The 72,089-nt window shown below is 40.7% G+C and overlaps 1 protein-coding gene and 1 gene segment (V, D, J or C); one reads left to right on the forward strand and one right to left on the reverse strand.

The window, feature by feature from the left end:
• The first annotated feature begins 3,738 nt into the window (after positions 1-3,738).
• On the forward strand, positions 3,739-17,200 carry LOC117657398 (vomeronasal type-2 receptor 26-like). Its single transcript, XM_034405534.3, has 6 exons — positions 3,739-3,900; positions 5,071-5,079; positions 5,822-6,460; positions 8,945-9,172; positions 11,357-11,483; positions 16,015-17,200. Exons 1-6 carry the CDS (start codon positions 3,739-3,741, stop codon positions 16,923-16,925), a joined length of 2,076 nt encoding a protein of 691 aa, XP_034261425.3. The 3' UTR covers positions 16,926-17,200.
• Positions 17,201-23,790: 6,590 nt separating this feature from the next.
• Positions 23,791-26,072, reverse strand: LOC117657399 (Ig heavy chain V region PJ14-like). The segment is given in 2 exon segments: positions 23,791-24,128; positions 26,042-26,072. Coding segments are annotated over 2 exon segments (369 nt in total).
• Positions 26,073-72,089: the final 46,017 nt, after the last annotated feature.

Below are 72,089 nucleotides of genomic sequence, written 5' to 3' on the forward strand. Positions count from 1 at the left end.
GAGGAAAGTCATAGAATGGCAAATGTGAGATCATCTGACACAGTTTCAGCCATCCAATTTAATGGAGAATGTTTGAGTGACCAGAAACGACATGAACAATTCTCTTTGAATATTGATAGTCCACTATCTCATGTCCATCATTAGCTTCATAGCTTCTTTCTTTGCTAAGAACTTACTATATGCGCCGAATGTAACAAAGAGTCCATCACTTTTGAATTTGGTGTGGATGTTGGTTTGCTGTCCCGACATAAGCTGACACGAAGGCCCATCGCAGGGATCATTCAACCAAAATGGAACGTGAGAAAAATAATCTTTTGAAAGTTTTTGTCACGAGTGTTTTCAGGGTTGCTGTGGCTACTTGATCAGTCACAAACAATATATGTTTCAATCAAGCCATCTCCTGTTTGCAATTACCTGCAAGCCTTCCCCGCCCTAGTTAATTGCAGGTTAACTCCCCATATAAGCAAGGACCTTTTCGCTTGCTACTTGGGCCTAACGCTGTTTAGGCCTAGATGCAAGAGCTCTTGCTGGAAGCTGCAAGCAGAGCTCAGTACAACGTCGCAGATGGGAAGAGAAGCACAGATAAGGACTCCAGACGCTGTTGCAGAGAAACTCCTACGGATGCTTGCCTTTTGCTGTTTTGAAGCACGCAAGCTATCATCGGGACTGCTGTTGCTGGACATTCTTCCTCCCACAAACTTCAAGCTACGTTTGCTGTTTGAACTGTTTTTACTTCAGGTGACTTTTAGCTGTGAAGTTTGTGCTGCTGCCCTTCTACTACCTCGATGATGTATCGACACCGAAGCTGCTTATCTTCATGTTAGCTTTATTCTCTTGTGAACTGTTTCGGTATTGTGGAGAGGAATCTAGGGAGATAGCCTTGCTTCACATAACCAAGATAAGACTTTGTTTTTAATGTGCTTTCTTAAAGACATAATGCTTTTTAAATGTTTTAAAGTAAATTATATTTTTACACAAGACGCCTCTGTCAGATTTATTTCAGTCTCAGTGTGTTTGCTCATGAGCTGGTTCACGGTCCGGGGTACCCCTCAATCCCATTCCCTAACAGTTTTCTTCTCCAAAGTTTTCTTCTTAGTCCTTTGAGCAAACTCATCTAATTGCAGCCTCATTGAGTCAACTTCCACATGTTTTTTTTTCTAAATATACAAAAAGAGTTACTCCCTTTTCTGCCGCAAAGAGACCTAGTTTGCATCAGTAGTAATTATCCGGCTTGCAATTATCTGAGGTCATTCGTTCTCCATACTGACTTCACCCGAGGGATCACTAGACAACATCAAAAACATGACTACGTCAGTGAATATTGCAAGGAACTATAAAATCTTTGTTTTGCACAATTCCAAGCTAGGGAAAGACAAAGAAGAAGGCAAAATGCTATCCAGTTGTACATTGTAAATTTCTCCAATTCATTTAGGCAATTATTGCCTTATCTCTGCATTGCTTGAAGTCTAAGGAGTATTTTTCAGAGTTGGGCTGTCCTTAGTTACACTCCTTTTTCTATGGTTATAATTGTGGAGCCGTTTGTTCGATGATGTAGCTTTCTGATTTTTGCAAAAGCTCTCAACCTACAGATGGCCTGGAATCAACCTCCGTCTAGAGTGATATGGAATCAGATGTTCGCGCTAACAACGCTAGTACTCCTTCCATCTTATGGGAGAGCTAAAGCAGACATCCAGAAGTGCTCTAGCAAAGAGTCATTTCTGGTTCCACATGAGTGGTACCAGCCTGGCAAGTTCCTGATTGGCGGGATAGTTTCTCATATCTTAAATATCTATTTCCAATATACTTTTGATGAAGCTCCTTCTAAGAAACTGAACAATGAACTTCCGCTGTAAGTATTTTCTCGCTTGCTTCCTATGCTTTTCCTCTGCCGTCAGGGCTACACTCACTGAGCTGCTAAGATCTAGTTAGTCATTTAATGGCATAAAAGAACAGGTGGCCATCCTAGCTTCCTTCTACCATTAGTAGTTATTTTTCACCTTAGCATTTATTTGCTCTTTAACTTCCATGTTAAAAAAAGACACGTGAGGAGAATATCTGTCTTACACATTGGCAACAAAAATCAGAACACTAAATACAAGCTGGGTGGATACGACCTTATAGATGACCCTCACTCTGTCAAGGACCTAGGAATAGTCATCTCAAACAATCTAAGCCCCAGAGCTCACTGTAACAGCATTGCCAAAAAGGCATTAAGAGTTGTTAACCTAATTTTGCGAAGCTTCTTCTCCTCTAACATCAAATTGTTAACTAGGGCGTACAAAACCTTTGCCAGACCATTGCTCGAATACAGCTCATCTGCCTGGAATCCAGACTGTATATCGGACATTAATACAATTGAGCAAGTCCAGAGGTATTTCACGAGAAGAGTCCTCCATTCCTCTGCTCACAACCTTATGCCACCAGGCTCAAAATTTTGGGCTTGGACAACTTAGAACTACACCAACTACGGTCTGACCTAAGCGTAGTACACAAAATTGTCTGCTATAACATCCTATCTGTCAATGACAATTTTAGCTTCAACCACAATAATACACAGGCAAACATTAGATACAAACTCAAGGTAAACTGCTCCAAACTCGATTGCAGAAAATACGACTTTAGTAACAGAGTGTCAATGCCTGGAATGCACTACCTGACTCTGTTGTTACATCCTCAAACCCCTAAAACTTTAATCTTAAACTGTCTACCGTGGACCTCACCCCATTCCTAAGTGGTCTGTAAGGGGGCATGCATAAGCACACCAGCGTGCCTACCATCCCTGTCCTACTGCCCCCATTTATTCGTACTCATTTCCTGTGTTCATCTCCATGTTTATACTTATTCCTGTTATCTCGTACACGTTTGACAAACTAATTAACTAAATAAATAAATAAATAAATAAATCAGGCCTACACTCTCTGAACTGCTAAGATTTAGTCAGTCATTTAATGGCATAAAAGAGCAGATGGCCATCCTATCTTCCTTCTACCATTAGTAGTTGATTTTCACCTTAGAGCTAGTAGCGCTTATTTGCTCTTTAACTTCCACGTTAAACAAGGCACATAAGGAGAATAATTAAGTTAGAAGGAAATTAAGGTAAAGTGGACTGCCTTAATGCATGGGAGAGATTGCAAGAGGCCAATGGTTCTTTGATGTTTAAATTGGAATCATAATAAATAGCTATGAAAGGAGAGAAAAGCACAGCTGGACAAAAAGAGGAAGGATATGGAGGAAAATTGTCCAAAATTGTTTAAAAAGAAAAAAAACTGGCTCTGGTGAAAGGAATAATATTCTGTTACTTTAGACCAAATATTATGCTTTCCTCTATTTAAAATGTTATAGAAATGACAAGATACAGTTCCTACAGTGCAGTTCATTACAAACTGTAAATACCACTTCATAGCTAAGGGGATTATATCAGTTGCATTAAGATACTTTCTTCTATTCAGCTCCCTGATTTTACTAACGAAGGAGCCGATAAGGGTTGGTGGGAAGATTTCCAATTAATTGTGCCTTATTTAAATCTGAGCCATGCAGGAAGGTGGCCATAGAATGGCATGGACTGTAGATTAAATTCACCAAAGATGTATAATTATTTTTTTTGGTAGTATGTTGCCAAAGTTCTACCAACATCTCCTGGCTCTGGCCTTTGCTGTGAATAAAATCAACCAGGATCCAATGATATTGTCAAATTTCACCCTTGGCTTCCACATCTATGATAGTCATTTTGATTCAAGGATGACCTATCGGATCACTTTGGACTTGCTCTTCAAGTCACAGGCATTTCTCCCCAATTACAAATGTGACCCTCACAGAAGACATATAGCACTCATTGGGGGAATCAGCCCTGACATCTCCTCCTATGTGGCAGACATCTTAAGTCTGTACAAGATCCCACAGGTAAGATCTGTGCACATCCACAGAGCAGTCCTATCATTTCGGTACAGTACCTGGTTTTGTTTTTCTGAAAGTGAGTCTCGCATTCTCAAAAGAGTGGAAGTGAAATGCAGAAATGAGGAAAGCTTTCAGAGACTGGAAGAGATGCAAGCATACAGTAGAACCTAGATAATATCCTGTCAACAACAAAATAACACTGCTGAATAACAGGTAGGTAGGTAGGAGAGAGAGGGGGGGAGGACGGTTGGATAATAGATGATAGATAGGCAGGCAGACAGACAGATAGATGAGAGATGAGAGAGAGAGAGATGATACATGACAGACAGTCAGGCAGACAGACAGATAGATGATAGATAGATGAGAGAGAGAGAGAGAGAGAGGGAGAGGATAGATGATAGACAGACAGGCAGATAGATGATATAGATAGAGAGATGAGAGAGAGAGAGATGAGAGATGATAGACAGACAGGCAGACAGATAGAGAGATGATAGAGAGATTATAGAGATAGAGAGATAGATAGACAGATAGATGAGAGAGAGAGAGGGAGAGGGAGAGGGAGATGTTTGAATGACATATGATAGACAAACAGGCAGAGAGATAGATAATAGATAGATAGATAGATAGATAGATAGATAGATAGATAGATAGATAGATAGATAGATGATAGAAAAGAAATAAGCCCAGAATCGAGTGGATGTGGTGATTCTACTGAGCTGGTGCTGCAGAAAAACCTTGGTTACATAGGGAAAACCTGGCTAGAAGAAAAACATAGATAGATAGATAGATAGATAGATAGATAGATAGATAGATAGATAGATAGATAGATAAATAGATAGACAGACAGACAGATAGATGATAGAGACAGACAGACAGATGGACAAAGAATGGTTGGATGATAGATGATAAACAGAGACAGATAGATATGGATGGATAGATGGATAGAATTAGAAATAGAGAGATAGAGATGACAAAGATGAGAAAGAGGGGGGAGGGGGAGAGAGAGAGAGATGTAGAGATAGATGACATATAATACATCTGCTATGTGAACAGCTTGGGTGCCAGTTTGTTTCCAGATCCAACCAAAGATGTTAGCTATCTCCCTTAAAGCTTTTCATGGAATGGGGCCAAGTTACCTGAGAAACTGTTTCATTTCAGCTATATTGTCTCATTCAGGTAGATCAGGTAAGGGAGGCATGTTGTATATGTTGTCAGTAAAATAATTTTGTTTGAAGGGATCCAGGAAGAGACAGTTCTTTACTGTTGCCCCCACCTCATCCAGAGGTGAGATGAGCCCCCTGTTAAGACTTGGCTCTTCCAATTGGCATGGGGGTCAAAGAGTGATATGCAACTCTGGAGTGGGTTGGTATCCTTTGTTATCTTCTCAATTTTTTTCACTTTTAATACCATAACCCTACCTTTTAAATTTCATTTTTAACTTTGTTCTGATTTATGCTCTTATGCTATGATATCTTTTTTATTACCGTGTTTTCCCCAAAATAAGACATCCCCTGATAATAAGCCCAATCAGGCTTTTGAGTGCATGGCAATAAGGCCAAGCATTTATTTCAGGGTTCAAAAAAATATAACACAGGGTCTTATTTTTGGGGAAATACAGTATTATAAGCTGCCCAGAGTCACAGGTGAGATGGGCAGCGTAGAGATGTAATGAATAAGTAAATAAATAATATGTATCTAACTATCTCTGAGTGTGTCCTTTCAGCTCCCATATGGATCATTTCCTATGCAAAGAAGCAATATGGTAGAGACATCTTCCTTTTACCACACGGTCTCCAATGAAGGTCATCAATATACAGGCATTATCTATTTACTTAAACATTTTGGGTGGATCTGGGTTGGACTTTTAGCTGGAGACGACGAAAGCGGAGAACGTTTCTTGAAAAAGCTGGAGTCGTTATTTCTCCAGCATAAAATTTGTTCAGCCTTTGTTCAAAGAATGCCAGTTGACAGCCGATTCCCTGAACTCGATGAACTGAACACCATTTCTGCAAATACGAATGAGTTCTACTCAGATCCGAAAGTTAATGCCCTTGTTGTCTATGGTGAGACTCTAACTGTAATGTGGCTAAGCACTGCGTTGTTTTTCGCCGGTGTTAACTATACCGAAAAGGTGTGGATTATGACAGGCCAGATTGACTTTGCTTCAACCGTCATTTCAAGGGATTGGAAATACGAGATATTCCAAGGTACCCTTATTTTTGCAATCCACTCCAATGAGCACGAAGAGTTTCAGATCTACCTTCAGAATATAAAACCAGCCAAGACACACCTTGATGATTTTTTCAAGGAATTCTGGGCACAAGCCTTTGGTTGCTCTATTCCGGATCCTAAGGACCCAACAGAATCTCACAAATTTTGTAGTGGGACAGAATCCTTGAGGGATCTTCCAGGGATTCTGTTTGAGATGGTCATGACTGGCCATAGCTACAGCATCTACAATGCAGTCTTTGCTGTGGCCCACGCTTTACACAACCTGGATTTATCTAGACCAAAACATAAAGCAGTCAGGATGACAAGACCTCTTGAAGAGATAAACCCTTGGCAGGTAATGTCTCCAGAATGAGAAAAAGAAAAGGAGAATGAGAATGAGAAGAAACTCTACATAGCATTGAAAAAATAATTCACATGAAACTAAAATACATAGAAGTTCCTTTTTTGCTGATAATATATGGCATTCATGGATTATTTAAGATGTTTTCTGTTGGGGGAGGGGAGTCCTCTTATATTTTCCAGTTCTAGGGAGCTCAGTGACTCATGAGCTTAGGATGCCGGGCTGACAATCAGCAAGCTTGTGCTCGAGACCCAGTTGCTGCCGCAGGATGGTGCGAGTTCCCATCAAACGTTCCTGCCAACCTAGCATTTTGAAAGCAGACAACCATCAGTAAACATTTCAGTAACATTTCAGTGGGAAACTTAATGGGGGACATGAAAAGAACCTCCCAATTGTGGGTCCCTTGGGCAATGGCGATGTCACTATTTAATCATTTCAACCTGGAAGTGCTAAAGCACTTTGGTTACAACTGTAGTAGTTCCAGTTCTGAAGATGAGTAAAACCTTTTCATTCACTTTCACAACTATCCTTTTTAAAGAAGAATTTTCAAAAGTTTTCATATTTGGTCATGAATCAGATTTTTAAAAAGTTATTTTTTTAAAAAAAATGTAAAAGTAGAATGTATAGATTCAGGCATTCAGACAGAGATTTCTACATGTACATAGTTCTTAAGAGTTTGATTCAACTCCTTACATTATTAAAGGTGATTCTCTTATTCTATTATTGCCCTGGTTCAGTCACTTGAAAAAAATAACGATATTTTGTAAACAGCAAGATGAAAAATGAATCCAAGGGCTTTTCGAAAAACAATGTGGTAGTAGAAATATGTGTAAAATTCAGAGAGGTGGGAGACCATTACAAAGACACATTTGTTTGTTTGTTTGTTTGTTTGTTTGTCAAACATGTACAGATAGCAGGTGTAAATATAGATGTGGACATGAACAAAAGAAATGAATACATATAAATGGGGACAGTAGGACAGGGACGGTAGGCACGCTGGTGTGCTTATGCACGCCCCCCTTTACGGACCTCTTAGGAATGGGGTGAGGTCCACGGTAGACAGTTTAAGGTTGAAGCTGTGAGGGTTAGAGGATGTAACATTGTAGTCGGGTAGAGCATTCCAGGCATTGACCATTCTGTTGCTGAAGTTGTATTTTCTGCAATCGAGTTTGGAGGGGTTTACCTTGAGTTTGTATTTAATGTTTGCCTGTGTATTATTGCAGTTGAAGCTAAAGTTGTCATTGACAGATAGGACATTGTAGCAGACAATTTTGTGTACTATGCTTAGGTCAGACCATAGTTGGCGTAGTTCTAGGTTGTCCAAGCCCAAAATTTTGAGCCTGGTGGCATAAGGTTGTGAGCAGAGGAGTGGAGTACTCTTCTCATGAAATACCACTGGACTCGCTCAATTGTATTAATGTCTGATATACAGTCTGGATTCCAGGCAGGTGAGCTGTAATCTCTAAAGGCTTAGAGGATGTAACATTGGAGTCGGGTAGAGCATTCTAGGCATTGACCACTCTGTTGCTGAAGTCGTATTTTCTGCAATCGAGTTTAGAATGGTTTATCTTGAGTTTGTATTGATTGTTTGCCCGTGTATTATATAACCAACTGGTTCAGGTTAAAAAGGGAGAAAGGGAAGGCGCAGGCAGCAGCAATAAGTTGGAAGAGACCTTGGAGGTCTTCTAGTCCAACTCCCTGCTCAAGCAGAAGACCCTATACCATTTCAAATAGGTGGCTGTACAGTTTTTTCTTAAAAACCTCCAGTGATGAAGCACCTACAACTTCTGAAGACAAGGTGTTCCGCTGGTTAATTGTTCTCACTGTTAGGAAGTTTCTCCTTGATTCCAGGTTGCTTCTCTCCTTGATTAGTTTCCATCCGTTGTTTCTTGTCTTGCCTTCTGGTGCTTTGGAAAATAAATTGACTCCCTCTTCTTTGTGGCAGCCTCTCAAATACTGGCATACTGCTATCATGTTCCCCCGGTCCTTCTTTTCTCTAGACTAGCCATATCTAATTCCTGCAAACGTTCTTCATGTGTTTTTATCTCCAGGCCCTTAAACATCTTAGCTGCTTCTTTGCACCTTTTCCTAATTTCTAAGATTTTGTTTTCATAGCTTCTGTAAAGTTTATTATATATCAATAAAATATAACTCTAGTTATTTCCATATCCAGTGTACCATAAGGAATTAAAATCATTGCAGGGTGGAGTCTGGGCAACTGAATGGAGTTGAGTGATTACTGGCCAGATGCTCTTCCTATTGCCAATGCGGAGTTATATTCAGCAGATATATTCTCATCCACAGAGAAAAATATCTATTTGGATCGAACTCACAGCCTCCTGATTGTGAGGCAAGAGGTCCACCTCTAGGCCAATGCACCACTCACCATGAAGAATTAAAATCTTATATAAAATAATATATTCTTAGTTTGAGTCATGAAAAGATCCATTCTTGCTTTGTTCTTCTTTATCTTCTTAGCTCCACCACTTCCTTCAGACCCTTTCATTGAACAACACAGATGGAGAAACGGTGTCCTTTAATGAGAATAAGGAGATGGGATCCGGATTTGATATAATAAACCTCCTTATTTTCTCTAATAACTCTTTTCATAAAGTAAAGGTTGGAAGGATCGGGACCAAGGATTCTCAAGGAAAGCAATTCATCATTGAGGACAACAAGATTAAATGGCATGGCAGCGCTAACAAAGTGAGTTATCATAAATCGTCTGAAAAGCCCAATTTTAATGGTTGGAATTCTCTCCCTTTCCATTACAACAAATAAATAAACAAACTCAATTACTTTATCAACCAATAGAGAATAGTAACATCTTTATGGGATACTCCTAGTTACCACTACTAGGAGAAATGGAATACTTACAATGGAAAGGAAAATATTTTCAGAGAGATGCCCTATTTTTTCATTATTGTTTTAGGGTAGGAGTAGTAATGTGATATAAGGGATGTGGTGGCTCAGTGGCTAATATGTTGAACTTGTTGATCGAAAGGTCAGCAGTTCAACAGTTCGAATCCCTAGTGCTGCGTAATGGGGTGAGCTCCCGTTACTTGTACCAGCTTCTGCCAACCTAGCAGTTCAAAAGCACATAAAAAATGCAAGTAGAAAAATAGGGACCACCTTTGGTGGGAAGGTAACAGCATTCTGTGCACCTTTGGCATTTAGTCATGCCGGCCACATGACCACAGAGACGTCTTCAGACAGCGCTGGCTCTTCAGCTTTGAAACAGAGATGAGCATTGCCCCCTAGAGTTGGGAATGACTAGCAGTTCCCTAGAGTCGGGAACGGCATTTATCTTTACCTTTAGTGGTGTGGTGGCCTAGAGGTGGAGGTCTCACCTCACAATCAGGAGGCTGTGATCCTAGGTAATGGTATATATTTCTCTCTCTGGGCACAAAGAGAGAATATCTGCTGTGAACTCCATATAGGAGTCAGGAAGGGTATTCGGCCAGTAAATGCTCAGCTCCACTCAGTTGCTCCAACTTTACCCCAATGCAAGGGATGATAGAGTTGTTAAAAGAAAAAAAAATGTTTTGGGGTAGGAGAAGCCATTAAAAAAAAGAGACAATTATGGCTCCTCTATTTTTAGTAGAAAATATAAATGGACAAATCTATCCCTGTCTGGGGGATTTTAATCCTCTGTTTCCTCTTTGTTTTCTGCTTTGTTTGTTCTTTAACCTGTAGACCTTTATCAGCTTTCAGGGGAGGGGAGTTTATAAGGATTTTGCCTACATTTCCCACAGTATATGAATTCTTTGTTTCCAGAAACATTTTGACAAAGGAGTAGCATTTGTTCCTTGTCTACTTCTCCCTAAGTAAAACCAACATTTTCTTGGAGGCAAGTTCAGTTTATAGTGAAAGTAGGGATAAATTTGAGGGGAAAAAAAATTCTGAAATGGGTGGCATTTTCTGGGTACTCCCCCCCCCCGTCTACCAGCTGTCCTCCAGCTTTGGAGTTTTCTTTCTCCAAAGTAATATGCAGATCTGCTGTTTTAAATTCAATTAAGAGGTACAAATAGACTCCAGATTCACAGAGATATAGAGCCTTAGTAAGTCCTTGGGAGGAGGAGGAAGAAAAAGAAAAAGAAAAGAACAAGGAGGAGGAGGAGGAGGAGGAGGAGGAGGAGGAGGAGGAGGAGGAGGAGGAGGAGGAAAGGGGGAAAGGGAAGCAGAAGAGGGAGAAGATTGTTAATAGTTAATTCTACATCATTACTTTAAGATGAAGTGTTGTACTTTGTATGATAATTTCAACATTGTCCAGGAGGCATTAATTGCAGTGGCCTATCTTCCTCCCTCCCTATCTATCTACTGTCAGTAGTGAGATTCAAAATTTTTTACTACTGTTCTGTGGGTGTGGCTTGGTGGGCATGGCATGGCTTGGTAGGCGTGGCTTGGTGGGTGCGGCAGGGGAAGGATACTGTAAAAATCTCTATTCCTTCCCCACTCCAGGAGAAGGTTACTGCAAAATCCCCATTTCCTCCCGATCAGATGGGACTCACCAGGATCACCTTCTGCCTGCCTCCAACCGCCCAGTGCGCTCACATAGGATTGCCCTCCTCCGGGTGCCATCGACCAGACAATGTCGGCTGATGGCGCCCAGGATGAGGGCGTTCTTTGTGGGCACACCGACCCTCTGGAATGGGAGGCAGAGAATAGATGGGGATGGGGCCAGTCAGAGGTGGTATTTACCAGTTCTCCAAACTACTCAAAATTTCTGCTACTGGTTCTCCAGAACTGGTCAGAACCTGCTGAATACCACCTCTGCTACTTATCTGCCTATTTACCTTCCAAACATGCGTAAATTGATTATTCATTTGTTATGTCATACCAGATCATCTCTACCTAACTTTTTTTATTAAACATTTTTTTTAAAAAAAGGTCCATCCCCTTTCCTTGTGTAATCCTTATTGCCAGCCTGGTTATCAAAAGGAAAAAAAAGAAGGAGAGCAATTTTGCTGCTATGATTGCGTTCGGTGTCCAGAAGGGAAGATTTCCAATGAAAGAGGTAAATAGCACTTAGCAATAGCACTTAGACTTATATACCACTTCATAATGCTTTTACAGTGCTCTCTAAGCAGTTTACAGAGTCAGCCTATTGCCCCCAACAATCTGGGTCCTTATTTTATTGACCTTGGAAGGATGGAAGGCTGAGTCAAACTTGAGCCAGTGAGATTTGAACTGCCGAACTACAGCTAGCAGTCAGCTGAAGTAGCCTGCAGTACTGCACTCTAACCACTTCGCCACCATAGTACAGCAAATCTTCCAATGTAATTGATATAAATTGGAGAACATCAAAATGTCCATGTTTGACATCATCTCTGCCTGTTATTCTTCTTTTTATCTCTTTCCTCCTGCATGCTTAATAAGAATTGGAAAGATATTCAACATGACAATTGTTGAAAAGGGTTGTGCCAATATAGCTTGGGCCACACAAATTATATAGCAATATATTCTTGATTAATATATCATTATTATGACTTTGTAGGACTTCATATTTTAAGGAACAATATATTTGGAATACATGGGTGCATGAACAGAGTACCCACGTGCAGCTTTTTAATTCAAACACAACTTTTCTTGGCAACATCTATCAAAGGGGCGGCACAATGACTCAGTGGTTAAAGACATTGAGCTTGTCAGCTGGAAAGCTGACAGCCTGGGTTAGAAACCTGAGCACCATGCAATGGGATGTTCTCCTGTTACCTGCCCCAGCTCCTGATCACTTAGAAGTTCAAAAGCATGCAAATATGAGCAGATAAATAGGTACCACTTTGATGAGAAAGTAACAGCATTCCGTGGGCCTCAGTATATAGTCATGCTGGCCATGTGACCATGGAAATGTCTTTAGACAAGGTTAGGTCCTTCAACTAAGAAATGGAGATGAGCACCATCCCCTAGAGCCGTGATGGCGAACCTATGACATGCGTGCCAGAGGTGGCACACAGAGCCCTCTCTGTGGGCACGCGTGCCATCGCCAGCTGCTCTTTTAGTTTTTGGCATGCCAACTATGCCGGAGTACCAGAAAACTGCCTGAAAACAGTCAGAAAAATGGCCAAAAAACAGACCAGTTTTTGGGCCATTTTGGGCCATTTTCATAGCATTATTATTATTATTATTATTATTATTATTATTATTATTATTATTTATTGGTTAATCTTTAGTGAGATTCACAGCCTTTGAGGCTGGTTAATAGCTCAGCAGCTCGAGTCCTAACCAAGGACCTAGGAACTGTTAAGGTATCGTGGGAGGATATAAGCTGTTCCAAGTAAGGTGGTTTTTTGCAGATTCAAAATGTTCAAGTCCGGCAAATTTAGAATTTCTAAATAGCGGGGTAGCCCTTTGGGTATTGGGTATTTGGGTATTATTATTATTATTATTATTATTATTATTATTATTATTATTATTATTTATTGAATTTATATCCCGCCCTTCTCCCCGAAGGGACTCAGGGCGGTGAACAGCCGAAAATTAAAATAACATACAATATAAAAGTTAAGATAACTAAAAATAAATTAAATTAATCGGCCTCCCAATTTAAAACCCCAAGCTATACAATTAAAAAACTAACCCATAAAACCTATTCAGGCCAGGCCGGCTTGCTGAAATAAAAATGTCTTCAGGGCCTTATGGAAAGTGCGGAGATCCAGGATCAGCCGTATGCCGGGAGGGAATTTTAGGCCAAAACCAGCCGAAAAAAACCGGCCTGATAACAGCTCAAAAACGGCCTGAAAATGGCCCGAAAAATGGCCTGAAAACAGCCCAAAAATGCCCTGAAAATGCCCCAGAATGCCCTGAAAATGCCCCCAAAATGCCCCCAAATCAGGCATTTGCATGCTGGTCAGCTGGTGTTTGGGTTTTTAGTGCTCAGGCACGCACACATGCATGCACATCCGTGCACATTTCAGTTTGGGCACTTGATGCCGAAAAGGTTCGCCATCACTGCCCTAGAGTCAGACATGACTGGAGAAGGGAATCCTTTATCTTTATCTATCAACGGTCATATCACACAGGAGAAGACACAGAAGATTTAGAGTAGGGGCTGGCTCATGTCACTTCGGCCCGGTCTACCCAATGCGAAGAGGAAACATTGGGCCAGCGTGGGTTCGGCCCAATCTACCCAATGCAAAGAGGAAACATGCCAGCAGTTTGGGGAGTGGCGTCAAGATGGCTACACCCACCGAATCAGCCAAGCCCACCCAGTTGGCCATGCCTTCCTGCCCCCCTCAAGGTCAACCACAGCCCTGATGAGGCCCTCAATTAAATTTTAATTTAATTTAATTTATTTTAAATTTATATACCGTCCTTCTCCCTGAGGACTCAGGGTGGTGTACAGCCAGAATTAAAAAAACATAAAATACAAATATTAAAAACAATTAATATATATATAAATTTGGCCCAAAATTAAAAATACAAACCAATTAAAACATTTAAAATTTCTTCTTAAGCCAGACCGTCTTGCTGGAAAAAGTGGGTTTTAAGGGCATGGCGGAAGGCGCTAAGATCTTGGATTCTTCTTATCTCTGGGGGCAACTGATTCCAGAGGGTAGGTGCCCCCACAGAGAAGGCCCTCCCCCTGGGGGTCACCAGCCTGCATTGATTGGCTGATGGCACACTGAGGAGGTCCTCTCTGTGGGAGCGCACGGGACGATGGGAGGTCGTTGGTAGCAGCAGGCGGTCTCGAAGATAGCTAGGCCCGATGCCATGGAGCGCTTTAAAGGTGATAACCAACACCTTGAAGCGCACCCGGAAGACCACTGGGAGCCAGTGCAGCTCGCGCAGGAGCGGTGTTACATGGGAGCGCCAAACTGCTCCCATCACTACCCGCGCTGCTGCATTCTGGACCAGTTGGAGCCTCCGGGTGCTCTTCAAGGGGAGCCCCATGTAGAGAGTGTTGCAGTAGTCAAGGTGAGAAGTGACAAGGGCATGAGTGACTGTGCACAGGGAATCCCGATCAAGAAAGGGCCGCAACTGGCGAATCAGGCGAACCTGACAAAAGGTCCCCCTGGTTACAGCTGTCAGATGTTCCTCCAAGGACAGCTGCCTATCCAGGAGGACTCCCAGATTGCGAGCCCCTTCTGTGGGGGCCAAAGACTCTCCCCCAATAGTCAGTGATGGAGTCAACTGACTATATCGGGATGCCGGGAGCCACAGCCACTCAGTCTTGGAGGGGTTGAGCTTGAGCCTGTTCCTCCCCATCCAGATCCGCACAGCCTCCAGGCACTGGGACATCACTTCAAGGGCATCATTGGGGTGGCCTTGAGTATGACACTCCTGATTTAGAGAGAAATTGAGTATGACACTCCTGATTTAGAGAGTTGCAGAAGGGCTAACTGAAACGACCTTTCTTCCCTTCAAATCTGAAGCTATACATAATGACTCCTATTCTTTTTCCATCCATTATTCCTTGATGGTGTGTGTGTTCAAAGGAAACAATGTACATGAAGCAGAATTGAGTTAATGACGGGAGGCAAAAGGTTGAGTTTCCAAATACCCAAATGTTCCTTTAGACTGCTGATGCTTTAGAAAATGTGAAAGACCTCTTATAATTTTAAAACAGTATCTAATTAGTCTTCAGAGTTTTGAGATAGCACTGGAGAACATTTGTGTAGGTTTTGTGTTAAAAAAAAAAAAACTAGAACACATTATGTTTTTAAGCTAGCAGGAATAATCCAAATCTATATATATAAAAGTGAAAACCACTCACCCATTAATCACGAAATCTCCAGAACCGTAAAGCCTACAAACTTGAAATTTGCCACGTATGTTCCTCTTGGCTTCTAGGTGCTCACTAAGAAAGGATTTTTCGAAATAACCATCAGAGCATTAGTATTCCCTATATTATTATTAACACACTCTGATGCTAAGGAGTTGTATTTCCCCTCCCCACCTGTAAAGAAATCTGTTGCACATTCTGATGCTAAGGAGTTCTACTCCCCCTTCCCACCTCAAAAGAAATCTGTTCCAAATGCAAAACACAAGCAGAAGAGAGGAGTTTCACTTTCAGTTTTATGTTCACATCAGCAAGCAGCTTTATTACAGAACAGTTGAGCTAAGCCATACCCAGCCTCCTTCCTGTCTCCTTGCTCACACAGCAAATACTGTTGAGTTTCCAAACACCCCTCAACTCTCTCTCACACTGACAGGATGCTAGTCAGATGAATACCGATGGATGCTGCGGGCTGGGACATTCTACTCCCCCTCCCCCTCTGATCCAACTGCCAGTTGCATTATATTAATACACTCTTATGCTACGGAGTTACACATTCTACATTAAGTTTCAGGCTGCAAGTGTCAATTTATCAAGCCCAAGAACATAGTTTTGTAGCGAAGCACGGGCGTCCTGCTAGTAATAAATATACTGGTCTTTCTAGGATAGTGGTTAGAAAGACAATTGGACAATAATGGGTATTTCTTCACAAAATTCATTTCTCTTGTGGAAATCATGAGTGATGGGCTTCTTTTTAAAAGATTGACATGAGAACTGAGTGATTGCACATAAAAATTAACATTTCCTTTATCTGTTATCCTATATCCAGATACAGAAGATTGCTTCAAATGTCCATCTGATCAGTATCCAAACCAGGAACACGACAAATGTTTCCCCAAAATGATAGTTTTTCTGTCTTATGAAGAACCTTTGGGCATCTCCTTAGCCACGAGTGCCATCTTCTTCTTCTCAGTCACTGTTTTGGTATTAAAAATATTCCACCTGCACAAAGATAGTCCCATAGTCAAAGCCAACAATCGGGACCTCACCTATGCACTCCTTATCTCTCTTTTGCTCTGCTTCCTCTCACCTTTCCTATTTATTGGTAAGCCTGGGATGATGACCTGTTTCCTTCGGCAACCAGCCTTTGGTGTCATCTTCTCACTGGCTGTTTCCTGTGTCTTAGCTAAAACCATCACTGTGGTGGTAGCTTTTATGGCTACCAAGCCAGGATCCGGTATGAGGAAGTGGATGGGAAAGAGGCTTACATGTCTCATTGTCTTTTCCAGCTCTTCCATCCCAGTTGGCATGTGTGCTATATGGCTAACAATCTCTCCCCCATTCCCCAATTTGGACATGGACACACTGACCACTGAGATAGTAGCTGAGTGTAAGGAAGGTTCCGTCGCTATGTTTTATCTTGTCTTGGGCTACATGGGACTTCTGTCCATCATCAGCTTCAGTGTTGCTTTTCTAGCTAGGAAGTTGCCAGATAGTTTCAACGAAGCCAAATTCATCACCTTCAGCATGCTGGTATTCACCAGTGTTTGGTTGTCCTTTGTTCCAACCTACCTGAGTACCAAGGGAAAATATATGGTAGCTGTGGAGATCTTCTCCATCTTGGCCTCAAGTGCTGGGCTTTTGGGATGCATATTTTTCCCCAAATGTTTCATAATTGTGCTGAGGCCTGAACTGAACAACAAGGAGCACCTCATGAGAAGAAAGCAGATGCAAAAATAATGCACAATGGACACCTCTTTGGGGACAGATACAATGGATTTTATGTATCTGCTGATGAAATAATACATTCAGGTTTAATTTATTTTTCAATTTATTGTTCATCCCAACCCTCACCAGAAAATTACAGTGAGGATGCTCAAAAGGCATGTAAATGAAAGATGAAGAATAAATTTGTGATTTTCACAATATGGATGCTGTTGAAATATATCTGACATTCGTTCACGTATGCTTTTACTGTTTTCTATTAAATAATGCTATTTTTATCGTTCTTTTCATACCAGTTCTCCTAAAGTTCTTTGATTGTAAGCTTAGACATAGAATTGAGAAACAAAGAGGAAATTTCTCAGACTCCGCAAGATTACTTTAGCAAACTACCTTAGGAATTGATATGCAAAAAGCCATTAAATGAAGAGGTAAAAATGATAGACAGGATATACAGTAGATAAATGGAGCTTTTGATGACTGCATTCCAAAAAATGTGGTTGGAGTAAGTGTTGAGCAAACCTTTAAGATAGTTTCTCCTTCTCCTCCTCCTCCCCCCCTCATAGTGGTACATATTGATTTGATACCTTGTTTAAATATTTTTAAAGTGATCTCACGGACCTAGAATTGTGGGTAGTTCCCTAGCCAAGCACTGTCCCTACTTAATTTGATTTGAGATCAACTGATAACAGCTGGGCATTGCTATATGCTGATGCCAATACATTAACAAAATTTGTACCCCATCTCTGATCTTAAAACCCTGATCAGATTGTCATCCTTAATCTTGTTCTGTCCCCGTCTCACACGCACACACACCAACAGACGTCCAAGAGTTAAAAACCAAACCAGCCGACAAAATCCTTTTCCTTGTGATAACGGAACTTGGCAGCAACCTAGTGGCTACCTGCCAAGAGTTTATTACTCACGAAGGGAAGAGATAACGTCTCTCCACTTCTGGTACATCAAAGTAAATTGTTCAATAATTACAGAGTAACTTAAGTCCAAATATAATCCAGCAAAGTCTATAGCAAAAGTCCGGCAATGCAGAATGGCGTGGAAGCTTTCAGCTTTGTTCGTCACAAGGCTTGACTGGCCACCACGCTCCCTTTTATACCCTGTGGGGTGTGGTCCAGTGACTCAGCCTAATCTCGGGCATGCCTTTTCTTCTGTTGTGCGCACTTATCTCTGCGACGCTGTCGAGGATCCAGCCAAGACTCATTACTCTCATCACTGTCCACCTGTGGCTGCGTGGACGTGCTTGGCCCCCTGCCCTATCTCCTGCCCTTCGGCAGACACCGAAGGCATTGCCAAAGAGGAGAGTCCTGGAGAGGGAGGCCTTGCCAACTCCTCTCCTTCACTCTCGGAGTCCTCTCCTGCCGATGACACAGGCTCAGGTAATGGAGCCACAACAAATCTCCTGTTCAATATCTGCAGGAAACATTTGGTGAGATCATCTGTCTGTACAGGGTGAGGCATAACATCAATATGGAGATGATACCTAGATATGCAGTACATGTCTGGCTCCTTCCTTCCTTCCTTCCTTCCTTCCTTCCTTCCTTCCTTCCATCCATCCATCCATCCATCCATCCATCCATCCATCCATCCATGTGAAGCTATCGAGGTTCTGCTCCAATGTCTGGAGGCTATGAGGGTCTGGAGGAGATAGAACAGGTTACAGCTCAACTTTGACAAAACTGAGTCATTCTGGCATCTGGCTATCAGATCTAATAAATTGCAAATAGACTAGAATAGAATTCTTTATTGGCCAAGTGTGATTGGACACACAAGGAATTTGTCTTTGGTGCATATGCTCTCAGTATACATAAAAAGAAAAGATATGTTCATCAAGAATCATAAGGTACAACACTTAATGATAGTCATAGGGTACAAATAAGCAATCAAATCATATTAGGAATATTACAATATAAATCATAAGGATACAAACAACAAAGTTACAGTCATACAGTCATAAGTGGGAGGAGATGGGTGATGGGAATGATGAGAAGATTAATAGTAGTGCAGACTTAATAAATAGTTTGACAGTGTTGATGGAATTATTTGTTTAGCAGAGTGATGGCATTCGGGAATGCAGCTCAAAAAACATAGCATCTGGCTATCAGATCTAATAAATCGAGTCTTTCCATTTTTGATTTTGGACAGGGCAGCATTGTCCTGTTTGGACTTGGTGGACAATCTGAGGTTCTGAATGGTTGAAGAACATTCAACAGCTATGATCATGGGGGATTTTGCATACATATATGGGGCATCAGTTTTGCCAATTCCTGGACTGGAACAGCATGCTGATTAGTGACCTCTCATTTGCAGTAGTTCAATGCATTCTACAGGGGACTGTCCTTGAAGACCATCTGGAAACCACAGTTGGTTTGGAGTGCAACACTGCAGGCAGTTATGTGTGCATCTCTTTAGACGCATGTAACACTGCTAGTTAGCATGTTGTACTGGCTTCCAGATATGATTCGAGATGCTGGTTATCACCTTTGAAGTTTTACATGTCATAGAAAGGGGCTTACATGTCATTGAAGCCTTACATGTCATAGAAAGTGGTCCCACAATAAAGTTGTGGGGCTACTTTATTTCAGGAACATCTGTCTGCCCCACATGCTCCTATGGTATGCTCCAAATTTACTCTTTCACACATAGCTCCCATACTACCTCCCATACTACCACCTCTTACAATACTAGACAACACAGTATCAACAGTCGAGACCTTCAAATTTCTAGGTTCTACCATATCTCAAGATCTAAAATGGACACCTAACATCAAAAATGTCATAAAAAAATCACAACAAAGAACTCAGAAAGCTCAAAACTGCCCAAGGAGCTGCTGATCCAGTTCTACAGAGGAATTATTGAGCCTGTCATCTGCACCTCTATAACTGTCTGGTTTGGTTCTGAAACCCAACAAGACAGACACAGACTTCAGAGGATAATTAGAACTGCAGAAAAAAACAATGGCTACCAACCTGCCTTCCATTGAGGACCTGTATACTGCACGAGTCAAAAAGAGGGCTGTGAAAATATTTACAGACCCCTCGCATCCTGGACATACACTGTTTCAACTCCTACCCTCAAAACAACACTATAGAGCACTGCACAACAAGACAACTAGACACAAGAGCAGTTTTTTCCCAAACGCCATCACTCTGCTAAACAAATAATTCCCTCAACACTGTCAAACTAAGTCTGCACTACCATTAATCTTCTCATCATTCCTATCACCCATCTCCTCCCACTACAGTATGACTGTAACTTTGTTGCTTGTATCCTTATGATTTATATTGACTGTTTCCTAATATGATTTAATTGCTTATTTGTACCCTATGACTATCATTAAAGGTTGTACCTTATGATTCTTTTTTTTTTTATTGAAAAGGTTTTCAAATACAAGTTTTTCCCCCTTTTTCCCCCCCCTCCCCCCCTCCCTAACCCCCCCTCCCCACCCTTCCCCCCCTGTGACTTCTTCGTAACAAAAAAAAACCCTAATTCATAACAGATTACTTACTCCCTCCTCAAAATACTGACCTTTACTTACTAAAAGTATTATAAATCCCCCTTTATCCATACATTTCAGAAAAGAAGAAGAGAAAAAAAACAAAAAAAACAAACACATTATACTATAACTATTATAAAATAACTTCTAATTTAGCATAATAGTGTTTTATATCTATACATTATTGCAACAATTCAAAACCACCTTCCACTTTAAAACTATACGATAAGTCCTACTTTAATAACATTTCAAAGCGGGCTCCCCATAAAATCTAATTTAACATTTATTCCACTCTATCCATTTCCTCCACTCCCCTAAATGTATCACTTAAAAATCCCTTTTCTTAAACTAATCAGTCTGTAGCTAGCTTATTCACCCACTGTCTTACAAATTTACCATACACAACAATTCTTGATATCTTTAATTCACTGCCCACACTACTTAAAAATATATATATATATATATATTCCATTATATCTAAATAAAAAAAGAAAAGACAATAACTTTAAATTTATAGTCCATATAATATCTTCTTGAAGTCTTTCCACTGGATTGTTAAAACCAACATCCATAATAGGGTAACATAGCTTGCTGATGCAACAGTTTATTCAAGATCTCCAATCATATCTGCCCCCATCAGTAGTAAACATCTTCTTATATATATAAAAGTAAAAACAACCACCCGAGTGACATTATAATTATATTCCATATAATAATAATTGTGGGTTTCATCAGGATTATTAATTTCCATCATCGTATTGGGTAACAACCCGATCTTCTGCATGTCCCAATGTGATTCTCTTGCCTTATAATTCAAGATAATTATAATATATTTATCAACACAAAAAGAAGTTTCAAAGTAGATAATTCAAAACCATCAATTTGAGGCTCTTTCCATGTCCCAAAATTACGGCAATGCAGAGATCTGCCACTATCCTCAGGATGATATTGACCAATATGTCGCCTCCTCTATGTTTTCACATAATCATTCATATTTTAAAATCACTGGCTTCACTGTTGCTTGGGTTAGAAATTTCTATTTTTGTACAACCTATTTCTTTTTTTGTTTTCTTTTTGTGGGTTTGACTTCCATCCTAATTTTTTGTGTCTCGCGTTTCTTTTTTATCCCTTGTATATCCTCTAATTGGTTTCCAAGCTTGTCCTTGCCTTGATAAGTCATCACATTAAAATCAGATGGCACTTCTCTCAAATTTGTAGATAATCCAGCTGGGGTATCCGATAAATCCAAAGGCAATTTATCTGGTACAGTCTCTGTCTTTAGTTCCAGCTCCTTCTGCTTATCCTGTATTATATCTGAAGACGTTAATTTCATTTTCAACCTATTTTGATAAAATTCTTCCGCTCTTTCAACAGTATTTAACTGGTATCTTTCTCCTTGATATCTCAATATAATACCAACTGGGACGTCCCACCGGAATTGAATATTTCTCCTTTTTAACTCAGACACCAGAAAGCCAAATTTCTTCCTTTCCATTAATATCTTAGGTGGGAGTTCCTTGTAAATCCAAATCTTTCTTCCATACAATTGCAAATTAGAATTGAAGGAATTTTGCACAATTTTATTCCTAATTTCTTTATCTGAAAAATAGATTACCACATCTCTAGGCAATTGCCTTTGCTTGGCAGTCCAGGAGTTTATTCGATAAGCTCTGTCAATCCTACAAAACACTTCCTCAGGTTGAATCTTTAAAATCCCAGCTAGAAATTCAGAAGATATTTTCCTTAAGTCATCTCTGTTATTTTCCTGCAAACCTCTAAGTCTTATTGCATATTCTGTGAAATTATATTGTATCTTTAGAACCTCTTTTTCAATCCTCTGTTGCAGATTTTCTACATTACCAGACTTTTGGTCAGCATCCATTTTAAATTTTTCTTCTGAACTATAATCCTGAATATTTAACAAATCATTTTCAATTTTTTGAATTCTATTGTCCAATTTATCTTGAATTTCATCCATTTTTGACTCTAGTAAATTAGTATTTGTATCCAACCGAATCATGAATTCTGACACTTTTAAAATTTTTTGCTGCAAAAAGTCAAACTTGGATTTCACCAATTCCTTAGTTTCCTGCTTAAATTTTTCAAGTTGCTGATTCACAATCTCATCCCTTCTTTCAATCTCCTCTAAGAGAAATTCTATTATATTAAAATCAGGTTTCTGGGACTGAAGAGTTAAAACTTGTTCCTTTAAATTCTTAGTGGGGGAATCCCCCCCACCTATTTGTTTGTCTGACTTCACAAGCCTCAGTGCCATGTTTCCGCCTAAGCAGGCTTTGTTAGAAGAAAAAAAAAAAAAACAAGACAAAAGACTTCCAGCCAGCAACAATCAGGCCTCCAGGGGAAAAAGAGAAAAACAAAAACAGGAGCGGAGTTTTGTCTACAAATGTAGCCAGTGGTATTTATTCCGCTACATTGTAATAATAAAAAACGGAAGAACTTTCCCTCTCAAACTCTTCTCCAGCCGCGGCAGACGCCATTTTAAAAAGAAACTTTTTTCCTCTTTCTCTTCCTCTATTCTCTTAAGTAATTTTTAAAAGATAAGTAAAATACTTGCGCTTCAGTATTACAGGTCCAGCTCACATTTTCTTTGAGTAATCTGTCAAATTCGCAGGCTTGCTTTTGACGCCTGGCTCTGCATTAGCAGAGGTCTCCCAAAGCCCGGAGCAGCGGCTGGGGATATGGGGCATCTCATCCGCTCCATCCCAAAAGTAAAAGAAAAACTTTTGGGACTCTGCAGAGAGTTCTACCCACCCCTGCCGGCTCTATCTCCGTTTCCTCATGGGAACGGAGTTTTTTCGAGCCGCCGTTCCGTTGTGAAGGCGGCTCTGACAGGCAGTGGAAGCTGACGATCCCAAAGGAACGTCTGGCGGCGGCCAGCAGCAAACAGGAAGTCGTACCTTATGATTCTTGAAGAATGTATCTTTTCTTTTATGTACAGTGAGAGCATATGCACCAAAGACAAATTCCTTGTGTGTCCAATGACACTTGGCCAAGAAAGAATTCTATTCTATTCTATTCTATTCTATTCTATTCTATTCTATTCTATTCTATTCTATTCTATTCTATTCTATTCTATTCTATTCTATTCTACCTCACCCCACCCCACCCCACCCCACCCCACCCCACCCCACCCCACCCCACCCCACCCCACCCCATCCCATCCCATCCCATCCCATCCCATTCTATTCTATTCTATTCTATTCTATTCTATTCTATTCTATTCTATTCTATTCTATTCTATTCTATTCTATTCTATTCTACTCTAGCTGGCGGAGCCTGAAAGCAACCTCATTGCCAGCTGCCAGTCAAAAGCAACAAATAACTAAGGATTCACTTTGAGGAAGAGAAGTTTTAGGCTGCTTCAGCAAAGCATTTGCTCACTGTGTCACTTGCACAGTAATAAGTGCCCGTGTCCTCAGTCTTTAAACCAGTCAGTTGAAGGAACACCTGGTTTTTGGATGCATCCCTTGTGATGCTGATCCGATTCTGGAGAGCACTGTTATAGTTAGTGCTTCCACTACCCCAGATGATACCGTTCCATTCAATAGCCTTCCCAGGGGTCTGACGGATCCAGGACACTCCGTAGCTTGTGATGGCAAATCCAGAGACTGTACAAGTCAGCCGTGGAGTATCTCCTGGCTTCTTCAGGCCATCCCCAGACTCCGTCAGTGTAATCTGTGAGGAAATACCTGTATTCAAGAGTATAAAAGGGGACAAAAGGAAAAATGGGTATGAGAAAAACCACTTGCTGTCTTTAAAAAAATGTGGGTTTTTTTTTCCCCCTTACATGCAGGTAAGACCATTAAGAAAGAAATCAAGATATTTAGCTCCATGATGGAGGTATGGAATTTACTCTGGTGACTTGAAACTGATCCTCGATTACGGCATTTAAGAAAAAGCCACACCAGGAGCATTTGCATGAACTCACGGATGGTACAAATATAAGCAAGTCACATCCTCAAATTTAACCTGCTGCGTAACAGTAAGCCTTGAGCTTGTATCAGAAATGGTGCATGTTTGTTTGTTTGTTTGTTTGTTTGTTTTTGTTGAGTACGTATTAGATAATATATATATAAGTATAAGCATGAATTGAATACATACAATGAATACAATCCACACTTCATCTACTATGCATTTATATTCTGTTTGGTGGGCAACTCAGGATGAATTCATAAACAAGACCACATTATTTTCTTTGCATTGATACTGAAGGGGTTTGATGAGATGGTCTTCCTGAATTGGTTTTGACTTTTCAGTCTAGAATAGAAACCTGAGAATTCTACATGCTTCCATTCAAGTTGTAGAAAAGCCTTATTTTCCTGCCTTGTGGAATATTGATAGATTAATAAATGTATTTTTCTTGTAACAATCAATATACATACATGCATGAATGCATACATACATACATACATGTATGTATGTATGTATGTATGTATGTATGTATGTATGTATGTAGGCAGCCCAAGTTCAAATCCAAGTAAGAGTATGGCTAGCTGATGAGAGCTAAATAGCTTGAAATAGATCTATACTAGTCTCCCTTTATTTCTTTATCAGCGAAATATAAATTTTACACACACACACACACACAGATATACAGATATAGATATACAGATATATAGATATATTTGTTGTTGTAAGTTGCAAAGCCAAGTCTGACCCATCGCAACCCCATAGACGACGTTCCTCCAGGCCTTCCTGTCCTCTACCATCCTCTGGAGTCCATTTAAGCTCACTCCAACTGCTTCAGTGACTCCATCCAGCCACCTCGTTCTCTGCCGTCCCCTTCTTCTTTTGCCCTCAATTTTTCCCATCATTAGGCTCTTCTCCAGTGAGTCCTTCCTTCTCATTAGGTGGCCAAAGTATTTGAGTTTTATCTTCAGGATCTGGAGGATCAGGATCTATAGATCTATAGATCTATAGATATAGCTAGCTAGCTAGCTAGCTAGCTAGCTAGCTAGATAGATAGATAGATAGATAGATAGATAGAGATATAAATTGGTCTCAGAAACTTCAACTATATGAAGATGTTCTTGCCTTATGAACTGAGCACCAATGGGCACCACCCATTTAATAACAGATCCTTTTAGGTACAGATGTTTCCTTTCTTCAGGGCCAAAATAATGGAAAAGGCTGAACATTCAGGTGGGGGAAGACTTGGAGAACATGAATGGAGATGCTGAGAAGAATGTATGGCTATCCACGCTGTCACTATAAACTCTTCCCTTGTTGTTCATCACAACACTGCCTTGTAAATCTATCTGTCTTCTTTTCTTAAAGCGATGCTAAACAAAGAGGTAAACAGGGAGAAGATTAATTTTGTTACTTGCTGTGGACAGGAATATCACTTGATCCTACTTGCCTTTATATCCCCCATCATCAACAAAACCCAGCTGTCCATCAACAGCATCTGCCAGTCAAACAGCAGTAGCAAGCAGGAAGTGGGGAGAAGACAAAATGGGAAGGGAAGGGAAGAGGAGAGGAGAGGAGAGGATGGGAGGGAAGGGAAGGGAAGGGAAGGGAAGGGAAGGGAAGGGAAGGGAAGGGAAGGGAAGGGAAGGGAAGGGAAGGGAAGAGACCTTTGTATCAGCCTAGATGTACATACCTAAGAGATGGAAAACCCCAACATAGCCCATATTTCTATCCTAATGGGTCTGGTGGAGGAATTGGAGCTGTATGTTACTACCTTATTCTACTGCCCTAAAAACAGAATTGGAAGTCAATGCTTTTGTCTTCCCCCCCCTCTCTTTTCCTGTACATTTTTTTATTTGTCCTTTTCCCCCTTACTTTCTCTTTATTTTCATTTTTTGGGGTGTGTTTTATCTTTTGATCAACTAATAAAAATTTAGACGTAGATGATTTTCTACAGACCTCTTGCAAGTGCAGTGATATCAACAAGCGATCTACATAAAATATCAATACAATACAATTGTCTCTTTTTTAAAAAAAAAATGAAAGCCATAAAATATACAAAACAAAAAGTGGAGAATGGCAACCAGGAGAAAATTCATCGATCACATATACATACAGTAGAATTCCTAAGCTTAACCACCTCCCAGTCCCCGTGAATTCTCAGGAGAATTCATGCCGGTGGGGGAATTGGAGAATTCTCAGGAGAATTCATGCCGGTGGAGGAATTCAGGGAATTGAAATCCAGATATCTAAAACTTGAGGAAGTGGACAAACATTTAAATATATTGAATGAATAAACAATCAATCTATGTCTTTCAGCTCTGAGGACACTCCTGCACAACAGTTACTCCAGATGGGTAAACCAATGTTTCCTTCCCTATTTTTGTTCTTCCTTTGCGGTTTCTTCTATTTTTTAGTTCTGAACATTTTTTTTTCTGAACAAAAGTGTGATGGAACACGAGCTCCACCTCCAGGAACATCCTTCCAAGGTTTAGAGAGGTTTTTACATGAGTTAATGTTAGACTTTCAGCACTGTGTATCTCTAGCGCAGTAATAGACACCTGTGTCTTCTTGCTTCAGATTGTTCATATGCAAATAGAATTGAGGATTGCTTTTTGAAGGCCCAGATTCTCCCTTGGATAGCTGGAGAATAGTGGTTGTTTGTTCCTGAAGAATAATGAACTAACCATTCCAGACCCTTCCCTGGAAACCAATGGTGATATTCAGCCGGTTCGTACCAGTTCGCCTGAACTGGTAGCGGAAATCGCAGGTGGGTCCGCCCACCTGCCCTGGCTGTATGCCATCCTATTTAGGCATATTTTTGAGGCCGGGCACATGCGTGGAAGGTGCGCACACAAGCAAAGCACATGTGCCGAAGACTGGGCGCATGCATGGAACACAGGCACACATGCGAACTGGGAGCACACACATGAACCAGGTGCGCACACGAAGAGAGCATGCATGAGCATGGTAGTAAAATAATCCAAAACCCACTGCTGCTGGAAAATGCCTGATCCAAAGCATGCCATAACTGCTTAAGTCAAATCCTGAAGCAGATCTTGTGGATTCTCTTGGTCTTTTTTCTTCTGGATCAGAGGGAGTGAGAGTGACTTGTGAATCCCCATCTAGAAAGCAAAGAGGCAGTTAGATTGCTTTAATGAAGGATAAGAACCAGTAGGGTCAAGTGATATCCTTGTCTATAGCAAGCAAGCAAATTAATCCTCTCATAGTTGAACTTTTATTAAACAACTATGGGTTTTGTTTTGTTTTTTAAAAAGGCAGAAAGTGTTGTGACCCACCAGCTGCCAGTGGAGCTGACTCAGATGATGAAGAGGTTGGGGAGGAAATTGGGCCAGTTCTGAAGCCCGGAGAAGGCTCTGATGGATGGTCTGCATTGGATGCAGAGATAGAGCCAGGGCCATCCGACAATTCCAAGCCACCAGAGAGGCAGCTGCCTTTGGAGGTGGAGATGAGTGAGGAGGAAGAACATCTGGGGCCTGTTTGAGATGCACGTATGCACAGAACTATTAGAAGAGGAGAACAACTGAGGGCAAGGAGTTGATTTGGGAAGCAAGGCACACATGGATGCTGAATGACCCCTCCCTGGCTGGGAAATAAATAGAAGGAAAGGGGAGTGGTGGTCATAGGAGACAACAGTTCAGATTTCTGAAGAATTGGCTCATCGTGTTTTGTGCTACAAAGACTGCTTCCCAGAACTTAATTTGTAGCTTTAGGACTGGGAGCTCATGGTCTGGCAATTATCGTAAGGAACTGATAAGGTCTGTTACTGCAGTAAACCCTTTGAAGGACTATTGCTTGGACTTTTCAGTGTGTGAATGGCATTAATTCACAGGAGATAAATGAAGAGGGGTTTTTTGTGACAAGGAGTCTGTTTCTTGTTTCTGCTAAGGCTGGGTCAGAACAGAAAGGTTTACAAGGAGGTGTTAAGATGAACAACAAGATGCTTAAGAGCCACAGCATTGCAATGAATGGAAACCTTAATAAATCTATGATGAGTGACTCAGGCCGAAAGGAAGTCCTGTTTCTAGGAAACCGAAGAGTGGCCTTTAAAAATGAAGTGCAAGTCTTGGTTTGCATATTTCTGACAGGAAAACGCAAAATATAACAAGTTAAGGGATGAAAGAAGAGCTCATATCCAATAAGTTGATAGCATTCAACTCTTGGTGTCCATAATTATGTTGGCAGGATATCACACTCTTGGTGGCATTGTCTGGAATATAAATGGGAGGAGTTGCATTATGCTGCAGAGCTTAGGACCCTAAATTTGACAGATGAATGGAGATAAGTGAGAACAACTATAAATAGGAGCAAATGCATTTACTTTTTCCTTCATTGGAAGATGAGAGCTGTGAGATTCAAGGAAAAAAACTTCTGAAATGAAACTGGCAAAATTATAAATTCAGAGCAGAATTAAGTAAATACACACATCACTCTAAGTCAGGGGTAACAAACTGGATTTCTTTGAGGGCCGGATCAGCATTGTAGTTCTCCTCTGTGGGCTGGGGAGTGGATGGAGAGTGGTGGGGAAGATGGGAAGATGCCATTCTGCAGGTCAAAAATGGGCCTCACAAAGGCCTCGCAGCCCGTTTTTGGCTGGCAGAGTGCTGCTGGAGGCTGAGGAGGCCAAAAACAAGCCATGAGGGGGCCTCATGGGGCCTTCATTTGGCCGTTTTTGGCTGGCAGAGTACTGCTGGAGGCTGGGGAGGCTGAAAACAGGCCATGTGGGGGCCTCGCGGGGCCTCCATGAGGCCCATTTTTGGCTGGCAGAGCGCTGCTGGAGGCTATGGAGGCCAAAAACAAACCACAGGTGGCCCGCATGTAACCCCCCCACAGGGTGGGTTGGACTTAGATCTCTTGTTGTTGTGCAGGGACTCATGACTGATGATGTGTTTGACCCCTCCCTCAGATTCAGCTTGGTCATCTCCTACAACATTTTTCTGGAAGTCCCTTAAAACATGGGCGTTCCTTGAGGATTTCAGGGAATTGGTGATTTAGGTAGGTGGCTGCTTTACCCATGACATCAAATTCTCTATTAAGTGTATTACTAGTACGACTAATGGATGGTTTTAATTATAGAATACTTTTAATATTGTTTATTGTATAGTAATAGCAACAGCACTTAGACTTATATACTGGTTTACAGTGCTTTAGGCGGTTTACAGAGTCAGCATATTTCCCCCAACAATTTGAGTCCTCATTTTACCCACCTTGGAAGAATAGAAGGCTGAGTCAACTTTGAACCTGGTGGGATTTGAACTGCCAAATTGCAGACAGCCATCAATCAGCAGGAGTAGCCTGAGTACTGCACGCTAACCACTATGCCACCGGGGCTCATATGGTTTATTTTTCATTGTATGCTGCACAGAACCATGTTTATATAGCCATTTATAAAATCATTGGGTGTCTATATAAATATGAATGAATGAATGAATGAATGAATGAATGAATGAATGAATGAATGAATGCTAGTTCCAAATATTCTCTGCATTGTCCCATAATGACTTTTTGTTTGGCTTCCTTGCTTCCTTCAAAGGGAAACCTTAATTTTTATTTATTTATGTATATGGTTGCCCAATGCTCAGAGAGGTGACCCTGGGGGGCTTACAACATTAAAATTTATCAGATCCACATGCTCGCTTCTACTGCCCTTTGCTATGTAATAAACAAGGAAGAAGTTGTCTTTGGGAATAATTCTTCCCCTCTCCATTCCTCTCTTATTTATAACTCACTTTTCACTTCTGCAACTGGGAACATGGGATATCTGCATTTCCCTTGTCCATGTCAAGTATGACAGTTGCAGTATGACAGTTCTTATTTCAGTGATTGAGGAACACAGCTGACTAAAAAAAGGATGTATTTAGCAGCTGTGACTTGCACAATTGTGAGCAGGATGGATAGATGTATTTCAGGAAGGATACTTTTAGAAGGGGCTCAGTCACTGTGTGTCATTTACACAGAAATACAAGGCAGTGTCTTCTCGTTTTAGACCATTGACTTGGACAAAAACTTGATTTTTGGCAGTATCTCTTGTGAAGATTAACCGATTTTGCAAAACACTATTGTAATACACAGTTCCGCTCTTTGCAACACGTCCAATCCATTCCAGTCCCTCTCCTGGACGTTGACGGATCCAGTCCATGTATGCCTCTGCTACAGAAAATCCAGACACTGTGCAAGTCAATTTTATGGACTCCCCAGGCCTCTTAACGTCACCACCAGATTCAATAATGGTAGAACTGGATGAACTGCCTGTGACAGAACAATGAAAATTAGAAAATTAAAAAAGGAGAAGATGATGGTGCAGCAAGGTAACAGAGTGAAATGTTGGAATATTACATGAAGGTAGAAGAGATCCGTATTTTTTTTTTTTTTTGCCTTACATGCAGGGAATGCAAATAGGAAACATGCTATGATTGTCCATTCCATAATGTTAATATTGCCTAACCAAGATGAGCAGAGAATCTAATTTCCAGCTACAAGGAACCTGATGGTCACGTTAATCCTTGATTGCTCTATGTGGAATAGCATCTTCCCCTTTAAAGAATTCATGTCCTAAAGTAATTTGCATAGTATTCAAAGTGCCCATTATGTAAGTTGTGGGGGCAATAAGCTGACTTTGTATAAATATACAAAAGGATGAAGGCTATTGCTGAGCACATTGTAAGCCGCCCTGAGTCTTCGGAGAAGGGCGGCATATAAATCAAATTAACAAAAAAAAAAAAAAAAAAGTACATAATACTCTAAGTCAGGGGTGTCACACATGTGTCATCATGGTGGCATCACATGATGTCTTGTGACTTTTTCCCCTTCGCTAAACTGGCTGTGGCGAGCACATGATGCATCCAGCCCACGGGTCATGAGTTTGACAGCCCTGCTCTAAGTACACGGTACTTAAGCAAATAGTGCCATAAGTACCAAGTACTTTAATTGTGCATTGCAATCCAAAGCCATCATGAACAGGGAAGTGCACCCAAAAGGACAGTGTCAGGAACCTCGGAAAACAGTGCCAAGAAGCTCAAGCCAGCCTTTCCCCCTTTAAGAAAACCAAGAAGCATCAGCTGAAAGGAAAACTCAGAACAGCCAAGGGCTGTTACAAAAGTAACAGAGCTGAGTAACAGAAAAGTAACAGAAACACTTAAGTAGAGCCATTAAGATAAGGGGAATCAGGCTAAAAATAAATTCTTCATGGTAAACCGAAGCCTAGGGAATGGAACTTCATCATGTTTTCTTTCCATTTGATGATCTTTTTCAATGTTACATTTTTTGTTTGTTTGTTTGTTTTAAGTTCGGGCTTACAGGTTGGGCTTACAGTTCCACAGAAGTATAAAAGGCCTATCCAAATTTATTGCATGGACAATATGGTCTGGACTTAAAAACAAAGCAAGGTAATGACCATTTAGTACAGTAGATACTCATAGGTAGAGATAAAGGTTCCCCTCGCACTTATGTGCTAGTCGTTCCTGACTCAAGGGGGCGGTGTTCATCTCCGTTTCAAAGCCAAAGAGCCAGTGCTGTCCGAAGTTGTCTCTGGCTTCGGCGGAGTGGCTGGCATGACTAAATGCCAAAGGCATACAGAACGCTGTTACCTTCCCTCCAAAAGTGGTCCCTATTTTTCTACTTGCATTTTTCACATGCTTTCAAACTGCTAGGTTGGCAGAAGCTGGGACAAGTAATGGGAGCTCACCCCATTATGCGGCACTAGGGATTAGAACTACTGAACTTCCAATCTTTTCATCGACAAGCTCAGCATCTTAGCCACTGAGCCACCACATCCCTTCTTATTTAAGCATATGTTTGCCCAATTCTCATACAGTTGACTCTGGAAGGCTTACAACATTAAAATTTATGAGATCCACATGCTCTCTTCTACTGGCCTTTACTATGTAGTAAACAAGGAAGAAAAATCATCAACTGTGTTTGAAAATAATTCTTCCCTTCTCATTTCCTCTCTTATTTAAAACTCACTTTTCAGTTCTGCAACTGGGAACATGGGATATCTGCATTTCCCTTGTCCATGTCATATATGACAGTTGCAATATGAAAATAGAATAGAATAGAATAGAATAGAATAGAATAGAATAGAATAGAATAGAATAGAATAGAATAGAATAGAATAGAATAGAATAGAATTAGATTTGGTAGCGACCTTGGAGGTCTTCTGTTTAGGCAGGAAACCCTACACTACTTCAGACAAATGGTTATCCAACATCTTCTTTAAAAAATTTCCAGTGTTGGAGCATTCACAACTTCTGGAGGCTGTTGATGTTATATCATTCTTATCACAGTGATTGAGGAACACAGCTGTCTGAAAAAAGGATGTGTTTAGCAGCTGTGACATTCACAATTGTGAGCAGGATGGATAGATGTATTTCAGGAAGGATACTTTTAGAAGGGGCTCAGTCACTGTGTGTCATTTACACAGAAATACAAGGCAGTGTCTTCTCGTTTTAGACCATTGACTTGGACAAAAACTTGATTTTTGGCAGTATCTCTTGTGAAGATTAACCGATTTTGCAAAACACTATTGTAATACACAGTTCCGCTCTTTGCAACACGTCCAATCCATTCCAGTCCCTCTCCTGGACGTTGACGGATCCAGTCCATGTATGCCTCTGCTACAGAAAATCCAGACACTGTGCAAGTCAATTTTATGGACTCCCCAGGCCTCTTAACGTCACCACCAGATTCAATAATGGTAGAACTGGATGAACTGCCTGTGACAGAACAATGAAAATTAGAAAATTAAAAAAGGAGAAGATGATGGTGCAGCAAGGTAACAGAGTGAAATGTTGGAATATTACATGAAGGTAGAAGAGATCCGTATTTTTTTTTTTGCCTTACATGCAGGGAATGCAAATAGGAAACATGCCATGATTGTCCATTCCATAATGTTAATATTGCCTAACCAAGATGAGCAGAGAATCTGATCTCCAGCTACAAGGAACCTGATGGTCACGTTAATCCTTGATTGCTCTATGTGGAATAGCATCTTCCCCTTTAAAGAATCCATGTCCTAAAGTAATTTGCATAGTATTCAAAGTGCCCATTATGTAAGTACATAATACTCTAAGTCAGGGGTGTCACACATGTGTCATCATGGTGGCATCACATGATGTCTTGTGACTTTTTTCCCCTTCGCTAAACTGGCCGTGGCCAGCACGTGATGCATCCAGCCCACGGGTCATGAGTTTGACAGCCCTGCTCTAAGTACACGGTACTTAAGAAAATAGTGCCCTAAGTACCAAGTACTTTAATTGTGCATTGCAATCTAAAACCATCATGAACAGATTGTGGGAAGTACACCCAAAAGGACAGTGTCAGGAACCTCAGAAAACAGTGCCAAGAAGCTCAAGCCAGCCTTTCCCCCTTTAAGAAAACCAAGAAGCACCAGCTGAAAGGAAAACTCAGAACAGCCAAGGGCTGTTACAAAAGTAACAGAGCTGAGTAACAGAAAAGTATCAGAAACACTTAAGTAGAGCCATTAAGATAAGGGGAATCAGGCTAAAAATAAACTCTTGCACATATGTGCTAGTCATTCCTGACTCTAGGTGGCGGTGCTCATCTCCAAGCCAAAAAGCCAGCACTGTCTGAAGAAGTCTCCGTGGTCATGTGGCTGGCATGACAAAATGCCAAAGGCACATGGAATGCTGTTACCTTCCCTCCAAAGGTGGTCCCTATTTTTCTACTTGCATTTTTAACATGCTTTCAAACTGCTAGGTTGGCAGAAGCTGGGACAAGTAACGGGAGCTCATCCCGTTTACACAACACTAGGGATTCGAACTGCTGAACTGCCAATCTTTTGATCGAAAAGTTCAGCATCTTAGCCACTGAACCACCGCGTCCCTTAACTACTCATAGATCAGCCAAATTATGGTTAAGATCAAGATTCATGAGTCCACCACAAATATCAGGTCTGTAGAGTGGACTCGGATGGAGAACCATCTGAGAATTCAAATTTTTGGTTAGATTGCTAAATCAAAACACAATCAAGAAGATAGCAGTTGTAAAGACACACACCCATTTTTTTTTTTTTGAGTTGCAAAGAAAACAGCATGAATGCAGTCACTAGAATGTGCATTTCACTCAAAGAATTCTTTTCCTAGAAAGTTAAACTCTGAGAATAAACAAAAATCGCTGCAGTTCCTTTTAGAAGATGCAGGATTGTTGAAGTGGTTTAGTGTTAGGAGCAGTTAAATTGTATTGAATGAAAATGATTAACAAAAATATAGACTAATCAAACATAGATCAATTTGGTAATTTAATACCAGTTGAGTTCTATTGAGTGGATTAATATGGTTACCAAAGAGGTGGCATACCTAGATACATACATACACACATACAAAACACATATATTAGTGCAATTTAAAATAAAATAAACCCATACAAATTTGTGCATAAAGCAAAAAGTAAAGAATCACAACAGGAAGTAAATTCACCAGTAAGACATTAACACTACTCAGAAGCTCAACTAACTGCCAATTCCCACGATTGAGAGAAAAGCCAGATTTTAGGAGCTTTGCAAATGGCCAGCATGGTTGGACTTAATCTGATCTCAGATGGAATAGTGTTCCAAATAGAGCAGATGTTGAGAAGACATGGACCCCACCAGATGCTCCTCTCTAACAGGCTGGATTCAAAGCACACCCATCCTACCAGAACTAATGAGACAAGTCAAAACATATTTTGGACCTCCTCATGAATCTGGAGGATCCACCATAAAGAGTTGTAAACTGAGTGGTTCAACAGGTCTTATAGTGTAAGCATTTTGATCATAAGTATATTTCCAAATTATCTTTTTATTTAATTTTCCATGAATTTCCATTATTTATTTAGCATATGGCTGGTCACACACAATATTAATACACTTCATTTTTACAGGTTAAAACAATTAAAAAGAAGCAGTAAGAAAACCTAAGAGGAAAACAGAAATAACATTTCAGAGTTTAATGTCGAGTTTGGAGATTCAGTCAGTAGCTGTCGTTGTTACTCAGAGGAAGTCCCTAAAATCTCCAGGATACCTTCTGTTAGAGCATACCCTCACTATATGTTGGATAGTCTGTCAGCTGGGGGGGGGGCAATCACATTGTGCTGAAGGTGTCTTTCCCCATTTATACAAGAAGTCGGCACACACCCCATGAGTCATTCTACAATTAAACAGGGACGTGGTGGCTCAGTGGCTAAGACGCTGAGCTTGTCAATCAAAATGTCGGCATTTCAGCAGTTCGAATCCCTAGTGCCACATAACAGGGTGAGCTCCCGTTACTTTTCCCAGCTTCTGCCAACCTAGCAGTTCGAAAGCATGTAAAAAATGCAAGTAGAAAAATAGGGACCACCTTTGGTGGGAAGGTAACAGCATTCCATGCACCTTTGGCATTTAGTCATGCCAGTCACATGACCACAGAGATGTCTTCGGACAGCGCTGGTTCTTCGGCTTTGAAAAAGAGATGAGCACTGCCCCCTAGAGTCGGGAACAACTAGCACATATTTGCGACAGGAACCTTTACCTTTATCTTACAATTAAACAAAGGGTTGTGATAAATCAAAGGACAGGCACTCAGAACTGAACATGGATGTGCATTCTCCAACATCTGTTTGGGCTGGTCTTTAATCCACATAGTCAACTTTAAGATGTCCGGACTTCAACTCACAGAATTCATGCTGAGTAGGAACACTAGGAGTTGAAATCCAGGCATCCTGAAGTTGACAAGATTGAGAAACACTGATGTGGAGGGTTGTTGATGATCTGTGAGATAAACAAATGGATATGAAAACAGATGGTAACTCACATCTTGGAGTTTTCATGCATGAAGCAATTTTTCCTCATTGGGAGGAAGATTCCCCTCTCTATTTTCTTTAGAAACAATGGTTTCTAATAATAAATAACCCTGCCAGCTGTTCAGGTCATGAAACATGACTGCTCCAGACCAAGAAGGATTTTTCCCTTGGTCATGATTCTTTTCAACCATTGTGTATATCAGCAGTACAATAATATACAGCGGTGTCGTCCATTTTCAGGTCATTCATTTGGAGGTAGAAGTTGGAACTGTCTTTGGATGCAGTAAATCTTCCTTGTATTGTAGGAGAATAACCACTGTACTTCGGGATACGATAATATACCAACCATTCCAATGGTTTCCCAGGCCTCTGCATCACCCAATGCATATAGTGGTTATTGATATCAAAGCCAGTTATGGAGCATACGAGTTGGGCTGATTCTCCTTGTTTCTTGATTACTAGACTTGACTGAGTGAGAGTAACTTGAGAAAGGGCCCCTGGAAGAAGGAGAAATGGTCAACAGATGATAGAAATGAATTAAGGCAAAGGTAAAGGTTTCCCTTAAACATATGTGCTAGTCATTCCCGACTCTAGGGGACAGTGCTTATTTCTGTTTCAAAGCCAAAGAACCAGCGCTGTCTGAAGACGTCTCCGTGGTCATATGACCGGCATGACTAAATGCCGAAGGCGCACAGAACGCTGTTACCTTCCCACCAAAGGTGATCCCTATTTTTCTACTTGCATTTTTTACGTGCTTTCAAGCTACTAGGCTGGCAGAAGCTGGGACAAGTAATGGGAGCTCACCCTATTACATGGCACTAGGGATTCGAACTGCTAACCTGCCAATGTTTTGATCGACAAGCTCAGCATCTTAGCCACTGAGCCATTGCGTCCCTTAGAAATGAATTTCTCTATAAGAAAAAAGCGACTATAATAAAAGATCAAGACAATTTTTCTAATCTCTACAGATAATCTTTGAGGATGAACTATGCTATAAAACCTAAAAAAGACATCAGCAGTGACATACCTTTCAAAATTGTTTGAATGAAAATTAAATGCAGGAAATTCATGATCCTCTTTCTTCTATATTATTATCCCCTTTGAAGAGCTTTCTCTAGAAGAGACAGGAGGTCAAGAGTGAATAAAGTTCCAGCAGACAGGGAAATTAATATACGATGGAGTAATTTGCATATGTTTTCCCTTGTAAGAGATTTAAGTCCTTACTGCCACATCATGTAAGGAGGTAGAACCTTCCCTTAGATCAGGGGTGTCAAACCCGCTGTCAACTCGCAAAGCATCCCTGGCCTGCTCTCGAGTTGCCATAGGCTAGGGTGATGGGAAACCAGTGAAATGGCATAGCAGCCAAAGACAGATGCACATTCCATGCTTATCTCTCTCAAGGCTTTGTCCCAGGGTAACCTACAGCAGCCAGAGGGGAGTGACCTCTACAACCTGTGAAATTGCTCCATTGGCGAATGTGATTGATGACACACCCTGGGGGGAGGGGGAAAACAGGGTCATAATTGGAGCGTAAATTATGCAAGGTCAGAGCTGGCTTCACTTGGGAATGTGCCAACATGCAGCTCCTAATAAATAACTGGATTTCTTTTGAAGCTTGGCTTAAGAGTCATGATTTAATTAGGGCATCTGCCAGAACCCTGCCAGCCACTGCGTCACATTGCCATCACGTGATATTTTGCAATGTTTTTTCCCATTTGTGGAGCTGGGGTGGGCATTGCCTGCGCATGACACATGCAGTCTGCTGACAACCCTGCCTTAGATCAATCCTGGGAAGTATATGACTGTACCCTTGTTGATTGATGGGCTTATCACTGTCCAGTGTGATAGAACCATGTAAGTCTATGGTGGGAAAAAAATGCTAAAGAGCCTGGTAGCACATTTTCCCCACTAACAATTTTTTATTATTCAGCTCTTATCAGTTTAGCCACAGTATGTCCCTGTTATAGTATCTTACAAAATATTAGTACTTTCAACAAAATCATTTTTTTTAAAAAAACTAGTTTACTTTGAATTCAATTCCTTGAAGAAACTGGCTTTCTGTTAGGGGCAATTAAATTGTATTTATTTGTTTATTTTTGTTTGTTTGCTAGTTGTTTGTTTGTTTGGTTGGTTGGTTAGTTTAATTTGTCAAGCATGTGTGAGAAAACAAGTATAAGTATGAACATAACACATAAACATATAAGTATAAACAGGTATTATTGTTGTTGTTAGTTGCAAAGTCCGACCCACCGCAACCCCATGGACAACATTCCTCCAGACCTTCCTGTCCTCTACCATCCTCTGGAGTCCATTTAAGTTCATGTCTACTACTTCAGTGATTCCATCCAGCCACCTCATTCTGTCATCCCCTTCTTCTTTTGCCCTCAATCTTTCCCAGCATTAGGCTCTTCTCCAGGGAGTCCTTCCTTCTCATATAAACAGGTATAAGTGTATACACAAGAAATGAGTATGAATAAATGGGGGCAGTAGGACAGGGATGGTAGGCACACTGGTGTGCTTATGCATGCCCCCTTACAGACCACTTAGGAATGGGGTGAGGTCCACAGTAGACAGTTTAAGGTTAAAGTTTTGGGGGTTTGAGGATGTAACAACAGAGTCAGATAGTGCATTCCAGGCACTGACTACTCTGTTGCTGAAGTCGTATTTTCTGCAATCGAGTTTGAAGTGGTTTACTTTGAGTTTGTATCGATTGTTTGCCCGTGTATTATTGTGGCTGAAGGTGAAGTAATCATTGACAGGGAAGGACGTTGTATCACACAATTTTGTGTACTAATACGTCATTATGACTTTCTTTGGAGGGAAGTAAATTGAGACAAAATCAATCATGCTGTGGTCACTGTTAGAAAAAGGTTCTTTTATTTGTAGTCCATAAATTGTGTTTAAACTATTGCAGAAGGTGAGAGCAAGGCAGTTGTTGAATCTAGTGTTGTTGTTACTAATAGATCCAGTCCCAGAGTAGTAACGGTATTTTACAGGGTTGCATGTATAGGTTCAGTTGTACATTCGTTTAGTGTCCAATTAATTAGAGGTAGATTGAATTGATAGAGGTATTGAATGAAAATAATGCAAAATCATGGACCCAATCAAACAAGATCAATCAGATATTTTGAATACCAATTGATTGGAGTTGAATAGATTCCTAGGGCTACCTTTCTCCCAAAATGGCTGACTTACCTAGATAAAATATCTGTATAATTCCATGTTATTGTTTCATAACTACAAAGCAAATAAGAAAGAATGGCAACCAGGGCTAAATTCATGAATAACACATTCACACAACTCAGAAGCTCACCTGCTCCCCAATCTCCATGACTGAGAGAAAAGCCAGCTCTTAGGGAGCTTTGCAAATGGCCAGCAAAGTTGGGACCAATGTAATTTATTCGTCTTCCAGAGAGACATGTGTTGTAGTGGAGAAGACACACTTCTTGATTTTTCTCTTTCATTGACTGGACTCAAAGTGTATTCCTCCTACAGAACTATGTGAGGAAGTGTTCTGACCCTGCTCCCCAAACATGAAAAACCCTCTGTAGTTAAATCAATGATTCCTTTATTAAGAGCGCCAGCAGCCTCGGCAAAAACTTTCTCTCTCAGCACAGGCTAACAAATCTGTCCAGCACGGAGGTGAATAGTTGTCTGCCACATCTATTCATCTCCTCCCCCTGACTTTTATCCCCAGAGTTAGGGTGGGGCTTTGCTAGCATTGGTGGCTCTTCTGTCCCAAGGATCAGCCCACAGATTTCCATTGCTCTCCTCTCCTCTGCATCTGCGCATCAGGCACTGGACCCAGCTGTTCCTCCTCTTCCTCCAGACCTGGGGGCTATTGATTCTCCATCTGAGGGCTGATGGATGGCTCAGGCTCTGCCTCTGTCTCTCTCTCTGACAGCTTCATTCCCTCTTCCCCCTCGGAGCAATCAGGTTGCCTTGATGCTGACCTTGATTCCCACGTCTCCTCCTCATCTGATTTGGCTGTCGAGGGGCCGGCACCAACAGGCTACAGCATAAAGATCAAAATATATTTTGGAGCTTCTTCTGATTCTGAAGGATCCAGCATGAAGGGTTGCAAAGTTCAATAGGTCTTATATTATAAGCATTTTGATCATCGGTATACTTCCACATTCTTTCATTTATTTTACACAGATCAACAATTAAACGAAGGGTTGTGACGATGCATTGTTTCCTTTTACTTTGTTACATTTTCATTTCTGAAATCAAAGGATAAGCACTCAGAAGAGTGGTGGGTTGCTACAGGTTCGCCCCGGATCGGGTAAACTGGTAGCGGCAATGGCAGACTCTGTCCGCCTCTCTGGATGCTTCTGCGTATGCACAAAAGTATCATGCATGCACGCTCGCATGAATGTGCATTCTCTAACATCTGTTCAGGTTGGTGTTGAGTCAACATTGTCAACTTTAAGATGTCTGGACTTCAACTCCCAGAATTCCCGCTGCCTATGAATACTGGGAGTTGAAGTCCAAACATCTTGAAGTTCACAAGATTGAAAAACACTGATATGTTCATGATCTGTGAGATAGACAGATGGAAAAAGATGGTAACTCACTTCCTGGATTTTTCATGCATGAAACAATTATTTGTCATAGAGAGGGAGATTCCCTCTTATATTTTCTTTAGAAACAGTGGTTTCTAATAATAAATAATCCTGCCACCTGTTCATCTCATGAAACATGAGCTCTCCAGAAGGGTTTTTTCTCCTTGTCATGATTCCTTTCCATCATGGTGTATGGTCTAGGTGAGTAGTACAATAATATACAGCTGTGTCCTCCATTTTCAAGTCATTCATTTGGAGGTAGAAGTTGGAACTGTCTTTGGAGGCTGTAAATCTTCCTTGTATTGTCGGAGAATAACCACTGTACTTTGGGATACGATAATATACCAGCCATTCCAATGGCTTACCGGGCCTCTTCATCAACCAATTCATATAATGGTGAATAATATCAAATCCAGTTATGGAGCATGGAGTTGGACTGATTCGCCTGGATTTTTTATTACCGGACTTGACTGGGTGAGAGTAATCTGAGAAAGGGCACCTGGAGGGAGGAGAAATATTCATCAAAGAATGGAAATCAATCATTCTATAAGGAAAAAAAAAGCTACCATAATTAAAGCTCAAGATGATTTTTCTGATCTATACAGATGGTCTTTGAGAGTGAGCTGTGCTATAAAACCGAAAGAGGACATCGTTAATAGCAAACCTTTCAAAATAGTTTGAATGAAAATTGGGTGCAGCCAATTCATGATCCCCTTTCCTCTCTGTTGTTTTCTCCTTGAAGATCTTTCTCTAGCAGAGACAGGAGATCAAGAGTGAATGAAGCTGCAGCAGAAGGGGATATCTAATGAAGTGGTTTGCATATGATTTTCCTTTTAAGAGGTTTAAGTTCTTAAACCTCTTCTTTAAGTTCTTCATCATATAAGGAGATGGAACCTTCCCTTAGATCAACCCTGGAAAGTAGATGAGATGAGATGAGATGACGTGAGGTGAGGTGAGGTGAGGTGAGGTGAGGTGAGATATATATATCAATCACAGTGTCAGACCTGGAAGCCATCTTTTACATTTGGGCCTTCAGGCCTGCCACATTTTCTTCTGTGGGAAAATTGGAGGGTGGATTGCATAGAGTATGGGTGATATATTGTTGTTGTTGTTGTTGTTGTTGTTGTTGTTGTTGTTGTTGTTGTTATTATTATTATTATTATTATTATTATTATTATTATTATTAGTTATTGGTTAATCTTTAGTGAGATTCACAGCCTTTGAGGCTGGTTAATAGCTCAGCAGCTCGAGTCCTAACCAAGGACCTAGGAACTGTTAAGGTATCGTCGGAGGATGTAAGCTCCTTATTATTATTATTATTATTATTATTATTATTATTATTATTATTTAATCTTTAGTGAGATTCACAGCCTTTGAGGCTGGTTAATAGCTCAGCAGCTCGAGTCCTAACCAAGGACCTAGGAACTGTTAAGGTATCGTCGGAGGATGTAAACTGTTCCGAGTACGGTGGTTTTTTGTAGAGTCAAAATGTTCAAGTCCGGCAAATTTAGAATTTCTAAATAGCGGGGTAGCCCTTTGGGTATTGCTCCGAGGGCTCCAATTACAATCGGGACAACACACGATTTCTTTTTCCACAGTCGCTCAACTTCAATTTGTAAGTCCCGGTACTTTGTGATTTTTTCTTGCTGCTTATCTTCAATTCGTGCATCACCAGGTATTGCAATGTCAATGAACCATACTTTTTTCTTTTCAACTATTGTTATGTCAGGTGTGTTGTGGACCAAGTGCCTGTCAGTCTGAATCCTAAAGTCCCACAAGATCTTGAATTTCTCATTCTCTAAAACTTTCTCAACCTGATGTTCCCAGTGGTTTTTGCTGTACTCAAATCCAAACTTCTGGCACAATTTCCAGTGAATGATTTTAGCAACACGGTCATGGCGTTGTAGGTAGTCAGTTTGTGAAATTTTGCTGCACCCACTGATCAGGTGGTCGACTGTCTCATCTTTCTCATTGCAGAGGCGGCATTTGCTGTTGGTGGTAACATGTTGAATTTTTGCCTTCATACAGTTTGTGGCTAGGGCTTGTTCTTGAGCTGCCAAAATAAAGCTTTCAGTTTCTTTTTTCAGTACTCCTGATCTTAACCAGTTCCAAGTTAGTTTCTGGTCAGCTTTGCCTTCAATACTTTTCAAGTATTGGCCATGCAGAGCTTTGTGTTTCCAATTTTCAGCTCGCTGCTCAATTACTTCTTTCTTATATTCTGCTTTTGTTTTAGTTGTCTTTAAAAGGCCTCCTTTATTTACTTCCTTAATCATTGGTTCTTCACTTTTCTGGATGTAATCATTCAAGCTGCATTTTTCTTCTTCCACAATCTGCTTTACTTGTAGGAGTCCTCGACCACCCTCTGCTCTTGGTAAATATAATCGGTCAACATCACTTTTAGGGTGCAAGGCATGATTCATTGTCATAAGCTTCCTTGTTTTTCTGTCCAAATTGTCTAACTACATCTGGGTCCAGTCAATTATTCCTGCAGAGTATATAATCACAGGTATAGCCCAGGTATTTATGGCTTTTATGATGTTTCCTCCACTCAATTTGGACATTAATATCTTACGAATTCGACAAATGTACTTGGCTGAAGTTAATTCCTTGACTTTATTATGCATTAAGTCAGAGGCTTCTAAAATCCCCAAGTACTTGTAGCCTTCTTCTGATTTTACTGCCTTTATCATTTCTTCATTCTCTAGTTCTATTCCATCCTCTTTTATGATCTTGCCTGCTTTGGTTGCTATTGTTGCACATTTGTCAATTCCAAACTGCATACCAATGTCTTGGCTGAATTCTTTTGTGTTTTCAATTAATAAATTCAGTTCAGCTTTTGTTTTACCAAACAGCTTCAAATCATCCATGTACATCAAGTGCGAGATTTTCAGTTCTTTCTTTGCAAGTTCGTATCCACAGTTCATCTTCTTCAAAATGATTGCCAGTGGTAGCATTGAGAGTATAAAAAGTAGGGGTGAAAGGGAATCGCCCTGGAAAATGCCTCGTTTAATTTCAACTTCACCCAGTTCTTCTTCATTAGCCATAAGTTTTGTTTTCCAGAGGTTCATTGAAGATTCCATGAATTTTTGTATGTTGCTGCTGATGCCTAATATTTCCAGGCATTTCTTGATCCAGTTATGGGGAACTGAATCAAATGCTTTCTTATAGTCTATCCAAGCCATGAACAGGTTAGTTCGTCTTTTCTTTGAGTTCTTTAGGATTAGCTTGTCGATCAGCAATTGATCTTTTGTTCCTCTTGAGTTTTTGCAGCATCCTTTCTGTTCTACAGGAAGCAAGTTATTTCTTTCCAGGTATCCATAGATTTGGTTTGCAATGATACCAGTAAGAAGCTTGTATGTTGTTGGCAAGCAGGTGATTGGCCTATAGTTTCCAGGATCCTTTCCTTTTTCTTTATCTTTTTGGATCAAAAATGTCCTTCCAGTTGTCATCCATCCATCATTTTCAGGTGTTTTTAGGATCTGGTTCATCTGGGTTGCCAATCTTTTGTGCAGACTTGTAAGTGCCTTTAACCAGAAGCCATGCAGCTCATCCGGTCCAGGTGCACTCCAGTTCATATAATAATATTATTTATAAATAATAATAATAATAATAATAATAATAATAATAATAATAATCGATCGAAAGATCGGCAGTTCAGTGGTTCAAATCCCTAGTGCTGCTTAATGGGGTGAGCTCTTGTTACTCGTCCCAGCTTCTGCCAACCTAACAGTTCGAAAGCATGTAAAAAATGCAAGTAGAAAAATAGGGACCACCTTTGGTAGGAAGGTAATGGCATTCCGTGTGCCTTTGGCATTTAGTCATGCCGGCCACATGACCATGGAGATGTCTTCGGACAGTGCTGGCTCTTCGGCTTTGAAACGGAGATGAGCACTGCCCCCTAGAGTCATATGTGCAAGGGGAACCTTTACCTTTACCTTACATTTCTCCATTTTTAAAAAAAGTTACTTGTAGCTGTTCATTTTCCTACAACAGAAACTGTGGCAAACCATTTTAGGAATCAATCAATCAAGGTTGACTCAGCCTTCCATTCTTTCTAAGGTAGGTAAAATGAGGACCCAGATTGTGGGGGCAATAAGCTGACTTTGTATAAATATACAAAAGTATGAAGGCTATTGCTTAACTCATTGTAAGCCACCCTGAGTCTTCGGAGAAGGGCGGCATATAAATCAATTTTTTTTTAAAAAAAAAATCAGAATAGAGCTGGAAGGGACCATGGAGGTCTTCTAGTTCAATCTGAGATATGAGTAGGGATTTGGACTAGAAGACCTCCAAGGTCCCGTGCAACTTTGTTACCCTGTTATAATTGCACTTCATGTATCCATACCACTGGTGATAGTTGCAGTATGAAAAAAGAATGATGTTACAATCCAGTGATTGTGTAAGCCAACTGACTGAAAAAGGATTTGAATAGAGTAGAGTAGAGTAGAGTAGAGTGGAGTGGAGTGGAGTGGGTGGAGTGGAGTGGAGTGGAGTGGAGTGGAGTGGAATGGAATGGAATGGAATGGAATCGGATAGAATAGAATAGAATAGAATAGAATAGAATAGAATAGAATAGAATAGAATAGAATAGAATAGAATAGAATAGAATAGAATAGAATTCTTCATTAGCCAAGTGTGATTGGACACACAAGGAATTTGTCTTGGTGCATACGCTCTTGGTGTACATAAAAGAAAAGATACATTTGTCAAGAATCATAAGGTACAACACTTAGGGTACAAATAAGCAATCAAATCATATTAGGAAACAGTTAATATAAATTGTAAGGATACCAGCAACAAGGTTACAGTCGTACAGTCATAGGTGGGAGGAGATGGGTGATAGGAACGATGACAAGATTAATAGTAGTGCAGACTTAGTAAATAGTTTGACAGTGTTGATGGAATTATTTGTTTAGCAGAGTGATGGAGTTTGAGAAAAAACTGTCCTTGTGTCTAGTTGTTCTGGTGTGCAGTGCTCTATAGCATCGTTTTGAGGGTAGGAGTTGAAACAGTTTATGTCCAGGATGCGAGGGGATCTGTAAATATTTTCACAGCCCTCTTTTTGACTTGTGCAGTATACAGGTCCTCAATGGAGGGCAGGTTGGTACCAATTGTTTTTTCTGCAGTTCTAATTATCCTCTGAAGTCTGTGTCTGTCTTGTTGGGTTGCAGAACCAAACCAGATAGTTAGCTGCTGTGACATGCAAAATTGTGACCAGGATGCATAGATGTATTTCAGGAAGGATAATTTTAGAAGGGCTGATTCACTGTGTGTCTTCTGTGCAGGAATACAGGGCAGTGTCTTCTGGTTTTAGAGCACTGAGTTGCAGTAAAAACTGATTTTTCGAGGTATCCCTTCTGATGGTTAATCGACTTTGGAGAATACTATTATAATATACACTTCCCCTCTTTTCAACACGTCCAACCCATTCCAGACCCTTGCCTGGACGTTGACGGAGCCAGTCCATAAATGCCTGTGCTACAGAAAATCCAGACACTGTACAAGTCAGTTTTATGGACTCCCCAGGCCTCTTAACGTCATCGCCCGATTCAGTGATGGTACAACTGGATGAACTGCCTGTGACACAACAATGCAAATTAAAAAGGAGAAGATGATGGTGCAGCAAGATGACAAAAAGAATTGTTGTAATAGAATTGAAGCCACTCAGAGTCCCTTGGGAGTTGGGTGGCATAGAAATATGATTAATTAAATTAAATTAAATTGATAATAAAAGAGATCAGAATTTCTTTTTTCCTTACATGCAGGGAATGCCAATATGAAACATGCCAAGATAATCCATTCCATAATGTCATGAGAGACTAGCAAAAATTCCAATCTGCAGCTCAAAGGAACTTAATGGTCACTATAATCCTTCCCCTTTAAAAAAAGACATGCCATAAAATAATTTGCATAATACTCAAAGTGCCCATTACTTAAGTAAATTGTACCTTAAGTGCCCAGTACTTCAATTGTGTATTGAAACCACAAAACATCCAGAATAGATGCCTGCTGCGGAGAACCAAGATTCCATATCTCATCTCACAACTGCATTGGTAATATCTAAAGTTAGTGGAGATTTGATATGGACCGTCTCTCTTTGAGATTCTTCACTAGTCACAGGAATATCCAGTGAAATATGGCATTTGCTAGATAAGAATCTTGATTAAGACCAATGGTGGCGCAGTGGTTGGAATGTGGTATTGCAGGCTAATCCTGCAGACTGCCAGCAGTTCGAATTTCACCTGCTTAAGGTTGACTCAGCCTTCCATCCTTCCGAGATAGTTAAAATGAGGACTCAGATTGTTGGAGGCAATATGCTGACTCTCTAAAAACTGCTTAGAGAGGGCTGTAAAAGCACTGTGAAGAGGTATATAAGCCCAAGTGCTACTGCTATTAAAAATTGGAAGGAAGTCAAATGCAATAATTGTCACTGCCAATATGAATTGCAAATTTACACCTATGGAATTTAAACCTATCATGTTTTTGTTTCACCATTTGCTAAGCATTTCATGGCCCTATGTAATTTTTTTTACAATACTTGCTCTTAGCTTTTTTGCCATATCTAATGACATCAGGCTTACAGTTCCACAAAAGTGTTGAAGACCTGTTATCTAATTTAAAATATGAAAAATCTTATCTGCTCTTATCAAACAACCAGAGTAATGACTCTTTAGTGCCCATGATAAGTCAAATTCTGAATAAGACCAATGTTTGTGAGACTTTAAACTAAAATACCATCAAAAATGTGTCAGGTGTGAATAAACAAACAAGAAGGGGATATTTTCCCCCTCTTGTCATGATTCTTTTCCATCATTGTGTGGGTTATTGCACTAGTACAATAATACACAGCTGTATCCTCCACTTTCAAATCATTCATTTGGAGGTAGAAGTTGGAACTGTCTTTGGAGGCTGTAAATTTTCCTTGTATTGTGGGAGAATAAGCACTGTACTTGGGGATACAATAGTGTACCAGCTACTTCAGTGGGTCCCCAGGCTTCTTCATCAACCAATCCATATAATGATTGTAAATATCAAACCCAGTTATGGAGCATTTGAGTTGGAACGATTCTCCTTGATTCTTAATTACTGGATTTGACTGAGTGAAGGTAATCTGAGAAAGGGCACGTAGACGAAGGAGAAATGACCATCATGTGATTGGAATGAATTATTCTATAAGAAAAAAGCTATTATAATTAAAGATCAAGACTATTTTTCTGATCTCTACAGATAATCTTGGACAACGAGCTTTGCTATAAAACCGAAAGAAGACACCAGCAATAGAATACCTTTCAAAAGTATGTAAATGAAAATTAGAGGCAGCCAGTTCATGATACCTTTTCTTCACTCTTACTATTCCTTTGAAGACCATTTTTTTAAGAAGAGAGTGGTGGTAAGGAGTGAATGAAGCTGCAGCAGAGGGAGAAATTAATATATGATGAAGTGGTTTGCATACATTTTCCCTTTTAAGTGGTTTAAGTCCTTACTGCTTCACAATATAAGAAGATGGAACATTCCTTCATTCGACTGTACCATTGATGGATGGATGGTTTATCACCTTCTGGTATGATCGTATGAATAAAACCATGTTAGACTAGAAGAAAAGGATAAAGAATCTGGTGGCACCTTTTGGAATGAACATTTTTTTATTAAAGGCAGAAGCTTTCAACTCATATTGTTCCAAATGTGCTTTTTCAAGAGGCAACTTGACTTTCTGGATTTTCTTTGAAGATGTTTCAGTTCTCATTCAAGAAGCATCTTCAGCTCTGAAGGTAAGAAGTGAAATGTCTTCAAAGAAAAACCAGAAAGTCCAGTTGCACTCTTGAAAAAGTACTTTTGGGACATAGACGTTCAGCTCATATTAATTTAGCCACTCTATATCCTTGTTAAAGTGAGCCATGCCTTACAAAACCTTATGTCTTTTGATAGATTTTGAAAAGAATAGAATAGAATAGAATAGAATAGAATAGAATAGAATAGAATAGAATAGAATAGAATAGAATAGAATAGAATAGAATTCTTTATTGGCCAAGTGTGATTGGACACACAAGGAATTTGTTTTTGGTTCATATGCTCTCAGTGTACATAAAAAGAAAAGATACATTAGTCAAGAATCAAAAACTAGATTCCTTTTGATTCAGTGGTGAAGGATTTAATAAAGCACGCTTAAGACAATTAGCATTTAATATGATGTATGAAAACTGTCCATGTGTTCATATACAAAAAGATGTATAAATCAGAGATCAACATTCAGAAGAGATGAAGATTTATCTTGATATGCGGCAGTTAAATGCAATACTTTCAAGTAGCTTTATTTAACAAGTTTATCACCTGTTGTATAAGCTCCACTTTTGTGTAGGATTGGAACAGTCCAATCTATTTGGAACAGTCTTTCCAAAGTCAAATATCTTTTATATCTTTATATTATATTTCAAAGGCCAATCAACTTGGAATTCACATATGCTTTCTAACCTGTATTTGTGTCATGAACTGCAATCATTTTCCTACATCAGAAACTGTACCAATCCTTTTTTAGGAATCCCTTTATTCCAGGGGTATCAAATTTAAGGCCCACAAGCCAGATCTGGCCCGCGGGGTGCTTAGATATGGCCCGCGGGGCCACCCTGGAAACAGTGAAGGACCAACCAGTGATGCCTCTACAAGTGAAAACAGAGCTTGGGAAGGTTGTATGTGGCCCAACTGGGCTCCATTTTTGGCTGCGACAGCCTTCTGCAGCAATCTGTCAGCAAAAACAGAGCCTGGAGAGGCTGCGTGCAGCCCACCTAGGCTCTGTTTTCAGCCATGACAGTCTCCTGCAGCCCTCTGCCAGCAAAAACAGAGCCCAGGGAGGCTGACAGTGGCCTGCTCAGGCTCTGTTTTCAGCCACGACAGCCTCCTGCAGCCCTCTATCAGCGAAAACGGAGCCCAGCAGTGGTGGGTTCCTACCAGTTTGCACCGGTTCGTGTGAACCGGTAGCAGCAGCGGAGGCAAGAGGCTCCACCCACCCACTCAGATGTCATCACAGACGGTCTGCGCCTGCGGGTTCACGAGAGCAAACCAGTAGCAAAGGTAAGTGGAACCCACCCCTGGAGCCCGGGTCTCAGTTTTCGCTGGGAGAGGGCTACAGGAGGCCATCAGGGCTGAAAACAGAGCTTTGATGAGTGATGTTGACCTGGCCACACCCACCCTGACTGCGCCCACCACGGCCATGCCCCCCATGCCCCCCAAGGTCAAACACAACCCTGACGCGATCCTCAATGAAATCAAGTTTGACTCCCCTGCTTTATTCTATTCTCAAAAAGATAATGCCAAAGGAGGAGTAAAATATCAAACATCTAAATACATTGAATGGATAAGCAATCAATCAATGTCTTTTAGTTCCGAGGACAGGCTTTCTAAACAGCTGCTTCCAGATGGTAAATCGATGTTTCCTTCTCTATTTTTTGTTCATTTTTTGTGGGTTTTCCCCCTATTTTTGGATTCTGAACATTTTTCTGAATAACAGCAAGGTGGAACACGAGCTCCACCACCAGGAATAGCCTTCAAAGGGTTAGGGAAGGAAAGAGTTTTTATATGAGTTAAAGACAGGATTTCAGCACTTTGTATCTCCAGTGCAGTAATAGACACCTGTGTCTTCTTGCTTTAAATTGTTCATTTGCAGGTAGAATTCAGAGCTGCTTTTGAAGGCAGAGAATCTCCCTTGGATAGCTGGAAAATGGTGTTTGTTTGTTGCTGAATACCTTGTTTTCCCGAAAATAAGACCTATCTCGAAAATAAGCTTTAGCATGTTTTTACTTGTGCGCATAATATAAGCCCTACCTGTTGTGACCCAGGCCCAAGTAAGTAGTAGGAAAATCAGTCAGTGAAAAAACAAACAAACTTTATTTGAACAGCTGAGAATTACTTCATTCCCAGCATCGTTCAACTAAATTAAAGCAAATTCCTCCCAACACAAATTCCTCAGTCCTATCTCAAACCTTGGTCCAATTAGACAAACTGCCAAAGGCCTTTCTTGGCAAATGTTCAGAAGTCACAGATACAAAAATAAATACAAGACGTAGACGTAGACGAAGAAGAAGATGAAGCTACCAACGTTGTTTTCCAGCCAAACCCAAACACCATTGCTGGTCTATTTTAAGCCTTATGGGAGGGGCCAATCATCTCTTGGCCCTACTCCCGAGTTGTCCTCTTTGCTTGAGCTGCTCTTGCCTTCTGACAGCTCTTCTCATGCGTGCATTAGGAACAGGCTCCTCCTGTTCCTTTGCCTCGCTCCTATCAGTCTCTGGAGTCCACACCTTACTCCCTGACAGCCCTGGCCCCATCTCTGCCTCTGACGCAGAGCCCTTATCTGGGCCTTCCCCAGCCTCTAGGACTGGCCCATGTTCTTCCTCAGCCTCATCACTGTCCGACTCCGTTGCCAGCTCCGCAGGCTGCTGGTGGACCATAACACAACCCCTCCCCCCAAATAAGCCCTACTTAAGAGCCTGTGCAGCCGGCCACCTACCCATTCCATCTGGTTGCTTGCAGTGCTGTGGCCACGAGGCTGGGGGTTGAAGCTGTTTTATGCACCTCGTACCTGCTTACTGACTGAGCTAGCCAGGCTGCTAATCATAAATAGGAGTGAGTGAACGAATGAACGAATGAACAAATGAACGAATAAATGAATGAACGAATGAGTCCTAGTTCCATATCTGCCCTGCATTTTTCCATAATGATTTTACAGTTTGCTGACCTAATTTCTCCAGTGGGAAGCCACATTTTTATGAATTTATGTATAAAGGTAAAGGTTCCCCTTGCACATATGTGCTAGTCATTCCCGACTCTAGGGGGCGGTGCTCATCTCTGTTCAATGGCGAAGAATCAGTGCTTTTTGAAGATGTCTCCGTGGTCATGTGGCCAGCATGACTAAACGCCAAAGGTGCATGGAATGCTGTTACCTTCCCACCAAAGGTTGTCCCTATTTTTCTTTTATTATTATTATTAAAAAGTTTTACAAAAAGAAAAAAAAAGGTTTTTTTACAAATATTTCCCCATCCCCCCTCCCTTCCTTACCCCCACCCACCCACCCCGAACTTCCCAGAACAAAATTCAGGGTATAACAGTTAACAATCATATGCTAAACTAAGCTAATTAACTAAGGATTCCTATCTTCCCCTTCACACTTTAACTCCCCTTTTACTTAACTAAATATAAATACTCTTAATTTTTCTATTCATTCATAAGCTATTTGATACTTTTTAGTCCGATATTTGTTTTGAATATAATCAATCCATCTTCTCCATTCCGATATATATCTTTCTTGTGAATGATCTTTCAAATATGCTGAAATTTTCGCCATTTCTGCCAAATTCGCTACTTTTAATGTCCATTCTTCAATAGTAGGCAAATCTTCCTTCTTCCAATATTGCGCCACCAAAAGTCTAGCTGCAGTTATTAAATTTAAAATCAATTTAGTCTCTATAACCGTACAATCTGTGATTATACCCAGCAAAAACAATTGTGGAATAAACTTTATCTTCTTTTTAAGGATATTTTGAATAATCCACCATATTTTAATCCAAAATGCTTTAACTTTTTTACAAGTCCACCATATATGATAATAAGTGGCATCATCACAATCACATCCCCAACACTTAGATTGCAAATTCGGATACATACAAGCTAACTTTTTAGGATCTAAATGCCATCTATAAAACATTTTATAAAAATTTTCTCTTAAATTTTGTGCTTGTGTAAATTTCACATTTCTAACCCATATTTTTTCCCAAGTTTCCATCATTATTGGTTCCTGAATATTTTGTGCCCATTTTATCATGCACTCCTTAACTAAATCCGTTTCTGAGTCTATTTCTATTAATACATTATATAATCTTTTTATGTGCATTTGGCCTTGATCTCTAATTTGTTTTACCAAATTTTCCTCGTTCCGCATGATACCTATTCTCTGATCTTCTTTCCATCTAGCTTGCAACTGTCCATACTGAAACCAAGTTAGAATTATCCTTTCTTCTTTTAATGCATTTAAAGATTTTAACTGCAGTATACCCCCTTCCATTTTAAGAAGCTCTTTATAGGTAATCACCTCTTGCTTTTGTTCTACACTTATATTCTCTATCGCATGTCTAGGTATTGCCCATATAGGTATCTTATAATTTAACTTATATTGATACTTTTTCCAAACTCATAACAAAAAGGTTGTCCCTATTTTTCTACTTGCATTTTTATGTGCTTTTGAACTGCTAGGTTGGCAGAAGGTGGGACAAGTAACGGGAGCTCACCCCGTTATGCAACACTAGGGATTCGAACTGCTGAACTGCCGACCTTTCGATCGACAAGCTCAGCGTCTTAGCCACTGAGCCACCACATCCCTTATTTATATATATCAGGGATCCCCAACCTTTCGGACCTCAGGGACCACTAAATTCATAATTTTAAATCCTGCGGACCACTAATATGATCTGCCTAATGACTGGCTGGGTAGGCTTGGCTAGGTGGTCATGTGACTGGGTGGGCGTGGCCAACTTGATGTCACTCACATGGAGGGGTGCCTCACCGGCCTCTACTCACCCCTCCCCTCCCAGCCACTCCTTGCCTGCCCACCCAGGTTCCTTAGGGCCCCAACAAGAAGCAGTTGTTGGAACTAAGTAGTTACCATGAGAAAGAGTTGTCAAAACAGCCGGCTCAGTTCCAATTGGATCTGACCAAGGAGGCTTAGCAGAAGCACCTCACTGAGGATTACGAGCATAGGCTTTCCAAGCAGAGGGAAGACCTACGGGAGTGCAAGGCCAGGTACCGTCACCTAGAGTCTCAGCGGGCTGAGATAGTCAGCAAGGTCCAGACCATGATGCAATTCCACTGGAACATGGTCCTCTGACTCTTTGCCGCCAGCGGCGCTTCCCTCTAGCCTTCGCCCAAAGGCTGCACCAGGAGGCCGAAGCAGACCCCAAGTCAGAATTTCTGCCCCACAGAAAAAGACCCCGAAGGGGGAGACTCTGCAGCAACACAAATGTTCATTGCATGTATCTGTCCCAGGGGCTGTAGCTTGAGGACCCCTGATTTAGTGCAATATAAAAAAATGCAAATAATTTTTCTGCGGACCACCAAAATTTTCTCACGGACCACCAGTGGTCCACGGACCACCAGTTGGTGATCACTGATGTATATGACTGTCTAATTGTCATACAGTGGATTTAGGTGGCTTACAACCAGTGGTGAGTTGCCCCCCGGTTCAGACTGGTTCTATAGAACCAGTAGTAAAACCGGCGGGAGGCTCTGCCCACTGACCCTGACGTCATCAGAAGCGATCTGCGCATGCATGAGCAAGGTAAGCGCACGTGTGCGATACCGTTGCGAAACAGTAGTAAAGGTAAGTAGAACCCACCCCTGCTTACAACATTAAATTTCAAGAAAATTGCCTCCCACCCCCAACCCCCATGGCAGCAGCAATACAAATCTACCACTTAGTGAATTACATCCCCATTCTTGTTCCCCAGGTCTGCTCTGAAAAACCAAGCCTTCAGAAATGCAGTAAGATGGTGGCTAATCATTCCTGGGTGGGAATGATGTTCCATAGAGAAAGGGCCAACCCCCAGAAGACCTTTTTTTTCATGGTTCCATCAGGTATACCTACATAATAGATAGAATACACAACATATCCAGTTCTCCCATTCTGAGGGATTCCATTCTTTTTTTTTTTTTTAAATTTGATTTATATGCCGCCCTTCTCCGGAGTCTCAGGGCGGCTTACAATGCGTTAAGCAATAGCCTTCATACTTTTGTATATTTATACAAAGTCAGCTTATTGCCCCCACAAACTGGGTCCTCATTTAACCTACCTTAGGAAGGATGGAAGGCTGAGTCAACCTTGAGCCTGGTAAGATTCGAACCTGCAGTAATTGCAGGCAGCTGTGTTAATAACAGGGTGCATTAAACCACTGTACTACCAAGGCTCTTCAAACTTCAAGTGATTCCTGCTATTTAATCAAGCAGCCTCAAAATATTTCTTCTTCTCCCCCAGCCTCTTTTAATGATAACTCATCTTTCAGTTCTAGGACTAAGGACCTGTGTGTGTGTGTGTGTGTGTGTGTGTGTGTGTGTGTGTTTATGTGTGTGTGAAGATATCGTCACTTTACTTGTCGATATCATAGATGATATGTTGCAGTATGAAAAAAAGAATGATGTTGTATACCAGTGATTGTGTAACCCAAAAAGACTGAAAAAAAGGATTTGTTTAGCAGCTGTGACATGCAAAATTGTGACCAGGATGGATAGATGCATTTCAGGAAGGATGGTTTTAGAAGGGCTCAGTCACTGTGTGTCTTCTGTGCAGGAATACAAGGCAGTGTCTTCTCATTTTAAACTATTGAGTTGGAGGAAAAACTGATTTTTGGAGGTGTCTTTACTGACAGTTAATCGATTTTGGAAAATACTATTATAATAGACGCTTCCACCCTTTGCAACACGTCCGACCCATTCCAGTCCCTTTCTTGGACATTGACGGATCCAGTCCATGTGTGCCTCTGCTACAGAAAATCCAGATACTGTACAAGTCAATTTTATGGACTCTGCAGGCTTCTTAACATCACCACCTGATTCAGTAATGGTACGATTAGATGAAATGCCTGTGACACAACAATGCGAATTAGAAGATTAAGAAGGAGAAGATGATAGCACAGCAAAGTAACAGAATGAAAAATTGGAATGTTATATGAAGACAGAAGTATTTCTTTCCTTACATATAGGGAATGACAATATGAAACATGCCAAGATTGTCCATTCCATAATGTTAATATTGACTAATTGAAATGAGCAGAAAATCTGATCTCCAGCTAAAAGGAACCTAATGGTCACTATAATCCTTCCCCTTTAAAGAAGGTGTGACATAAAATAATTTGCATAATACTCAAGTGCCCATTACTTAAGAACATAGTACTCTAATGCCCAGTACTTTCATTGTATATTGAAACCTGCTGCTGAGAACCAAGTGAAGATTTGAAATGGACCATGTCTCTTAGAAATTCTTTACCAGTCACAGGAATATCTAGCATTTGCTAGCTAAGAATCTTGATTAAACCAATGGTGGCTCAGTGGTTAGAATGGGTATTGCAAGCTAATTCTGCCGACTGCCAGCAATTTGATTCTCACCAGTTTAAGATTGACTCAGCCTTCCATCCTTACAAAGTCGGTAAAATGAGGGCCCAAATTGTTGGGGGTAATATGCTGACTCTGTAAAAACTGCTTAGAGGGGGCTGAAAAGCATGGTGAAACAGTATATAAATCTAAGTGCTATTGCTATTACAAACTGGAAGGAAGCCAAATGCAACAGCTAATTGTCACTGCTAATATGAATTGCAAATTTACACCTATGGAATTTAAACCTATCATGTTTTTGTTCTACCATTCACTAAGCATTTGATAGCCCTGTCTAATTTTTGCAATACTTGCTCTTAGCTTTTTTTGTCATACCTACTGATAAATGACTTAAAGGTAAATGTATGTGCTAGTCGTTCCCAACTCTAGAGAGCAGTGATCAACTCTGTTTCAAAGCCGAAGAGCCACTGCTGTCCAAAGATGTCTCCGTAGACACGTGGAAGGCATGACTAAATGCCAAAGGCGCATGGAACGCTGTTACCTTCCCACCAAAGGTGGTCCCTATTTTTCTACTTGCATTTTTTACGTGCTTTCTAACTGCTAGTTTGGCAGAAGCTGGGGCAAGTAACGGGAGCTCACCCCATTATGTGGCACTAGGGATTCGAACCACTGAACTGCCAACCTTTTGATCAACAAGCTCAGTTTCTTAACCACTGAGCCATTGCATCCCTTTTGATATATGGTTTAAGGTTTTACAAAAGTATAGACCTATTATCTAATTTAAAATATGGACAATCTTATTTGCTCTTATCAACAAAGCAGTGTAATGACTTTTTAGTACCATACGTACCCATGATAAGTCAAATTCTGCATAAGACCAACCTTTGTGAGTCTTTAAACTAAAATACCATGAAAAATGTGTCTGGCTTGAATAAACAAACCTTTCTAATTTTTGCAAGTTTCAATATTCACAATTAGTTTTTTCAGAGATACTGCACTTTTTATGGCATTTTGATTAAAAGTTTGTGGGTTGTCTTATCTGCTGATGGGCTTATCTGTAAGTATATATGTGACATATGAATATTTAAAAATATTATTGTATATACTTATGGATAACCTCATCTGCAGATAAACTGATAAACTAATTTGATGGTGGGGAATTTTTTGGAAGCTAAAATTCTCAGTTTATGGATCTTGACAGACTTGAACACTGGGCCCTAACTAACAAGTATATGTGGTATGCAGATGTGAGTCCATCAAAAATATCAGGTTTATACACAGCACTTGGATGGAGAACCATCTGACAATTTGAATATGACCAAGTTGCTTAACCAAAACACAATGAAGAAGACAGCAGTTGTAAACCACTTCGTTAGAGTTTCAAAGAAAACTACACAAATGCAATTGCTAGAATCTGCGCTTCCCTCAAAGGATTCCTTCTGTTGTGGCCCACCAGTGGCCAGCGGACCTGTCAGCAGATTCAGACAGTGAGGAGGTTGCGGAGGAACATGGGCCAGGTTGGAGTCTAGGGAAGGCTCTGATGAGGGCTCTGCATCAGAGGCAAAGAGGGGGTCATGGCAGTATGTCAGCTATCAGTTACCTTCGGAGTCAGACATCAGTGAGGCTAAAGAACAAGGGTCGACTTGGGAGTAAGGCCACAGGTGGATGATGCCCCCCTGTGAATGGCCCCTCCCAGAGGGAATAGAAGTGGAGAGAAAGGGGAGTGGAGTTGGCTTAATTAGTTTGCTTAATTGGTTCGTGACTCTCAGAGAATCCTTGCCACGTTTTGAAGATATCTGACTGGCAGCTCTCCAAGCCAGATAAGGTCTGTGACTGTAAGTTCTCCCTTGAAAGACTTTGCTGGATGTGAATGAGAGGAATTCACAGTAACTTAATAAAAAGGGTTTTTTCTCAGGACAAGGAGTCTGCTTCACACTCTTGAGAAGCCTAGGTCAGAACATCTTCCCTTTAAAGTTTGACTCTGGGGATGAACTAAAATTTGCAAGATTGCAGGGTTGAGGAACTGACTTAGTTTTAGGGGCAGTCAAATTGTATCGAATGAAAAGGACGAATTAAAATTATGGACCCAATGGAACATACATCAATTCGGTAATACAACAAAAGTTGGTTTTATTGTAGTTGTCTACTATCTCTCTAAATGTCTCTGAGTGACTTACCTATAAAAAATATATATATCCATGGAATGCAAGTTAAAAAAAACCCAAACCCATCAAAATTTGCAAAGCAAACCAGAAAGAATGGCGAGTAAATTCATCAATAGCACAGAACTCATAAGCTTAACTATCTCCCAATCCTTGTGACTGAGACAATTCTCAGGGAAATTCATGCTGGATAGAGAAATCTGGGAGTTGAACTCCTCCTCCTCCTCCTCCTCCTCCTCCTCCTCCTCCTCCTCCTCCTCCTCCTCCTCCTCCTCCTCTTTCTGTCATATCCATCATCGGACGTTGGCAATCATGTTTGCAATCCTATTTTTTTCAACAGCTGCACAAAAAAATTCAGACATCTTAAATTTTAAAAGGTTGACAAACAGTGGTATAGATGAGTGTGGGTGATTTGTGAGACAGACAGATGGCTATGGAAACAGATGGTAACTCATATCTTGGTTTTTCATGCACGAAACAGAACTTCATCATGGAGACGTAGATCCCCATTTCTATTTTCTTTATTAAAAGTGCTTTCTAATAATAAATATTCCTGCCAGCTGCTGCATTGTCATGAAACATGAGTGCTCCAGACCAAGAAGGGTATTTTTATCCCTTGTCGCAATTCTTTTCCATCACTGTGTGGGTTATTGTACTAGTACAATAATATACAGCTGTGTCCTCCACTTTCAAATCATTCATTTGGAGGTAGAAGTTGGAACTGTCTTTGGAGGCTGTAAATCTTCCTTGTATTGTTGGAGAATAAGCACTGTACTTCGGGATACGATAATGTACCAGCCACTTCAGTGGGTCCCCAAGCTTCTTCATTGACCATTGCATATAATGATTGTTAATATCAAATCCAGTTATGGAGCATTTGAGTTGGACTGATTCCCCTTGATTCTTAATTACTGGACTTGACTGGGTGACAGTAATCTGAGAAAGGGCCCCTGAAGAAAAGAGAAAAGGTCATCAAGTGATGGAAAGGAATTATTTTATAAGAAAAACAAACTATTATTATTATTAATAATAATAATAATAATAATAATAATAATAATAATAATAATAATAATAATAATAATTTTATTTCTATACTGCCCTTCTCCCGAAGGACTCAGGGCGGTGTACAGCCTATTAAATAAAGATCAAGACTATTTTTCTGATCTCTACAGATAATCTTGGACAACGAGCTTTGCTATAAAACTGAAAGAAGACACCATTAATAGAATACCTTTCAAAATTGTGTGAATGAAAATTAGAGGTAGCCAGTTCATGATACCTTTTTCTTCACTCTTATTATTCCTTTGAAGACCTTTTTTTTTAAAAAAAAAAAAAGAAGAAGAAGAGGCAGGAGGTCAGGAGCGAATGAAGCTGCAGCAGAGGGAGAAATTAATATATGGTGAAGTGGTTTGCATATGTTTTCCCTTTTAACAGGTTTAAGTTCTTTCTGCCTTCCAATATAAGAAGATGGAACATTCCTTCATTCTACTGTACCATTGATGGATGGATGGTTTATCACTTTCTGATGTGATTGTATGAACAGAACCATATAGGTCTACGGTGGAAGAACATGATAAATTATCTGGTAGCATCATTTCAAACTAATGAGTTTTATTAAAAGGCTGAAGTTTTCAGCTGATATCAATTTAGCCACTCTATATCCCTGTGGAAAGTGAGCCTTATCTTACAAAATCTTATGTCTTTTGATAGAATTTGGAAAAAAACAACCCACCTACATTCCTGTTGATTCATTGGTGAATGATTCAATAAAACAAACTTAAGACAATTAGGATCACATTAATGTGATGTTGAAAGCTGCCCGTGTGTTCATATATGAAATGGTATAAATCACAGATCAACTATCAGGGTTCTGACGGATGCCCTAATTAAATCATGAGCCTTGAGCCAAGCTTCAAAAGAAATCCAATTATTTGTTAAGAACTTCATGTTGGCACATTCCAAGTGAAGCTAACTCTGACCCCATCTAATTTACGGCTCAGGCTTGACCCTGTTTCCCCCCTCCCCCCAGGGTGTGTCATCAGTCACATTCACTAATGGAGCAATTTCATGGATTGTAGAGACCACTCCCGTCCGGCCACTGTGTGTAACCCTGGGAGACAGCCTTGACAGGAGATATGTCTGGAATGTGCTTTTGTTTTTGGCTGCCGTGCTGCTTCGCCGTGGCTGCAATTTCATTTTCCCATCCCCCTTGCCTATTGCAACTCGAGAGCAGGTCAGGGATGCTTTGCAAGTTGTCATCAACATTGAGAAGAAACAAAGATTTATCCTGATATGAAGCAATTGAGATCCGGACTACCCCCACCCTATTGGCCTTCCGGAAAGCGGTGAAGACCTGGCTTTTCCAGCAGGCCTGGGGCCATTGATCTCACTGTTGCAATCTTGCGAGATCCGGCCATGAATGGTGTGCATGGGCTTTTAATGTTTTTATAATGTTTTTTTTAAATAATTTTCCTATGTTCTTTGTTGTATTATTTTTGCTGTAAGCCGCCCAAAGTCCCTTGGGAGTTGGGCGGCATAGAAATTCAATAAATTAAATTAAATTAAATTAAATTGAATGTAATACTTTCAGATAGTTTTATCAAGCAAGTGTACCATCTATTTTCCAAAATTCCTACTTTGCGGAGGTCAACCTTGTTTGGAACAGTCTTTCCCATTCCAGATATTCTTTTTTTTTATTTTTATATTATTTCTCAAAACTCCTTTAACTCACATATGCCTTCTCACCTGTATTTAGGTAGTGAATTGCAACCATTTTCCTACATCAGAAACTGTATCGATCCTTTTTTAGGAATCCCTCTATTCTGTCCTCGAAAGGATAACCAAATGAGCCAAATGAGGAGACTGGCATCTCAAACATCTAAATATGTTGAATGAATAAGCAATCAATCAATGTCTTTTAGCTCTGCAGTCACTCTTTCCCGACAGCTGCTCTATGTGGTGAACCAATGTTTCCTTCTCTATTTTTATCGTCTCTTTGCGGTTTCTCCTATTTTTGGATTCTGAACATTTTTCTGAAAAATAGCATGATGGAACACGAGCTCCACCTGCAGGAACATCCCACCAAGGTTTAGAGAAAGAAAGAGTTTTTGCATGAGTTAAGGTTAAGCTTTCATCACTGTGTATCTCTAGCAGAGTAACAGATTCCTGTGTCTTCTTTACTTCAGATTGTTCATTTGCAGATAGAATTGAGAATGGCTTTTTGAAGGCAGAGAATCTCTCTTGAATGACTGGAGAATACTGGATGTTTGTCACTGAATAATAGTAAACCAATCATTCCAGACCTTTCCCTAGAAACTGCCTGATCCAAAGCATGCCATGGCTGCTTAGGTCAAATCCTGAAACAGAACAGGTAAGCTTGGTGGATTCTGCTGGTCTGTTTAATTTAACAGATTAACAGAGTTGGAAGGGACCTTGTAGGTCATCTAGTCCAACCCCCCGCCCAAGCAGGAGACCCTACACCATTTCTAACAGATGGTAGTCCAGTCTCTTCTTGGAAGCTTCCAGTGATGAAGCTCCCACAACTTCTGAAAGCAATTTCTGTTCCATTGGTAATGTCAGGTGTGCTTCCTTCAATATCCAGGAAAGAAAACCCAAACTCAATATTTTAAAAGAGATTAGTACTTTTACTGAATATGAAATGATCGCAACCCAGGTAAAGCTGGAAGTGAGCATAACGCGCGAAATAGCATCTAGTAAGCTTCTCCCCCCCCCCCCGTGTCCATAGACCATCAACCAATCCAAAGGTCTCCCAAAGGTCAGGTGGAATCACGTCTGGCAACGTCATTCATCAGGAATGTAGGGCAGTTGGTCAGCCGGTTCCTTTGGAGATTCAGTTTCGTTTCTTGGAAAGACACCTCCTGCATTGGCAAGACACCTCCTGCAATCTTCCCCCCCTCACCCCATTAACTGGTCCCTCCCCCCGTTTCTTATGGCAGCTGAAGCAGGCAAAGCTGAGGCTGACAGGTTGATTGCTCTCACTGTCAGAAAGTTTCTCCTTATTTCCAGATTGAATGTCTCCTTGTTCAGTTTCCATCCATTATTCCTTGTCTGGCCTTCAGGTGCTTTGGAAAATAGCTTGACCCCCTCCTCTCTGTGGCAGCCCCTAAAATATTGGAACACTGCTATCATGTCTTCCCTGGCCTTCTCTTCACTAGACTAGCCATGCCCAGTTCCTGTAATCGTTCTTCATATGTTTTAGTCTCCAGTCCCCTAATTAACCTGGTTGCTCTTCTCTGCACTTTTTCTAGGGTCTCAACATCTTTTTTATAGTGTGGTGACCAAAACTGGACACACTATTCTAGGTGTGGTCTTACTAAGGCTTTATAGAGGAGTATTAGTACCGCATTTGATCTTGATTGCATCCCTCTGTTAATTCAATTTAGGATTGTGTTGGCTTTTTTGGCTGCTGCTGCACACTGCTAGCTCATATTTAAGTGGTTGTCCACTAAGACTCCAAGATCCCTCTTACAGTGACTGCTATTAAGCCTGGTTTCACCCAGTCTCTATGTGTACTCTGGGTTTTTCTTGCCTAAGTGTAGGACTTTACTTTTCTCTACATTGAATTTCATTTTGTTAGATAGGGCCCAGTGTTCAAGGCTGTCAACATGTTAAGATAAGAAGAGATAAAAAAAATTACAAGGTAATGTTAGGATGATCATCAAGCTGTAGTTGAGGCAAAGATCCTGATCAATGGAAGGGCTAATAAATCTGTGATGAATGGTAGACTGACGGAAGTCCTTTTTCTGAGAAGACTAAAAGTAAAGGTAACAATAAATAAATAATTTTATTTCTATACCGCCCTTCCCCCAAAGGACTGAGGGTGGTGTACAGCCTATTTAAAAACACAAGACAAAACAGTGATTAAAACTTAAAATGATTAAATAGATTTGGTTCAATTAAAACCCCAGAAATTTAAAATACCCCAATTTTATTTTTTTAATTTGATTTATATGCCGCCCTTCTCCGGAGACTCAGGGCGGCTTACAATGCGTTAAGCAATAGCCTTCATACTTTTGTATATTTATACAAAGTCAGCTTATTGCCCCCACAAACTGGGTCCTCATTTTACCTACCTTAGAAAGGATGGAAGGCTGAGTCAACCTTGAGCCTTGGAGAGATTCGAACCAGCAGTAAATTGCAGGCAGCTGTGTTAATAACAGGGTGCGTAGACCACTGTACTATCAAGGCTCAATTTAAAACTATTATGTTGATAGCCCGGCCTGGCAGAAAAGCAGGGTCTTGAGTGCACAGCAAAACACCCGGAGGTCGGAGATCTTACGTATTTCCGGGGGCAGTTCATTCCACAGGGCTTGGGGCTCCCACAGAGAAGGCCCTCCACCTGGGAGTCGCCAGCCGACATAACTTGGCCGATGGCACCCTGAGGAGACCCTCTCTGTGGGAGCGGACTGGTCAGTGGGAGGCTACTGGTGGCAGAAGACGGTCTCGAAGGTACCCGGGTCCTGTGCCATGGAGCGCTTTAAAGGTGGTAACCAGCACCTTGAATTGCACCCGGAAGACCACTGGGAGCCAGTGCAGCTCGTGCAGGAGGGGTGTCACGTGGGCACAACGAGTTGTGCCCATAACCACCCGCGCGGCCGCATTCTGGACCAGTTGGAGCCTCAGTTTCTCCAGTTTCTGGGGAAAAGATTTCCCCAGTCCAGTTGTGTCTGACTCTAGGGAACAGTGTTCATCTGTTTCTTAATGAAAGGAGCATGTGTTCTCCAAAGATACTTCCGTGATCATGTGGTTGGCAAAACTACCATATTTTTTGGACTATAAGACGCACCTAAATTTAGAAGAGAAAACAACAACAAAAAAGTTTTTGGCCTCTGCACACCCTGTTTTTGTCCCTTTTTTGTCCTTTTTTTTTTTTTTGTCACTTTACCAGCCCTTTTTCTGCCCATTTTTGGGGCTTTTTCGGCCACTTTTTTCCAAACAAATGGGCCAAATAAGCCTCAAAAATGGGCCAGAAAAGCCTCAACAATGGGCAAAAAAAGGGCATGAAAAAGGCTGATAAAAGGCTGAAAAAAGGCCGGAAAATGGGGCATGTGGAGGCCAAAAAATTGTCGGTGGGTGGGCGAGGCTTCAGCAATATTTGGTCTATAGAATGCACAGACATTTTCACCCCTTTTTGGGAGACAAAAAAAGTGTCTTATAAGTCCAGAAAAATATGGTTTATGCCAAGGTGCACGGGATGCTGTTACTTCCCGTTGAAGTGGTACCTATTTATCTACTTGCATTTACATGCTTTTGAACTTCTAGATGGGCAGGAGCTGGGGCAAGGAACGGAAGCTCACCCCATTGTGCAATGCTCTGATCTTGAACCCAGGTTGTTAACTGGAAAACTCTGTATCTTTAATCAATGAGACTTTGTGCTTAAATGCTTTAGAACTCACTGACTTAGATGGCTAAGAGTGGCCTTCAAAAATGAAATTCAAATCTTGGTTTGCATATTCTTGGAAAACATCCAACAAAAGGGTAGAAGTTGATTCCTAAGTCTTTTAGATAACAATAATAATAAATTACATTTTTATGCCGTTCAACTTTCAGTGATTCTGTGAGGTTATGATAAATGGATCATAATAATAAATAGAGTAAGTATAAGAAGAATAACTGCAAAAATTATTCACTTAATTAAATTGCAGGAGGAAGAGCCCAGTTCGGTGCAATATCTGGTAATTTTATTTTCATGGCTTTATTTTTAATTTAAAGGTAAAGGTTCCCTTTGCACATATGTGCTAGTCATTCCCAACTCTAGGGGGCAGTGCTCATCTCCATTTCAAACTGAAGAGCCAGCGCTGTTCGAAGACGTCTCTGTGGTCATGTGGCCGGCATGACTAAATGCCAAAGGCGCACAGAACGCTGTTACCTTTCCACCAAAGATGGTCCCTATTTTTCTACTTGCATTTTTTACTGCTTTTGAACTGCTAGGTTGGCAGTTCGGAAGCTCACCCCATTACGCGGCACTAGGGATTCAAACCACTGAATTGCTGACCTTTCAATCGACAAGCTCAGCATTTTAGCCAATGAGCCACCGCATCCCTAATTTAGCCCACCTTTGGGCTAAATTATCTGATATAATGATCTGATATCCCCAGGCAGATTTAATTTTAGCTTATCTACATTTGAAACGAACATACATGAAGAAGAAAGTTCACAAAATTGTAAAGTCATAAATGTTCAACCAAATGCAACATATAGTAATTCTTATTTGTGAAAATTGGCATTACAACAAGGCCATTATGGAAAATGGATTTATGTCAGGGGTGAAATGCTCCCGGTTCGGACCGGATCACCCGATCCGGTAGCGATGGAGGCGGGTGGTTCGGAGAACCGGTAGCAAAAATCCTTCCCCCCCCCCATTGCCCAGTTGAGCCGTGCAATCATCAGAAGCTTTTTTTTTTTAATTTTTAAAGCATTTTTTCTACAACCTCTTTGGCCGAAAAAATGCTTTTAAAAGTAAAAAAAAAAAAAGCCTCTGATGATCGTGTGGCTCAGCTGGGATCATCAGAGGCTTTTTTTTTAAAAAAAGGAAAGCCTCTGCCAATCAGGCAAGTCAGCTGGCATCGTCAGAGGCTTTAAAAGCATTTTTTTAACAACCTCTTCAGCCTAACTTTACCAGTGAGGGACTTTATGACACTGGCATGTCACTATATTTATCCTTTTTATAGTTTGGCACTGTTGAGCAAACCGTTTAGGCTGTAAATCCATTGAACCGCTCAATGTTCTCCATAGATGGGCATTGATTCTCTTAAAAGTAGCGGGGAGGAATCATTAATAGTTGTTTTTAACTCCCCCAAGGAGTTGATGGAGAAAGATGAAGGCAGTTCGGTTTTGTTTTGGGTGACTTTTCTTGGCTCAACTTGACAGTTACTTTTTAAAGAAATCTTGGGGTGAGAATATTATGGCAAGTTTTGGATTATGTGGTTCAGGAAATAATAACACACACAAGAGTTCCTCCAGCTGCCTGTTGGATATGCCGAAGAGAATGACTGTGCTTAAACTTGAAAAGCGGTGGTTTTCGACCAGCTTGTAAGAAGATTCTTCTCATTGTGTCTTATGCAATAATATACAGCTGTGTCTTCAGCCTTTAAAGTATTGAGCTGTAAGAACACTTGGCTCCTAGAATTGTCTTTTGTGATGCTGGCCCGACTTCGAAAGATTGTGCTATAAGGAGTGCCTCCACCATGCCAGATGTCTCCGATCCATTCCAGTTCCTTTCCAGAGACCTGACGGATCCAGCTTATTCCAGAGCTTGTGAGAGAAAATCCAGAAACTGTACAGGTGAGCTTCATCCTTTCTCCTGGTCTTTTCGTTTGAGCAGTAGACTGAGTAATTGTTATTTCTGAGGTAGTGCCTGCATTAATAAATAAAAATAAGAAATAAAAGTGTGTGTGGGTACAAAAAATGTACCTCTACCTAAAAACAAACTATAGTTGACCTTACATGCTGGGAACACAAAGAGGAAACTTATCAACAGTTTCATAACCATGCTTTCGAGAAGGATAATACAAAAGATGAATAGCAATTCAACACTGTCAGGTATGTCTAATATCTTCATTCACCAAAGCTTCTATTTAATGCATGGTATATCAGGAAGTCATTTACATGAAACAAAGTATGCTATGCATTTATGGGCTAGTATGCGGTGTATACTCAGGCTTGTGTTGCAAATGAAGCTACATCAGAGCAAGAGGATTACTGCTCCTTCTGGGACCCACATCCTGAATTCTTATACAAAAATATTATGATATCATATTGTTCCAAATAGATCTTGTTTCTCTTCGGTGGTGGGTTTCACATACTGTAGCAACCAGTTTGCCCAGCACTGGAAATGTGCATGCGGGCCATCCGTGCATGTGCGGGACATCAAACAACCTGGCAATTCACTCACACACGCCATCCGCACATGCGTGCAGCATCAAAAACACCATGCAGCATCAAAAAGGACACACAGCTAGGACCTCGCCCACACAGGATGTTACTAATCTGCAAACATCAACTCCATCAACTAATCAAGATGTAACAACACAGCCAACCAACCCACTTACAACAATAAAGCCAGCACTCCCCACCTCCCCACCAGTATTTATAGAGACGGCATCTCCGATCACACTTTCTTCGCACAAGAACGAAGCCGAAGACACCAGCCTGAAGATGACGAGTGGGACCTCGTTGAAACGTCGCCAAGACGTTCTTCCAACAATCAGGTTGGGTGAATTTGGCTGAGAGATATGCCGATTAACAGAGTTGGAAGGGATCTTGTAGGTCATCTAGTCCAAACCCTCACCAAAGCAGACCCTACACCATTTTTGACAGATGGCAGTCCAGTCTCTTCTTGGAAACTTCCAGTGGTGAAGCTCCCACAACTTCTGAAGGCAACTTCTGTTCCATTGGTTGATTGCTCTCACTGTCAGAAAATTTCTCCTTATTTCCAGATTGAATCTCTCCTTGTTCAGTTTACACCCATCATTCCTTGTCTGACCTTCAGGTGCTTTCAAAAATAGATTGATCCCCTCCTCGCTGTGACAGCCTCTCAAATATTGAAACACTGCTATCATGTCTCCCCTGGTCCTTTACTTCACTAGACGAGCCATGCCCAGTTCCTGCAACCATTTATCATATGTTTTAGTTCCTTAATCATCTTGGTAGCTCTTCTCTGCACTCTTTCTAGAATCTCAACATCTTTTTTATAGTGTGGTGACCAAAACTGGATGCAGTACTCTAGGTGTGGTCTTACTAAGGCTTTACGGAGTGGTATTACCCCTTGATTGTACCCCTCTGTTCATGCAATTTAGGATTGCGTTGGCTTTTTTGGCTGCCACTGCACACTGCTGGCTCATATTTAACTGGTTGTCCACTAAGACTCCAAGACTCCAAGATCCCTTTCACAGTTACTGCTCTCAAGCCTGGTTTCACCCAGTCTATCTGTGTACTTTTGGTTTTTCTTGCCTAAGTGTAAGACTTTACTTTTCTCTAAATTGAATTTCATTTTGTTAGATAGGGCCATGGGTGAAATGCTCCCAGTTCGGACTGGCTAGAGAACCGGTAGCAAAAATCCCTGCCCCCGCCCCCCATGCCCAGCTGAGCCCCACGATCATCAGAGCCTTTTTTCCCCTTTTAAATGGCTTTGACCAGCCAAGCTCTGACATCCCAGCTGAGTTGCCTGCTAATCAAGCAACTCAGCTTGGATCGCCAGAGCCATGTAAAAGAAAAAAAGTTTCTTTTTTTTCTCCCACCCTCCCCTCAGCTTGCTTACCTTAGCTGCTGATCGCATGACGATCACAATCCATGCATCAGCAAGCAACTGAATCTCCCTGGCTGCAATCAAGCTCATCGGTGAACAGCTCTTTCTGCCTGCCTGCCTTGACTTGAGCAAAGCTGGCTGAGGAATTCTGGGAGTTGAAGTCCACAAGTCTTAAAGTTGCCAAGGTTGGAGACCCCTGTTCTATTGGATAAGTTTTTTTCCCCTTTGGGAACTTTAAAAAAAAAGTTAATTGGGGTTTTATTAGTTGTTCTTTTTTTAGACCTAGCTATTTAAAGTTTAGGAAGTTTTAAATTTAACTGCTTTTATATAAAAATAAAAATAAATTAAAATAAAATAATATTTGTGCAGCTTTCTGAGATTTAGTGTGTTTCTGTAGTGTTTCACTCTAACTACACAAACACACAAAATCTCACAAAGCTGTATGTGGAATTTTGTGTGTGTAAAGTGTGAAAGTTGGTTTTTTGGGCTTTTTGTGGCTGTGTGAGGTTCCTGCTTGTTGAGGGGCCATTTTGAGTCTAGCACAGCTGCTTTTACATTGTGGGTGAGCCAGTTGTGTTGTGTTGTGTTTTGTAGGTTAAAAAAGGGCAAAGAAGTGACATTGACTTGGCCACGCCCACCTGACCAACAAGCCACGCCCACTCAGTCACCTTACCACCAAGCCCCGCCACTAATTAAGCCACGCCCACAGAACTGGTAGCAAAAATGTTTAGATTTCACCCCTGGATAGGGCCCAGTGTTCAAGTCTCTCAAGATTCATCTTGAGAAGAATTATTTTTTCAGCTACAATCCATATGCAAATCCTTCTCACTATGTTCATCTCCTTGCTAAAACAGCTGTGGCAGATCCCAAAGGAATTGCTCAAGTTATATTTAAAGCTGTCCTGTTTGGGTTCTGTTTTCACTGTAGTGAATCTAAATGAAACTTCCCATTTACCACATAAACTGTAGGTTTTAGAACAAGCTCAGATTCATTTTTGTCCACTGTGTTCCCTTGCACAGTAATACTTGGCTGTGTCTTCAGCTTTCAGCCCGTTCGTGTCTAGATAAACCAGGTTCCTGGAACTATCTTTGGAGATTGTGAATCGACCTTTAAAAGAGTTGGCATAATACATGGAGCTTTGATGTATCTGTGTGATCCACTCCAGCCCTTTTCCATCTGCCTGGCGGATCCAATGCATCCAGTAACTATCAATATTGAACCTAGAGCATGTGCAAGTGAGTCGAAGAGAATCTCCAGGTATTTTCACTCCTCCTCCTGATTCAGTTATTGAAACATCTGCCAGAACATCTGATAAGAAAGATACCAGAAGGTATCTGAATGTATCTGTGGAGATATCTGAGTCGAACTCACCATATTAAGGAACGCAAAGAAGAATACCTTGAAAAATGGAAAGGGTCAAGATGACATTCACCCATATAATCATTTTTATTGAATGGTTTGTAGGAGAAATATATGTTAGGTCAGGAGTTCTGGAAATCTCTGGGTCTTTGAGTAAGAAGGAGGGAGACATTTAAATGTTGGGCTGCCTTTCAATTTGCATGTCCTTCTCTGTATAAAAAGAGAGCATTGTCCAGAAACAACTTCAAATCAAGATTGCTTAAACATCCTCAAGCAAATATTTAGGCGTAAAATTTGGACTGAGTTTGTGTAGAAACTAACTACGTGTTACCCAAATTTGGATGGTGTAACAGAGTGTTTCTCTTTTCTTTTCTTTAAATTTTTTATTCATTAAATTAGTTTGCCACCCATCTTCCTGCAAGGCATTCATATTTGTGTCCAATGTATAGGAGATGAGCATGCTGGGCCCGACGGAGGGATCAAATGCATCATACATCATGAGTACCTGCATACCCACAAGAGATCTATGTCCTGCCCACTTTGAATGCCTCTTACTTCCCATTCATTTCCCTTGACTGTTAGTAGCTCAGATTTTTTTAGAGACCTTGTTATATTTATTATACTCATTTGAACTGTCCAAATCTCCTGATTTCCCTAGCACCTGACACAATGTCAGAAAGAAAGAAAAGAAAGAAAGAAAGAAAGAAAGAGAGAGAGGGGGGAGGGGGAGGCAAGGGAGGGAGGGAGGGAGGGAGGAGGAAAGAAAGAAAGAAGACAGACAGACAGATGTTGGCAGTTGCTTCCTGCCCTTGTTCTGCCTGATTTGAAAAGTAACCACAGCAATGATTCACCATTTTGTTTCCTACTTACGATGAAATCAGTCCAGACTGCTTCAACTCATCAATAAATAAACTCATAAATTAATACTAATTTTAGTTTTAAAAGGTATTTTCAACATGGCTCAGAATTCTACTTCCGCTTCTTCTTTGGTTATCATCTTATCTTATCTTTTCTTTTCTTTTCTTTTCTTTTCTTTTCTTTTCTTTTCTTTTCTTTTCTTTTCTTTTCTTTTCTTTTCTTTTCCTTTCCTTTTTTGCCCCTTGGAAGAACTGTAGCTTGTTTCATGTTTCTGCAGTTAAGCAGGGACCAGAAGAATGCAATTTCCAGTGACTGTTTGGTTGAATGAAAGCCTTCATTGAAAAGGTCTAGATTTTGAGGCAGAACATTTTTAAAACTACCCTTCAGAGATGAAAACATATTTCTTTATATATCCAAGGAGGAATATTCCATGAAGTCCTCCTAGCTTGAATTCAAGGTTGAAAGACAAAGAGTTTATGTGAGTTGACCTCAGTTTCTGATGATTGCACAGATTTACAGTACATATGAAGAGTTTTTGGCAAGTGTTTGGAAATAGATTCTCCACCTCCTCCTCCTCTTCCTCCTCCTCCTCCTCCGCCTCCTCCTCCTCCTTCTCATCTTCCCTAGACTACAGTCTTAGCATTACTTAGAGAGCCAGTTTGATGTAGTGCTTACTATGACCCTGAAACTTTGAGTTCTATTCCAGTGTTAGATATGAAAAATCTGTTGCATGACTTTGGGCCAATTGTAGATATGGTGCCCACCATATCTATTAATTTGAACTCTGCCCATTCATCATCACCACAACTATCATCATCATCACCATCATCATCATCCACACTAGACTACAGTCTTAGAATTCTTAGAGACCCAGTTTGGTGTAGTAGTTAATGTGGTGTCCAGAAGACTGTGAATTCTACTCTGGTTTTAGGCATGAAAACCAGCTGGGTGACTTTGGACCAGTTGGACCAGTCTCAGAATTCTGGGAGTTGAAGTCCACAAGTCTTAAAGCTGTCAAGTTTGAAGACCCCTGGGTTAGGGGTTAAGGTTAGCATCTGTTTATAACGGGTTGGGTTAGCAACTGTATATAATGAGTTAGGGTTAAGGTTAGGGTTAGCACTTGTTTGTATAGGGTTAGGGTTAGGGTTAGGGAGGAAACAAATCACCAATGTCCTAAAATTCTCAGCTTGCTATTGTTACTGTAGTTTAGGGCGGGGGCATAATGAGCTACCCTAGTGTGTGCGTATGAATGAACATGATTTCAGCTACAGTGCTCTGCATTGTTATAAAGGACACAATATTGTTCTTCCTTGCAGAAAAATGTCAAAGCCAAGAAGGCAAGCATACAAAATCTCTTTCAACTGCAAGTTGTGAAATATGCTCAGGAGCATGGAAACAGAGCAGCAGAGAAACATTTGAAAAATGTTTCCAACTGAAAAAATGATAAAAGAGTGAAGGAAACAGGTGGAACAGCTGCAAAAGGTAAAGGATAAAAGCAAGTACAACTTTCATTGGGTTCCTGCAAAGTGGCCACAGTTAGAGGAGGACATGAGAGACTGGATCAAAGGTCACCAGAACAGTGGCTTCGCAGTCATTACAAAAATGGTGAAGCCAAACACATTGCTACACAGAAAAGCATTCAGGATT

This window comes from Pantherophis guttatus, chromosome 4 (assembly GCF_059756535.1).
Source record: "Pantherophis guttatus breed Tessera chromosome 4, ASM5975653v1, whole genome shotgun sequence".
Classification (NCBI taxonomy): Eukaryota; Metazoa; Chordata; class Lepidosauria; order Squamata; family Colubridae; genus Pantherophis; species Pantherophis guttatus.

Coding starts and splice junctions, on each gene's coding strand:
- LOC117657398 (XM_034405534.3), top strand. CDS start 3,739: ATGACCTATCGGATCACTTTGGACTTGCTCTTCAAGTCACAGGCATTT. Junction 6,461..8,944: donor AAGAGATAAACCCTTGGCAG/GTAATGTCTCCA, acceptor TTATCTTCTTAG/CTCCACCACTTCCTTCAGAC. Junction 9,173..11,356: donor GGCATGGCAGCGCTAACAAA/GTGAGTTATCAT, acceptor TTTTAAAAAAAG/GTCCATCCCCTTTCCTTGTG.